Source organism: Protopterus annectens, chromosome 7.part0 (assembly GCF_019279795.1).
Source record: "Protopterus annectens isolate FY-2018-M chromosome 7.part0, PAN1.0, whole genome shotgun sequence".
Taxonomy (NCBI): domain Eukaryota; kingdom Metazoa; phylum Chordata; order Ceratodontiformes; family Protopteridae; genus Protopterus; species Protopterus annectens.
The window spans coordinates 1,274,800,392-1,274,872,480 of record NC_056739.1 but is presented as its reverse complement, the minus strand read 5'-3'; the positions used below and the strand labels follow the sequence as shown (position 1 = coordinate 1,274,872,480).

The 72,089-nt window shown below is 37.0% G+C and overlaps 1 protein-coding gene across 2 annotated transcripts; it reads right to left on the bottom strand.

Moving 5' to 3' along the window:
• Nucleotides 1-30,214: 30,214 nt before the first annotated feature.
• Nucleotides 30,215-52,366, bottom strand: SKOR1 (SKI family transcriptional corepressor 1). 2 transcript variants are annotated; one of them, XM_044077886.1, is made up of 9 exons: nucleotides 52,007-52,366; nucleotides 47,882-49,604; nucleotides 46,861-46,960; nucleotides 45,467-45,574; nucleotides 44,397-44,465; nucleotides 39,369-39,443; nucleotides 39,108-39,182; nucleotides 36,593-36,658; nucleotides 30,215-35,392 (listed from the first exon to the last, which is right to left on the bottom strand). In XM_044077886.1, the coding sequence occupies exons 2-9, from the start codon at nucleotides 49,592-49,594 to the stop codon at nucleotides 35,295-35,297; spliced, it is 2,304 nt and encodes a 767-aa protein (XP_043933821.1). In that variant the 5' UTR covers nucleotides 49,595-49,604; nucleotides 52,007-52,366; the 3' UTR covers nucleotides 30,215-35,294. The 2 variants fall into 2 exon arrangements, with proteins under 2 accessions (XP_043933821.1, XP_043933822.1); XM_044077887.1 differs by having other exon boundaries at nucleotides 30,215-35,389.
• Nucleotides 52,367-72,089: the final 19,723 nt, after the last annotated feature.

Here is a 72,089-nt window from a genome sequence, read left to right as displayed (position 1 = left end):
TTTTTATTCCTTCCCAAATCCAGCCATTTACATTTAGTTTCACATGGTTCCTTTCTTAAACCGATTTCATTACTTGTATTATTTTTTGCTTACATTATATGCCTGCAAAATTCCCCATAATGATTTATATTGAATATTGTCATAGACTTTATTTATATCCCCTATCATAACATTCACTTCTACATTTTTATTATGATATCATCAACTATTTATCTTATTATCCATGATAACTCTTGACTTCCTTTTCCTTTTCTACTGAATACATTTTGCTCATATATTCTATTCATTTTTTTAACCTTTTTTGTTATTATGCCCATAGAAATTTTATAATCCATATTATTCAATGTTATAGGTCTCCATTTTTTTATCTCCTCTTTATTTCCTTTTTTAGATATAAATTTTATAACTCCTGTACATACATCTTTCTCTTTAATTCCAGTTTCTAACCATTTATTCATAACTTCTAGAAAAATTATTTTGCCACTCCTTCATTTCCTTATACATACCATATTCAATTCCATTCAGTCCTGTTGCAGAATTCATGTTGATATCTTTTAGAATTTCATTCAATTCTTTCATAGTTTTTTTTTTGTTCTAAATACTCATTATCTTTATTTTTTCAACTTCAAAAGTTTGTTCTATGTCTTCTTCTCTTTTAACAAACAATTCCTATACATATTAGGTACATCGGTTCATAGGTGTGTACTAGGCTAATGGCCCTGGAGCCTTTACAAGCCTAGCCCGTAGAAGTGCCCTGGCATCGTGCCGCCAAGGCATTCCTTCTTGCTGTATTATTTGCTTACCTTCCTTATTCTTTAATTCTCTTATTATTTTTCCTTGTTTTATTATTTAACTCAAATATGGTGCGACCTCTTCTTTCTTTATTTGTAAACAATATTGCTGTTTATATAACAAGTTAATTTTAATTTTATTAATTTTATATATTTCTCATTCTTTTTCATAAAAGTAATTTTTCTTCTCTAAGTCTCTGAATGTTTCTTGACAATATCTTATATCTCTCTTTTTCTTTTTTTCTTTTTTTCCTTATACATTCTAAAAACACTTTTTTATATTTCTCTTTAAAATTAAACCACCAAACAGTCCAATTCTCATTCAACTTCTCACATTCATATGATTTGTCCATAATTCCATCAGTTCTTTTTTTCTGTTCTAAATCTAATTCCTTTTCATTAATTCTCTTTATTCCTTTGCCTATTCTTATATATTCTTCATTTCTTGTACTTTAACCCATATAGCCACATGATCCATAAATCCAGCATATGTAATTCCTTTTTTTTACTTTTAAATGATCAGATATCAAAAAGTAATCAATTTATGTCCTAATTTAATTCCTTTTGTAGGTCCAGTGGTTATTTTGCCATATACTTAACTTTCCACGTCTCATAATTTCTTTAACTATTTTAACATCACAATTGCTTTTATTTTTTCTTCAGTTACAATTAAAATCACCCACCACTATAACATCCACATTTACACAAATCATAGTCAACAATATTTTTAAACATCATCTCTCTCGCTCTCTTTTTTGTTACATATGCATATAAAGCTATAATTATATACACATATTTTTCCATAGGTTCATAGGTGTGTACTAGGCTATTGGCCCTGGAGCCTTTACAAGCCTAGCCCATAGGATTACCCTGGCATTGTGCCTCCCGACCTTAGTTCCCAGTGCCTCTGTCGAGTAGAGCCACTGGAGTTATCCCTGGGGTGAATTTTCTATTCCCATCCTCTCATCAAGATTTCCCTTGAAGAGGGCCAGTGAGGTGCTCAGCTTGACATGTATAGGAAGTCTATTCCAGACCATGGGCAGTCTCTGGGTTATGAACCTGTCCCTCCAGCATGTTTTGTTGATTGTGGTAATGAGGTTGAGGTCTCTGGAGTGTATGGTGCAGAGGGATTGGGATTTCTTTAGATGTAGCATTTCTAACAGAGCTGGGTCAGACATCATTTTGTAAGGCAAGCAGAGATTGCCTCTTAGTGGGCGATATGAGACAGAGAATAGTTGGAGTTTAAGGGCGAGGATCCTCTTTGTGAGATACTTTTGTGGCCTCTCCAGTTGTTGCAGGTGTCTAGAGAGGTACATGCCAAATGACACATTATACTCGATGATTGATCTAATGAGGGAAGAGCAGAGGGAGATGATGACCTCTGTCTTCCTGGATGCAAAACCCTTAGTAATGAGATGTGCCACATAGAAGGCCTTTCTGACCACAGTGACAATGTGGCGGTCAAAAGAGAGGTTGCTGTCAACCTGTGTTCCCATATCTCTTATAACTCCTTCTGTGTTCAGTGGACTACCATTGATGTGGTAATTCAAGGGAACTGGGTTTTCCCCCAGGGGGATGATGGCACATTTTTTGGCATTGAGCTTAAGGCCATGGTTCTGACACCAGTCGTTGATCTCAGTGAGGCCTTTCTGTAGGATGTCAACATCACTTGGGGAGTTAATAATAGCACCCAACTTGCAATCATCTGCAAACTTTGTCAGCCAGAGTCCCTCCATATTGGTCTGGACTTCAGAGAAGTAGATAACAAACAGGAGAGGACCCAGGACCGAACCCTGTGGGACTCCACTCATGACTGGTCTGCAGTCCGACTTGGAGTCAGTTACTTTCACACTGTGGGTTCTATCTGTGAGCCAGTTTGCAATCCACCTAATGATATAGGGGTTGATGCCTAGCTTAGTGAATTTTTCTATGATTTCTGAGTGGGGAATGGTATCAAAGGCCTTGGCCAGATCAAGGTAGGCTGTATGAACCACCTTGACTTCATCCACAGCTCTGGTGACTGGCTCAAAAAAGTTGACCAAGTTGAGCAGGCATGATATACCCTTCACAAAACCAAACTGTGTAGGATCCAGAGTTTGGAGATTCCCTATATCCTTGTTTATTAGGTCCATGATGATGCCTTCCATAGATTTGCATATCAGACTTGGGTTAATGGGGAGATTGTTCCTAGGGTCTGTAGTCACCCCTCTTTTATGGAGAGGGATGTGCACCATTTGGTAGGGACAAAGCCTGAGGTGAGGCTGTGCTTGGACAGGGCACACAGGTGAGGTGCCAGTTCACTCTGTAGTTCACGTAGAACACAGTCAGGGATATTGTCAGGTCCCATAGAAGCTGTATTCTTGGCCTTGGACAGTGGTGTTTTAACCTGTGAAGCAGTAATACTGGGTGCCTGGCAATCTGCTGGTATTGTGATTGGTCCTTTAGGAGAGGAGAGAGGGGTAAAGTTGGCGCTGAATCTGTCAGCCAGTATATTGGCAATATCTGTTAGCTCGGTATACGAGGTACCATTGTGCAGTAGCTCAGAGCAAATCTGGGTATTGCCGTGAAGATTCTTTACATAACTATAGAAAGCCTTGTGGTTGTCTTTACTATCTGCTGCAATTCTCTTTTTATAGTATCTTTAGAGGATTTGATGAGGGATCTCATCTTTTTGTTGAGGCTGATAAGGGAGTTTTTCTAGTCTTGGGACTTTACTTTATTCCGCATCAGTTTCCTCCTTCTGTTGTAGAGTTTGTTTATGGCATGGGACCACCAGATTGGCTTCCTTTTTTTCGGAGTAGAGCATCTTGGTTCTATTGGGTATGGCGCGATCCATGCATTTGTGTACGTGTTCGTACAGTGCATTGGTGTATGACTCGGCAGTCATGCAACTATTCTCCATTTGCATGGGTGCTGTGAAGTTAGCCACCTCTGTTTTTAGGAGCCCAAAGTTAGCTTCGGAGAAGTTTTTCATGGTGGTTACCTTTGCAGGGGGAGTGGGAGTGATGTGGATTTCCAAGGTGATTAGTTTGTGGTCGGATCTAACCAAGGAGGAGTTGACTATTGGTGTAGAGCAATGGTCGCCCGTTTTAGTAATGACTAGGTCAAGGATGTTGCTACCTCTAGTGGGGGGTTAGGACAAGCTGGTCTAGGGCATTGGAATTAATGAATTCCAGGAAATGTTGGGCAAGTGTATTGGTACATGAGTAGTTTTCCCTGTTAATGGAGGAGTAGATGAAGTCTCCCAATATGAGAGTGTTAGGTTGGACCCTAATATTCCCCAGGGTGCTTAGGAATGTGGAGTGAAAGTCTTGGGACATTGTTGGGGACTTATAGCAGGCTACAACCTGAATCGGCGTCTTACCCAATGTTAGCTGCACCTGAAGTATCTCAGATGCGTTATGTTGGACTACCAGTCTAGAGGTATGCGCATCCTTCCTGAACATGGAAACACCACCACCTTTGGAACTTCGGTCCAAGTTCTGGGACCAAAAGGTGTGGAATGAATTATAGCCTGGTAGTGCAGGAGTGGTTTCTGCTGCCTTGAACCAGCACAAATGTCGATGTTTTCCATTTTAAGGAGTGGTTTGAGTGAGTGCATCTTGAGATTTAGACTTCTAGCATTGAGCAGCATGACCCTCATATTGCATTTGTTTGTAGCTGTTACGGTGGTAATTTGGTCTTTGGAACACCACCTAAAAAAGGCACTACAGGGGTCACAAGAGCCTTGGCCAGTATCTGGAAGCCCAGGGGTGACAGATACAGGCTGTCTCTGGAAAAGCATTGTGGTCTGTCAATCATGTCATCCCAGGCAGACAGATACTGGATCCACTTAGAATGACACCAGAAACTTAACCAATTGTTGAAATCAATCATTTTCTGCTTGTACTGTCTTATCATTCTGGGTGATGGTAGCATGCTTCTCAGGGCTAGGGTCATACCCGCCTGGGCTACATAATCCTCCATGTCTCTTTTCATGTAGTCCAGGGAGGTACATCTCAGGTCATTCACACCCACATGTACAATGACAGGGTCATATTTGTACCTGTTGTTGAGGGACTTGAGTGCATGCATTATGTGGTGGATCCTGGGGTCTGACAGGCAGCTGACTGTTACTTTCTCCTTATTCAACCTAATGAGTGGGACATCAGTGTGCCTCACTATCGAGTCACCTATGACTAGTATGTTGGGCATGCTGTTTTGCCTTAGAGGCTTTGGTTGAGTAGCACACTGTTTAGGAGAGTTATGTGTCTCATGATTAGTGTTGTATTGTGGTGGTTGAGTGCACTTCTGCCTTGGAGATCTCTGCTGTTTGTTAGATTTGTATTGAGAGCCTCTGTGAAGGTGGGTGTGCGGTCTGTGTTTTTATGCAAAGGCAGTGCTTGTGTGTATTCTGGAGGGCTATGTGTTCCATGTGGTGTGGTGCAAGTGTTAACCTTCTCCTCTTGACCAGCTATTCCAGTCTTGACTGGACAGTGCGTGGCTTCCAATTTGGATATATAACTGCATCTGTTTTAAGTATGAGTGTTGGGAGGTAAGAGAAGAGGGTTGTCAGTATACACGAGGCAGTTGCTACATTGCCTCAGAATGCTCAAGTTCATCAGGTTAATAGGAGAAAGTACAAGGAACTGACCTTTAGACATGCCTGAAGGGGTGGGCATTAATAATATGTACCGGAGCTGTTTCCTTGTAAAACATTTAGTGCCGGTAGCACTTGTGTGTGCTACAATAATTGCTACAAGAAGTCTGGTAAAGTGCTAAACTAATAAGTTAGTAAAACTGTAGAACAGGAGAGAACTAGCAGATCTAAGGGAAAAATTGAAGAGCAGACTTTGGCACCGCTCAGAAGCTTACAAACAGTCCTGGATACAGCAAATCTGTATATGGGCTAGACTAGTTACAGGAAAGGTGGAAAACAAGTGCAAATGTTGGCTTTTAAACCAGAAGGTTGAAAGAGATGAAAAAACTGCCCAAATGGTCAACAAACTACAATTTCTAGGCCAGGAACCACTCCTCATGTGGTAGATAGGCTACCTAGTGCTTACCACTCCCACTGATAAGCTAGAAGGCTTCTGTCCTACACAGAAAGGCTTGGGGGGCTCAGAAGCTTACATACAGTCCTGGATACAACAAATCTGTATCTGGACTAGACTAGTTACAGGAAAGGTGGAAAAGTGCAAACATGGGCTTTTAAACCAGAAATTTGAAATAAATGGAAAAAAAACTGCCCAAACAGCCAAAAGCTACAATTTCAGGGCCAGAAACCACTCCTTTTGTGGTAGATAGGCTACCTAGTGCTTACCACTCCCACTGATAAGCTAGAAGGCTTCCCTCCAGCACAGAAAGGCTTGGGGGGTTCAGAAGCTTACAAACAGTCCTGGATATAGCAAATCTGTACCTGGACTAGACTAGTTACAGGAAAGGTAGGAAACAAGATCAAACACAGGCTTTTAAACCAGAAAGTTGAAAGATATGGAAAAGCTGCACAAACGGTCAATTAACTACAATTTCTGGGTGAGAAACCACTCCTTTTGTGATAGATAGGCTACCTAGTGCTTACCACTCCCAATGATAAGCTAGAAGGCTTCCCTCCAACACAGAAAGGCTTGGGGGGCTCAGAAGCTTACATACAGTATTGGATACAGCAGATCTGTACCTGGACTAGACTAGTTACAATAAAGGTGGGAAACAAGTGCAAACACGGGCTTTTAAACCAGAAAGTTGAAAGAGATGGAAAAACTGCCCAAACAGCAAATAAACTAGAATTTCTGGGCCAGAAACCACTCCTCTTATGGTAGATAGGCTACCTAGTGCTTACCACTCTCACTGATAAGCTAGAAGGCTTCCCTTCAAAAGGCTTGGGGTCTCAGAAGCTTACCAAGAGTCCTGGATATAGCAAATCTGTATCTGAACTAGACTAGTTACAGGAAAGGCAGAAATAAACTTAGAATTTTTTTTTCAGGAAGCAGATAAAACAGCACTAAAAACAATTGAAAGTGCAGTGCAAGCTAGCACACTTGTGTGTAGCAGTATTAAAGCAAATGAAGTTTAAATAAATGCAATCTATTCAAAATGTATTCTGAACTGAATTCAATTGTTGTTTTATTCAAATGAACAGTTAAAAAGTACAAAAATATATATACTTAGCTGAGAAGCACACTCAGTCAGAACACAAGGAGATTTTTTTTCAGTAAAGTGCAAAGGGAGAAAGGAGGAGCAGAAGATAATTCAAGGTTAAGAACCTAAGTGGGTTGGCCTTCTCAAATGTTCTCTCTTTATTAGGCTGAAAGAACATTAGACTGGGAGGAGTGTCCCAGATCAAATTTACAGTAGGGGCAGGCAACTGGAAAGCCACCAACAATAATAACACCACAGGAATAGTGTGGGTGAGAGGGAAAAACAGTTTCAGAACAGATCAGAGAACAGAAGAAAAAAAAAAATATATATATATATATATATATATATATATATATATATATAATTATATGACAGCATGTCATCTCAAGTCTATTACCATAAATTGTCCTAGTTCCACTATGGTTACATCTAATATTTTAATGCTTTCTTGACATAATATACATATGCCAGAGCATGTTTCTTTCCCCATGTTCCCACCAACCATACCATTCCAAAATTTTTCAGTTTGTGTTCTTTCTTCTTCTGTTAATAAACTGCTACCTTCTAAAACAATAATATTGCATCTAGTGTAGCACACCAATGTAATATACCTTTTCTCCTCTTAAAAATGTTCATACTCTTCACATTTAAAGCTAATATTTTCAGCTTTTAAGAACAGTTACTATAATAAAATGTTTAGCCTTTACATTTCTTATTTTCTCTAAGCATTATATTTTTGAATTTTCTTTTCCTTTCTTTAAGTCTTTTCCCTGTCAAATTATTTTTTATTTCTCAGTGTACAGCAGTCAGCTTCTTCCTCACTTGTCTCCTCTGTTTCTTTTTCCTTGTTACTTTCTTTAACTTCATGTACAACCTCTTTATCAATGACATCTTTGTACCTTTTTAGTATAACACATTCTTCTGTCTTATTCTGTATAACTTCATTTTCATTTTCTTGCACATTCATTCCACATTCCAGACATGAATGACCAGTACTGCCACATTTTTTGCACTTTAAATTACATTTTTTTGTATTATGCCCTATTTTGTCACATAAATAACATATTTTAATTATGTTCATTGATTAAATTATCATTTTTTCCACAAAAATAACAAGTCTTTGGTTGAACCCTCTATTTCACAAAACCCCTATCACCATGAACATTAATAATACTAGGTACATGCATGACATTATCATTTTCTATTTTCAGTATTACTCCATATTCCCATCTCCAGTCCATAGTCCTCTTTCACATTATATTTTTGTAGTGTCCCCTTCCATTCTTTTTCTTCAACTTCAGTTCTAAACTGGATCATTATTCGTTTTTGTTATTATTATTGTCATTATTTGTTTTTGTCTGAAAAAAGCTTGGACCACATATTCTGACCATGGATAAATATTTCTCTTTTGTTCATATGCACCCAAAAATGTTCCTGTGGCCTGCCCAGTCTCAAATATCAAGTCACAAAAAGTATCTTAATTAAAATAAATGCTGCTACCTATTTTGCTTTGACACCCAGAGGTGCTATGACAGAGTCTCAAACCTCATACCTGTCCAAACTTTCTTCTTTTTTACTGCTCACATGTACTGCATACTTCTTTTTTATTTTATTTCTTCTTTTTTCTTTGCTTTGTTCCTTCTCCAACAGTTTGTGCATAAGCTTTTGTCTTTTGAACTTTTTCTGGCACAGTCTCTTCTTCTCCTTTTTCTTCTTCTATTTTTTCCATGATGTTATTCCATGAAATTGCTGTTCCATTTTCTGGTTCACTTTGGTTTAGCATTCCTTCCAAATAATCATCCTGCAACCGCCCCAATTGGAGGGTTGAAATTATGCATTTTTCAGTGGTAATTGCCTCTTCTTCAAACAATCTCCTCTGGATTTTTTCCTCTGAATCCATCTCTGTTTCAGCTACAATTTCCTTTTCCTCCAATGTTACTGTCTTTTCTGCACCCACATCATCAGAAAAAAACTTCTGGTAGCAATTCTACCATTTCAACTAAATTTTCAGCAACTTTCATCCCAGTTTCAGCAAAAACTGAATTAACCATACTTTTTCCCTGTTTCTCCAGGCCACCTCTGTGCCTGGAAGAGGAAAAGGAAGTCTAATGTGTCACACACAAATGCTTCCCCCTACTACCAAGAGTAGGTGGAGTTCCCAGATGTCCTGGCCAAATTTTCCCTAATAGTATAAGTACTACCTTATGTCTCTCCTGAAAAGAGGCTACTAGCCAATTGGGACTAAGCCAGTCAACACAGGATAAATAAAATAAATTATGGCTACATAGGGATTAGTTCGTGAAAATAATCCTCAATCTAGTGAAAACAATTTGTATTTGAGGAAAGTGTAGCTTTTTTTCTATTGCTGGAGTGAAAAATTGTGAGTGTGTAATACACTGCAGATCCTGACTTCAGTGGCCAACATGGAAAAATTGTTTAGGATTTTGGTAAACTCTAATATGAAGTAAATTGAAGTAATATGTATACATGGAATGAGAGTGTACTCTGTAACACTGACAGAAATAGAAATCCTTTTAGGCAAAGTGTGGCACTCAGTACCTCTAGTACCAAACTTAATACACGGTGTGATAATTGGTCAAGACTGTCTCCAATTCAAAGAGCTGTGATTGATATGGAGCTAGAGCAACAGAATATATTACCAAATGTTCCTATCCCTAAGGAGGATAAAAAGGATAGAATATACAAAAGGAGCTAAAATTTGGCTCTGGTGAACGGGTTGAATAAGTCTGATACCGAGTCTTTCCAAAATATTACAGTATTTACAGTGATAAATGAAATCAGTGTGCAGACTGACAGGGAAAGCAAATCCTATCAAAATACTACAGTTGTTAAAATAATAACAGAGGTCAGTGAGAAAACTAAAATGAAAGGACATTTAGCTAAATGCATACTAAGGGAAGTATGTGTAGAAACAGTGAAAGAAACTAATCTCATATGTAAGGATAAAGGAAAGGGAAACCTGAGCAGAATCTTAGGTTTCTTCTTGCTATACCAAAAACTAGAGACAATCAGAAATAGAAACAGTACTCCAAGGTTAAAGAAAAAGAATGCTGACAAAGAGGGAAACCACCAGTACCTCTGGTGGAAGAAAATTGCATTCATGAGCTGCTTTAAATGAATGAGATAAGCATGTACCTGTATTTATAGAAGTAGAGGAATTGGCTTCTACTTCATAACAGCAATATTGATGAAAATAACACTGATTTGAATGACCTCCAGATAAACTATTAAAATGGTTGTCTGTGAACATGAGACAATTGCTACATTATCTCAGGGTGCCCATATCTACCAAGCTGGTTATGGAGACATTTAGAAATTGCATATCCATGTTGCCCAGACCTGTATTTGGGTGCCCTACTGTAGGTCATGGACGGGGTTATACAGAGGTCTCCTTGGGTGGTCTCTGGGGTTTGGCACTAAACTATGTTAGATTGTGCTAAAATTAATAGTAGTGCTGTTTCATGTGCAAACTAACTACTCTAACTTGTCTCCACACAGTGGCTTAGTTTTAGCCAGACTAAGTTACAGGTTTCAGCTCTAAGGGAAGTTTTATACATAAATTTTACTTTTTTGGCATTTGTGTCTGTACAGGACACTGCTAACCTCTTGATGTAATGCCATAAAGAAATATTGCTTGCGAGTGTAATGCTGCAACAAAACCACTTAAACAAACTATATTGATAAGGCAAATTCAAGTATTAGGGACCTTTAGAATGATTTAAAGGCAAAATCAACAAATGAAGCAAAAATAAAAAATTATCACTCAGTTAAGTGAAGTGCAAAGCAATAAAATAAATATCGTATTTGCCAACAACATTTACTTTTATTGACATGTTTGCATCTTCACAGCCATTACTCTTGATTGTTTTCTTAAAAGATGTATTGTGAAATAAACAGGATGCATCCTGTCTTATAAATTTGTCATGCTGAGGGACAACAGTCCAGTTGCTAACACTGGCCTTCATAAGGTTTATGCAATCTGTTTGTTCCAGCATCTTAATGATGGCTGTAAACTTCAGACTTCACTTCCTTGCTCTGTCTTCCAAATCAATCATTTTTGGAATATCTCCAAATGCCTCACTTTTTTGTCTGTCTGTCCTTAATTTCCATTTCTGACTTTTGCAGCTTGACCACTACCTTAGAGTGATTAGTCATCATTTCCTCTGTATCTACATTCTCTTTCGTCATTTGATTTTATATACTTCTTTAGTGTTCCACTCATTTTAAAGACCTTTTAGTGTATCTCAGAGATCTTCTCTTAAAACTTGCTGGAAGCCATATATTGCATCTGCATCATACACTGGTCTGCTTCTCACTGAGTATCTGCTTAGTCCTTTATCATTAAACTTTCTCCAGTACCTTTTTTCTTTATCTTTATTTTTCCTGGACTTTTTTCTTAGTTGAGATCCAGAAGAGAATAATATTCTACCAAGATCCGAATTTAAACAAGATTTACCTCTTTTCCATGCATTTTTCAACAATCATCAGTTTTCCTACTGGCACAGCTCCAGTCAACATGCTTCTTAGTTGATTTGATGGTCATCTTGGAAGTCTTCTTCTTACTTTATGTTAATGTATGTATTTTTCTGGTTTTCATTGGTTGATTATAGTGTTCTGTGTTTAAACTGAAGTTCAATGTTTCATAAGCAGCTATTAGGCATTCAATCAGGGAGACAACTGAGAAGCTTAGCCCGATCTCCATGTTATCACAGAGCACTGTCTGGTTAAGTGGCTTGCCTGCTCAGAATCATACAGTAATCAAACAGGTACTGAGATAATCAAACCATGGAGTACAGGTAGAAGATCATTAATATGCATAGCCTTAATCCTCTGTAGGGCAGCCACGGTGGTTCAGTGGTTAGCGTTGCTGCCTTACAGCAAAAGGTTCTCTGGTTCGGTTCTCGGCTGGGGTGCCTTCTGTGCGGAGTCTGTATGTCCTCCCTGTGGTCGCGTGGGATTCCTCTGGGTGCTCCGGTTTCCTCCCACATCCCAAAGACATGCTGTAGATGGATTGGACACTCCAAATTGGCCCTAGGTGTGAGTGTGTGTGTGCATGTGCCTTCTGTGGAAGGTTGGGTGCCAGGCTGGCACCTCAGCACTGTAAAACTCCACTGCCAATCATGAGCGGACAGATGATCCACTGTGGTGACCCCTAACCGGGAAAAAGCCAAAAGAAGAAGAAGCCTTAATCCTCTGTGTTATCAACAAACATATGCCTTTATATATATATATATATATATATATATATATATATATATATATATATATATATTGCATTTTTGGCATTGTAGTCTGAGATTTTCTTTGAAAGCTTTCTTTTTCCCCATTATTGACTATGGGAATATAGATCTGGCTTGAATTCTTTTATTTTTTAGGATGATGCAATTCACATATCATATTTTTGTAAAATGTTATCAAAATGCACACATCATTTAGAACTTCCAAGATGGCTGCACACTGATGGACAGCTTAATTTCATCTCTTCCAGTGTAAAAACAGAAACTGAGGAAAAGGAATACTAATTAAACTGTTATTTGGGTAAAATTAAGTTACTGGTTAGTAAGCATGCTGCCTGGATGCCAACAAAGAAGACGTTTGGGAACGTGAAAGATAATCAACTAGAAAAGATGAAGAGAACATACTGTCTGATAAGGATCCTGCAGCTGTTCAGCAAAAAGCAGTTCAAGCTCCAGTTTTGGTTCAAGATATAACTACCAGTACTTTAGAGGGGAAAAAACAAATCAAATGTATTCAGTGGTGATTAAAATAAATGAAACATTGATGGGATATATCTATTCAGTAATCAAAAGGCTGGGGGAAAAAATAAAACAAGCTTTAACTAGCTATTCAGATGAGCTGATAAAACTGCCAAAATTAGAGTTTGAAATAAAAAAGAAAAGGCTGGCAAAGTCTGAGACTTCTCAAGAAGAGCTGTTTCAAAAAAAAAGAAGAGTTAGAAGACAGAGTGCATAGAAAACAAAATGAGATTTTCCACTGTACCAGAGAAATTGGAAGGAACAGACTGTGTTAATTTTATGAAAGCATGAATAAGCAGCTTGACTGGTGTTCCCCAGCAGGATTTGTTAACTAAAAGGGCACATTGAATGTATGCTCCAAACCAGGCCATGATAAAGCACCCAAGACCTGTATTAGTAAAGATGCAATCATAACAACAGAAAGACTTCATCCTGTAAAAATTGTGGCAGATGGGAAAGGTATGAAAAATTGGAGACAGCAGAGTCTTTGTGGAAAATGTTTATTCAATGTACACCAGGCAGAAGAAAACCAAATTTATACCAGCAGAATACTGAAAGGAAGGTATGAAATTCTGCTGCATCTAACTGTCTTCAGAGTCATTTTTCCTGGGGGATCAAAGATAATTTTTGATACAGAACTGGCTAAGGAGGAAATAAAATAGTGTAGCCAACAAAATGCAGGCTGGCAAGTAGAAGGAGACTCTGCTTCTCATTTTTCTGGCAATAAAGACTTTGTCAAAGAAACATTTCCAATGTTCCAAAGAAAATGCTTGAGAGACACAAAAAAGTGCATGAATTAACCAGAACAGTCAGGAGTACCATAGACTCGAACCAGAGTCTAGTGTTGGTAAATGAGGGTGATCTTGGCAAACCAGCAACATTGAAATTAGTGAAAAATGTGAGATATAAAACATCAATCACTTTTGTGAAATATGGTTTTGCAAATAAAAGTGGCTGAGAAAAGACTGGACTTTTGATGACTTTTTTAAACTTATGACTGCAAAGCGTATACCCCACGTTATGTGCTTAATGTTTAGAAGAACACTAAAGGGGAAGAAGTAAATGTAAGTAAAAAAAGTTCTTATTAATAACTATATAAAACATTTAATGACATAAACTACATGTTATATTATAAAGCAATGTTGTGCAAAGTGCAGTCAAGGTTATTTTTAATGTAGGGGGTCTTTTCAGTGACCTTGCATGTATTAAATATATTAAAGTAAACAAGTATCTTATTTAATTGTAAGAAATATACATTTTACAGTACAAAAACAGAAGAAATGCTGAACAGAAACAAGTTTAAATAAATATAATGCTGTGATCTTGGGTTGTTGATGTACGGGAGGGGGTAAAAGTTTACTGATTTGTAGTATATATAGAACTAACATTATAGTTTTTCTTGTTTTACAATGATAGTTGTCTATATTAATGTCCTTTGCTTAAGCTAGAAAAAAATTTGCAAGCAAATAGGCATGAAAGATAAGCCAAAATGATGAAAGCTATGAAAATGCTAACCTTCTTGCATATACAAAGATATTAGCTTGTTTTTTTTTCATTAGCAAATGTTTTCAGTGAGATAAGAAGTCTGCAGCTGAAGGTAGTTAACCAGAGGAATTTTGTACATGCAAGTTGTTAGAAGTTTTTTGATCATCACTGACTACTTTTACATAGAGTCATGCTATCTGCAGGTGCAAGCAATTGATCTTAAGAGTTCTGACTATTCTTTGCTGAGAGAACTGCAAAAATTAAAACTACATTGACAAGCAGTTCAGTGAAAAATAAAGTTTGAAATTGTTGGAAGAGAATAAGTGATACTAGCCTCCCCAGCAACCTTAATACTTTAATGTATTTAATACAACAGTGCATAATTTAGTTTAATTTAAAGGTAGCCAGTGCACATTTTCCTTAGGGATAAAACTGAATGTTTTCCGAAAGCATACAAGTTGTTTTTCACATTGGGAAGGGAATAGAGATAAGAAAAGAACAGGACAGACAGCAATCATGTAAATGGGCAACACAGGCTGTAACATGTGTTTAACATGGGTAACCTTACTTTTAGATTATGTTATGCCTGTGGGTGCAGCTGTCAGTTTGGGGCAATTGTTCCTATCTGCAGGATTAAATGTTATTTGTTGAAAATATCCATTTTTTCTGTTTGTTCTAAATTAATATGGGATGGGGTATTATGAAAATATGTTTTATTTTCTTTGTGTGAGGGCTGTTATTAAAGCAAAACGTCTTGAGAAATGTGACATACATTCAAATGGAGATGTGAGGAAACAACTGAACAAAGGTTTAGCATGTCAAAAATTAATGTATGATGTAAGAAAAGTTAGAAATACACATTCAAAAACACTGCCATGTATTTTAAGTATAAACAATATATTTAACATAATGGCTACTCTGTTGATGGTATTATGGAATGTAAATAGCCTTACAGGTTTATACAAAATGGAAAGAGAACTGAATTATATTAAGAACTGTTAAGAACTACAAATAGCAAATAGCAATGCTACAGAAGGCACATTTTGAAAGGAATGAGAATGTAAGTTTGACAAAGAAATGATTTCAGGATGGAAATTCAGCAGGATATTAGAGACAAAGGAAAATGGGAGTAATAATACTGATTGCAAGAGAGGCTCCAATAATGACAGAAGAGGAAAAAAGACAATAATGGTAGATATCTGGTAGTAAGGAGCTATTGACAAGGAAGGAGAATTACACTGGCATGTATTTATATTCCACCAAAACTGCTATTATGTAGCTTTAATTTTTTTGAGAGAAATAATCAGCTTTCAACATGGAATATTACTTTTAGGTAGGGACTGGTACTTGATTTGCAATAGTGAGAGTGCATCAGGGGGTTGTGATGATGTGAGGTATTGCCAGCTATGCCAGGAGAAGTAAGGCAGTGGATGTGTACACATGCCAGCACAGCTTAGCTGGAATTTTGTAAATAATTATATGTCATTTGTATATCAAACTCATTTTTACAGATCCTTGTGTTGAAAAATATATTTGTAAGGCTGATTGTGTTAAATATGTACCAACAGTGTGTCCTGCTGGACAGAAAAAGAAATACACTTATATGTCAGACTGTATTATAACTATTGAAATTAATATTGTAACAGAGGATACTGGAAGGGAAGAGCTTAAGCTCAGCTCCAGCTAACTTTGAAAAATAGCTTGAAATGAAATTACATGGTAGGCCATAAAGATTGTATCTTACAGTTCTGATTGCAGACAGAGACGAAATGTCTTTGAAAACAAGGACTAGGAATCCTTTTTGTATTGTCCATAGCTGTGAACTAATTGCTACTCAGGATGAGTGGAAGTGTTTTATTGATTTATGACTTCCAGAAGCTGTAACAGATCCTAGCAAAGCTCTATGGGTGTGTATTATTGACACATATGTGCAAGATTCTGGGTCAGTTGCTAGGAAAGGGGGTAGTATTAGACCCAGGAGTCAGATGGCCAGATATGTGTGATGTTATTCTGCAATCCAGGGCAAAAATGATGTTTTAATACTAAATGAGACTAAAGTCTCAAAGCAGTCTGTTTTTTGGAACCTGGCAAAAAAGGAAGACCACTTACCTACTTTGTCTTCCTTGCTCTACTAAGTGACCAGTGAATGGTAATTCTTTAGATCAGTCAGGAAAATATAGTGTGATTAGTTAAGTACCGTTTTTCTGTATCTATATGAATCTATTAATCTGTATTATTTTAATACTACTTGTGATCAAAATTCTGGTGTTTATGTTAAATAGATATTTAATTTTTTCATGTTCTTTTATTATTTATTATTAAATATATTTAAACTTTTCATTGTGGCTGGTCCTTTAGAGAATATTTTAACCTTTGAGAGTATGTATATCTATTTGGTGACTCTGTGGCCACTCCTCAATCCCTTACTGTACTGGTCAAGCAATATCATGTATATTAATATTAATTTCACTCAGCATAATTGGTACCCTTATTAAGAACCTTAGAGTAGCTGGCTTTGGAGTGTCCGGTGATAGTGTAACTACCTTATAGTCTGGGCAGAAGGGGGCATAGCTAGTAAATCTGTCACAGCATTTCCCAGGTGTGTGTGTGTGTGTGTGTGTGTGTGTGTGTGTGTGTGTGTGTGTGTGTGTGTGTGTGTGTGTGTGTGTGTGTGTGTGTATGTGTGTGTGTGTGTGTGTGTGTGGCTTCACGGAGAGGCTGCTGGAGGACTTGGCTTGGACACTTGGTGAGGACTGCATTCTACAGCTGTGCCACTGGGGAGTCTCATTAGGGCCCTGGAGAGAGAGAGAGAGAGAAATCCAGAACCTGGACTGAGTGTGTTCCCTGTGTGCTGTTAAGGAAAATTGTGCTTGATGCAGAGAGCTGCATTTGGAAATAATGGGTGCATATATTTTTGCTCCAAGTGAACATCCCTCTCTAGTGGCAATGGTGACGATTCAGGCTTCTATATTACTGGCCCAGAGGAGAGGTCAGCACAGATTAGAAGAAAAAAATATAACAAAAGAGGGTAAATTTCTATACAAATTTATGAAAATATTTAGTATGGAAGATATGAATTCAGTAGTAGGAACTCAGACAATATTTGCATATTACTCACCATGAAATAATAGCTGGGCTAGATTCATAGAAATTATATTTTACAGGAACATGTGCATTTAATTGAAAGTTTTGACATAAATCCAATACCTATTTCATATCATGCATTGATAAAGCTAATATAAAATCTGGATAATGAAATAAAAATGAGACATTGGCATCTTCCAACCTACCTGTTAAAAATGAAGGAATTTAAGGAAAGGGTAGTGGAATTACATGAGAGTTATTAGGGAAGAAATACATTTCTTCAGAAGGAAATGCTAGTGAGTGTGATAAAATAAGAATGGAGTAGAAATAAAAGAGAATGAGGTATTGCTAAGAGGTAATAGGGATTATTTAGAGGGGCTGGTAAAGGTCAAAGTATTGCAGAAGAAGGGGAATCTCACAAAATAAGAAGAAGAGCAACTGCAGAGTGCTAAAGAGAAAATAAGGGAGCATGAGTTTATAAAGATTGCTGTTAAGCAGCTATTTTTATAACAACTCCAGAGCACAAAAAATGTTAACATGGTGACTTAAGCAACAGAAAGTAGAACAGATGGTCACCTAACTTAGGGAGCCTATGACAGGAAAATTATCCAGAGATCATATAGAGCTATTGAAGATATTTTGGAAGCATTATAAAAATATCTATAAAGCAGAGAAATGCAGAAGCCAAGAAAGAGCACAAAAGGAAATATTTATGGAAGTCTTAATTATGTCACAAATAGAAGAAGATAAAGCTCAACAAATAATACAAATAATAAATAGAAAGATTTGATGAAATGAGAAAAAATGCAATGTATAATCAATCTACATGGAAGTCACCAGGAAGAGATGGTATTTCGATGGAAGTTTGGAAGTTAGGAGGGAAGAATGTAATACAGATCTGGAAGATTTTGTTTAATAGTATTTTAAAAGGGAATGAAGCACAAGAGCAAAGTCAATTAACCGGGCAGTGCCTTGGGGCAATTGGGAATTTGGGTTAGGCTCCTAAATGGTCTCATGGACTGCATGCCTGATAACTATGAACCTGTTTTTTTTTGTTTGTTTTTTTTTTACCAGCCATTCCCTATTGTAAAGCTGGCCTACTTCAAGAAATATGGCAATTTCATCATCCCACCTATTTTAATACTGTATAGGCCATTTATTCTTCAAGGGCAGCAGGCACTGCATTTGTAAATAAAACAAATAAAAGGTAAAGTTGTTTGGCAACAGCAATATCAACATTAGTAAAAGTTCTCTTTAATATGGAATTCTGAGAATTATGTTTTTTCTGCAGATATTGTGCATATTGACAACATATATTATCAAATGGTTAATATTTCTTATGCTCTCATCATAAATACTCTTCTATTTAAACTGTTGCACACATGGCTGGATCTTATTTTGCAATGTTAATGATCTTTATATGCTTACATGTAGTTCATCTAAAGCTGCCAATAAATACATGTAATGCATTTTTTCAAAACAATAAAGCGTGTACACAATCAACAAACTGGATGTAACATCTGGTTTGGCTGGTGGCTATCTGAGGGTGAAAGTACCTTATGTTACTGTTTTTAAACTGTCTTTAATCTGGCTTGGCAGGAGTAATGTGCGTGTGTGTGTGTGTGTGTGTGTGTGTGTGTGTGTGTGTGTGTGTGTGTGTGTGTGTGTGTGTCTGTGTGAATTAAAATGGAACACTTTACTGTGGCTACTGTGTCTCTGTGAAACAAATTTGAAATAGGTTACTTTGGTCTGTAGCTGTATCATTGTTATTAATTTTAGACAGACATCTGAGAAGGATACAGTCAACAATGTAGCTACAATTGCTGGGTTTGGGGATGTCTGTGAATAAAAATGACTAGCCCTGCTGAACTGATAATGTTAAAAAGCCATTTGTCTTTGCAGGACTAGTGTGTATTTCTGTAAAGCAACTTGGAATACTTTACTGGGGCCATTTTTTAAATAGTCAGACATGTAATGTGTGTATAGTCAATAAAATGGCAGTAACTGATGAATACAGATTTTGCTGGATTATAATGAAAGCAGTTTGAGTGGCTTTTATGTTTGATATACTCCAGAATGGGTACTTTTGTCTGCATTTGTTGACACATTTTGTTTCACTGCTTACTGGGAAAAAAATTCAAAACTACAAATTTAAAACACACTGTAACACATGCTGTATTAAGCAAGAAATATAATTTAAAACAATCACGAAGACGAATCCAAAAGTACACATGCAGGGTACCAGTGGAGTAAAAAAAAAAACAGAGCTCAAGATAAACTTAATCCACCACTGCTCATTTCTGTAACTCCTATTAATGCCCACTAATATACTCAATGATGTGTAACAGCAAAAACAGTTGTCAACTAAACATGTCATATTCAGTATGTCAACTAACATTCTGTTGATCAAATTAACTCCATAAAATGTTTAGTCAAACACATGTAAAAAAGTCAAAAGCTAGCGTTTTTATAGGGGAACAAGCCTCCCTCCACACTTCCACACCCACTGCTACTTAAATATTCTAACTCCAAGACTGCACAACAGCAGTGGGAAGAAGGAACTTCTTTAACCCTGCTGTTCACTTGCCTTTCACAAAACCACTGATAAAAGATGGCAACAGAATGGAAAAAAAGCTATTCCCACTTGAGTAAAAGCAGATGTTCAACCAAATAGCTTATACAGACATTTTAAATACATATATTGTAACATGTCGAGTATGGAAATGTGGAGAACATCTCTAAAGTAAAATGCAAGTTGTTCTTATGGCTATTGGAGAGGTAACTGAATGTATTATATAAAACAATGACCTGTTTATGATAGTATAAGAAGATGTAGCTAAACAGGAGATATCCATAAAGATGATTCCTCAGTTAGAGGTTCATCACTAGTCAGAGCAGGGATTCTGACCAACCATTCAAGACAAGTAGAGTTTAATGGCGCAATCAAGAATTATTGCATGGATTTAACCTGGGGGAAACTCAGGTAAAGAGTTGTTGCCTAGCAGAGATGAAGGGAAGGTCTGCTGGGGCCTGCAGCATTAAATTATTGTTCAAACAGACTATTAAGCAGAAGGGTTGTATGCAACTAACTTATATTGTGGAAATAAATCTAAGGTACTGTTTGGACTGTAATTTTGTTGCACTTTCATCTAGATTTAAAAATAAACCTGTCTTATCTTAAGGTATGCCACCACTGCTTTTTCAGAGTTGTAAATTAAATATGTGCGTGTGCGTGTGTGTGTGTGTGTGTGTGTGTGTGTGTGTGTGTGTGTGTGTGTGTGTGTGTGTGTATACACAATGGGCCTACCCAAGAATATTGAAACCCGAGATCATCGAGACGAAATAAATGAAAACCTGTTGGCCAGAAAGGTGAACATTGACCTTTTTCCAATGGTAGTGCAATCATGGAATTGGTATATTTAGTTGGGGGGTGGGGGTGTAGCTCCCCACCTGGGTGAGTTTAGAATGGTATGGTTTGGGTTTTGTTTGTTGTTGGCTGAGTGATTACTTACCCTGGGAAAGTCGTCGTTGATCTGGTCTGTCAATGAAGTGGGTTTCATTTATTTTGTCTCAATGATGTGGTCTTCAATGATGTCAGGTTTCAACATTCTGAAGTAGACCCATATATATATATATATATATATATATATATATATATATATATATATATATATATATACACTCTCTCACACACACACACACACACACATATATATATATATATATATATATATATATATATATATATATATATTAATTACAGAAACATGTTGACTCCCAGCTGAGTGAAACTGAGGATTGGGAAAGTAGAGGGCTTTCCACCCTTTTGGAACACATATTAAAACCTGTTTCAGACTAAATCCAAGGCAACATGTTTCTATTGATTATTTATGGGTTCCTAATTGCGGTTTGATGTATTTATAGAAATTTACACACACACACACACACACATATATATATATATATATATATATATATATATATATATATATATGGGTCTCCTGGAAAACACTGAAAATCCACTTGTTCAAAAACGAGCAGGGAAAGTGCACTTCCACGAAGAATGGTTCAATAAACCATTAAGGAACACATGTGCTGAAGCACACTACGGTGGGGAATGGAGTTTACATGTTTCCCCACTGTAGTGCGATCTCAGAGTTGGTATATTTAAGTAATGGTGTGTGGAGGGCACAGCCCCCCACATGGGGGGTGTAAGGGGGCTTCCCCCTGCAAAAACGATGTTTTGTTTTTTTATTGGTTCATTGAATCGATGTTTGCGGAAGTGCACTTTCGCGGAGGTGTGGGTCTACTGTCTAATTTCGAAGATGTGTGTTTTCGAAGTTATACAGTAGACCTACATATATATATATATATATATATATATATACATATATATATATATATATATATATATACACATATATATATATATATATATATATATATATATATATATATATATATATCCACACACACACACACATACATACACACACACACACACACACACACACACACACACACACACACACACACACACACACACACACACACACACACACACATTGTAAAGGAGATGGAAGTTTACAGTCCGTAAAAATGTATACACATTCTGGATCAGTGAAGCTGCATGGGAAGTACCTCTGCACACCATGATCTTGAGCATTTCTATCTCACTGTTGATGGATGGCATTGTTACCCTTATGACAGCATGATATCTGTTTCATGTCCATTAGACATACATCGATGAATTGCATAACTATGTTTTGACTCCTTTCAACTGAGCATTTTCCTTAATTGTATCCACTCTAAAGCAAAAGTCCAAAAGAGGTCAAGCATGTGTGGAGGTACAGGATCAGCTGTGTTGGAGTCAGGGACTATGGTATGAGTGAAAATGAGCTTCCTGCTTCTTAGTACTGATGAAAAGCTGGTCATGGTAGCAGAAAGTGGTACAGAGAGAAACAAGCATGAGCTGACAGCTAGACAGAATGTCAACTCTCAAGCTACTGTCCAGATGCAATACTTCTGACTAATCTCTTAAGACAAGTGGGTAACTTGGGTAGATAATTAAATTGGCAATGGTGTGGAATGGAAGGATATTAGTTACAGGATGAATGAACAGTTCCTTGGCCAATGTGGGTACAAGAACTGCTCTACTGAATGACCATGTAGTATAACAGTAGGTAGCTTTGTAATTGTACAATAGCTTTTAAAATAAAGTAATACATCCTTCTACCATACACTAGATTCAGAAAAGTAAAAACAATAAGATATGAATGATATGTTACCTATACATATATGGTTGATTGATTCATTGGTTCATTGTTGGAAAGCAAGCCTGGGATCAAGACCAAAGGCCACAGGCGGAGAGTAGTTTCCACATTTGTTAGTCTTGATGACACCATAAGACCACAGAGAATGTAACTATTACAAAGGTCTCATGTATAGGCAATTACAGCAGTATGTATGATCCTAATACTGATGCCATCCCTTTCTGACCCAAGAGCACAGTTTTAGAATATGGTATTTGGAACAGTATGCCAATCATTTTGCAAAAAAAAAAAAGACCTCCCTTGGCCATCAAAGACAAACACAGCAAACTATAAAAAAAATAATGCTCATCTCATCCCCACAAAGGGAGATAACATTCTGGACTTGGTTCTCACCAACATGGGTGACCACTGCACCACTCCCATAGTATGTTCTTCCCTGGTGAGATCAGATAATTGGACTGTCTCATTCAAAGTTTCTATTCCACCCCCACCCCCCAGCCATAATCAAGCTAAAAAACTTCTCAAAAGCTGACCACAACCTTCTAAGGGAGGGTATCTGTAGCTTCACACCATCACCACCCTCAGAGGATGCAGACTACACTGAACAATGCAGTATACAAGCACCTGTACAACTGCATGGACTCAGCCATACCCAAAAGAACTAAAACCTGCTCCTCAAGGAAACACAAACCTGTCTGGTGGACATACTCTAGCAACAGGCTCTACAACAAAAGGAAGAAACTGTTGTCCAAGGGTAAAAAGGAACAAATTCCAAATTGAAGAAACTCCCTCCTTAGCCTCAACAAGCAAATTAGGTCACTAGTGCAAACCTCCAAGGCCAATTATGAATTGAAACTAGCCTCCAAAACAAAGGGAAACCATAAAGTCTTTTTCAGTTACATCAGGAACCTCTGTGGCAAAGCCCAGGTTTGTTCTGAATTAGTACTTAACAACATCACTTACACTAATCCTGTTGACTTATCCAATCTGATAGCAGATAAGTTCAGTGCAAATTCACCCCTCTGTCCCCCCAAAGGCCCTTTCAACAAACCCGATACTTGTCCCGCACCAAACATCTCAATAAATCAAGTGTTGCAGACCCTATCTAAGGCAAAGTACAGAGTTTCAATGGGACCTGATAGTATCCCAGGATGTATTCTGTACCATGTCCAGCAAGAACTGGCTTCACCATTGAGCACCCTATTCAACCACAGCCTAAGTACAGGCTTCATTCCAGCAGAGTGGAGAACTGCCATTGTCGTCCCCTTGCACAAAGGTGGTGCCACTACTGACCCTGGAAACTATCACTCTATTAGCTTGACAAGTCTGATCTGTAAAGCCATGGAGAATATTATTATGGATCTCATAAACAAGGATATAGGCAATCTCCAAGCACTTGACTCCACCCAGTTCGGATTCGTCAATGGCAGATCTTGTCTGTTGAACCTGACTGACTTCTTTGAGACTGTCACCAAGGCCCTGGATGAGGGAAAGTCAGTGTCTACAGCTTACCTTGACTTGGCCAAGGCTTTTGACACAATCCCCTAGTTAGGCCTCATCGAAAAGCTAATACAACTTGGCATAAATCCCTATCTCATCAGGTGGGTGGCCAATTGTCTCACCGACAGGACCCTCAAAGTCAAAATAGGCACCTCCACCTCTGATAGCAGACCTGTTACTAGTGGAGTTCCCCAGGAATCTGTCCTGGGATCCCTACTGTTTGGCATCTATTTCTCAGAGGTCCAGGCAAAGACAAAGAGCCTGTAACTGACCAAGTTTGAGGACGACTGCAAGTTGGGTGCTGTCACTGACTCCCCAAATGATGTTAACATAGTGCAAGAGGGTCTCTCAGCAACTCATGACTGGTGCCAAAGTCATGGCCTCAAGCTAAATGCAAAAAAATGTATCACCATACCATTTGGCAAAAACATGACCCCTACCAATTACCACATCAACGGCAACCCCCTAAGCACACAGCCTGTGGTGAGAGACTTGGGCACACAGGTTGATAACAACCTCACATTTGACCATCATGTAGCGACAGTGGTCAGAAAAGCCTTTTACTTAGTTCATCTCATAAGTAAAAGGATTGCATCCAGAAAACAGGAGGTTATTACCTCTCTATACTCCTCCCTTATTAGACCAATAATTGAGTATAATGCCCCGTTTGGGATGTACCTCTCCAAACATCTGCATCAACTGGAAAGTCCACTGAAATACCTCACAAAGAGAATCCATGGCTTCCAACACCTGTCCTAGGCAGACAGGCTCAAATCACTATCACTCTACTCGGTATTGTACAGATTGCTCAGGGGTGATATGTGTCTCACCTACAAGGCAATCTCGGACCCTGCCCTACTAGAGATGCTCCATATCTGTAAGTCTAACTCCACACACACTACCCACTCAGATAGCCTGAATCTAATGTGTGACATCAACAAAACATGCTGGAAAGACAGGTTTGTCTAACAGAGGCTGCCCCATCTCTGGAATAGACTTCCCATACATGTCAAACCGAGCACCTCGCTGACCTTCTTCAAGCGCAACCTTGATGAGTGGATGAGAAACCACAAATTTGTCCCAGGGATTCCACCTGTGTTCCTCATATGACAGGGGTGACAGGTGCTGACTGAGGTTTCTGTTTGGGGATAAACTCTTGGCTAGGCTTGTAAGGGCCCCATGACCATTAGACTAGTAACCTCCTATGTTCCTATATATACACAAGATCCACTGGATATTTGAATGTACATGTTTCTACATATACTTAGTCTAGTGAATAATAGAATGGATAGACTACATGGATACAAACATATTTTAAGGCGTATGTGTGTATCTAATTCCCTACCAAAGTACTACCCCCTAAATGATCCTCATTAGAGCCTTTTATGAGTCCTGCTCCCATATCTGATTGCTTAGGTCACTAGACAATATTGTAGTAACTTAGCATTCCATGGCTATTTTGTTCCGTTTCAGATCTCCTTGCCCCATTCTTCCACAAACTGATTATAGGATCCCTTACCAGCAAAGTTTAATAAATATAGAGGCATTCTAGTAGGTTTTTTGCTGTTCCTATTAAAGTTTGCAGCTTACATGCTCCCTCTAAATGCTATCGTGAATGGACAAGGTCAGACATTTTTATGGTTCGATTCACTAATAATGCTTCTTGTTCCTTTAACTCAAATTTCAGAGTCAAAAGACTGCAAAATCTTTCAAGAAATTTAAACCTGGATTCCAGAGGAATATCTAAGACTAAAATCACTATGAAATTGAAGGCTTAATGGTGAAGCTAAGCATTGAAGGGACTAGCAAAACGTAGGCTAAATAGCTAGATCTAGTACTAATATAATAATTAATTGTCTGCTGTAATGTAATCTCAAGTAATGACTGGTTTCCCTGCAGTAGTTAATAATCCCTGCTGTCCCTTAAGACATATCATCAGTATTCATCATTAAATACCCTCTGCTGGTTTTATCACAGCAGGCCATAGTTTTGTCTTGGCTAAACTGGATTACTGTAATGCATTACATGCATGACTTCTGGGCTACAAATTGTAGAGATTCTAATTAAGCAAACATAAAGCAATGGGGGCAAATAATAGAACTAAGAAAGTCTAATCATGTCACTCCAGCAGTAATGTACCTATAATAGGAGTCTGTTCATTGGCAGATTGTCTTTAAATAAGGTTTACTAATCGATAAATACTTAAATATGTATGGGAAGGCTATGTGTTGCTCAAGTGAATGCTTGGTTCTTCTTTGGCTTGACAGATGAAGCTGAAATTACTGAAGATGTGTAATTTCTCTAAATGAATGGAAAAATAAATTGAACCCATAACAATGAATGCAATGTCAGAGTTCACTTCTCAGTGTAAGGTAGACATTGTATTTTCGGATTTTTAAAGTAGAAAAATATAGTAAAGATGGAGAATGTCTGTTTAAGACAGGAAAACATATTCCTCTATATACTACTATTACATAAAGAGACTAAGCTTGGATGGTCTGAACAAAAAAAAAAAGTAAATAAATAAAAAGCTCCTACTTTACCAGCCTATAGACAACTAAGAAACCTAACAAAATAACTTATCACCAATATAAGAAAACCTATTGCTCAACTAATCAAAAGACACACTAATAATCCAAAACTGTTCTTGGCCTTACTCAATAACAGCCAACACCAAATACACAGAAACAAAATGATGCCACGACTAACCAGTTCAATACTCACTTTATACATGCAGCACTGTAATTTACCAACCAGGTGATTAATCAAGCTCTTGAGGTCCTTACTCAATCAAATAACCTCCGTCAAAATTTCTTCTTCCAACCATTTCTGACAGATGACATCAGAAATACTTCAATAAAGTAAAGCCTACACAACTGTCCGTGACAATCATGTCTTGAATATCTTAAGATAACAGTTGAGGTTATTGCATATCCAGTCTCAGTTTTGATAAATTGATCCATTTCTGAAAATAAAGTCCCATTGCTATGGAATAATCCTTCATTATTCCACTGCCCAAGGGTGGAATTAATACAGATTTTTCCAGCTAGAAAAATGTATTCATATGCAACCTCTTACCTATCTAATATACAACCAGCTTCTATCTTCTGCCCAACTCAGCTTTCATCTTCACAGTACAACTGCAGTTTTGTTGGATTTTGTTAAAACTGTCAACACCCATAAAAATGCTGAAAACCTAGTCTCCATCATCTTCCTAGACTTATCAAAAGCTTTTGATACTGTCTCCCTCCAGAAACTTTTACATAAGCTCATCCTTAGGGCTCTCCAGCTATTCACTGCAATGGTTCCATAACCACCTCTCAAACAAAGTAGTGAAATGGAAAATAATCTCATTACTCATTACCTTCTTGGCAATAACTAATGGTGTTGCACAAGAATATATACTAGGTCCCATACTTTTCACCATATGAATCAATGACCTTTACATTGCTACAAAAAATGCTTCCCTAGTTCAATATGCTGATAACTCGACCATAATCTGCTCTGCCAAAACTCTCTAACTCCAAGACATTACACAACAATCCTTATCATTTGAACCATGGCTAAATACTTTACACCTACTTGTACACCCTAAAAGCAAAATTACCACTATTTACCACATCTCTACCAAAACAGCACTATTCATTATTGTCTCTGCCCACGACACTATGATAGAACAAGTAAACCACATAAAATTATTATATCACACATGGTTAAAAAAATCAACAAAAACTAGGTAAATTATATAGCGTGAAAACCAACTTCACTGACATGTCCAGAAGACATATAATTTCTACTTTCCTACTGCCATCTCTCCTCTGTCCTGCCTCAATCTTCATTAACCTTCAAATCTCACAACTGTCCAGACTTGAGCAATATTATAATAAAATAGCCATTTTGCTGTAAACTATAACAACAGAATACACCACTGCCTAGCACTCAGAGAACTGAAGTGGTTAGAACTACCACATCATCTATCGCTTTCTCAGCTAATCACATACACAGACTTACCTATAAGCCATAAAATTGCCCAGCCCTTAACAACTTATTACAACACTATTTCCCCAATAGGATTTTACTGCCTAGAAAAAAATTACTCCAACCAAATCATCCACTGCTGCAGCTGATTCTCTAGATCTAAATAGTGTAGGTAAATTATATCTAAATAGTGTAGGTAAATTATATCTAAATAGTGTAGGTAAATTATATCTAAATAGTGTAGGTAAATTATATCTAAATAGTGTAGGTAAATTATATCTAAATAGTGTAGGTAAATTATGGAACCATATCCCAGTACCACAGAAGTCTTTTCTGAATGCAAATTCATATAAAACACAACTGTAACGTTACCTGTCAAATTAATGACTATGTTCCCTTTATATCTCCAAGATAAATGCAACTGTAATCTTCAGCTTGCTATCTCATCAAATATTTCCCTTCACTGAGAATGATATGACCCGCAACCAGTCTTCACCAGTACCAGAATAGTTTTACTATAATCTCCCAGCTGTTTTCCAACACTGCTCACCATCCCCATACTTCTAATATAAACCTTATAATAGCCATATATAATTGCCTTTGAACCTGCTAATACCCCTCTTCTTAACTACAATATTAAAATTTTCTGCCCTACCAAATTCCTTCCCTCACTTCCATGTCTTTGAATTTCTAATACCTAATCATAACCTCTGTTATCTATTTGACAACGCCACAAAATACGCGTTCAAATATTCAGCATTCAACATTTTCTAAATGCATAACTATATTTTATACTGTACTAGTTGTCTTTATTTTATATGAATGTAATCTAATTAGCAAATGTTTGTATAACTGTTAGTGAATAGTTACTTAAAGTCTGTTCATGTAATCCACTTAAAGTCTGTTGTAAAATATTTGTAATATATTGGATTTTTTTCCTCCTGGCCTATGTTAAAAAAAAGTTTTTGTTTTGTTTTTTTAACTAAATCCAGTCAGACCAACCAGGTAAACAAAATCAAAATCAAATAGTATAAAACTATAGTGAATCTATTTTCTTTGAAAAAAAAATAGATCCTTTGGAATATTTGTGAGAAAAACATTATAAACTGTTCTGAGATAGAGTAACATCTCATTGCGTTTTAGCTCTATACCCACTTTATGCCAGTTAAGGCACCAGCTACCCTATGACCCTACACAAGAAAAAGCAGTTGATATTACAGCAATAATGAATGAATGAATGAATGAATGAATGAATGAATGAATGAATGTGTTACATTTGAATATGTTGAAATGAGATCAATTATATATGTTGTTTAAATAACAAAGAATTAAGAATATATGAGGGCAGCATTCTAATGAGATACATTTATGAAAAGAACTTTTGCAAAGTTGTCAGATGAATGTAGTCACCTCAGTGAGACATCACACCGAATGTGCAAAGATTAAGAATTAAGCATAGGGCTTCAGAGTCATAGTTGCATATGCTCTGGAGTGAAGGGTTACAGTTCGTCTAGTTCTGAGTTGGAAAAACTGAACTGAAAAGGAAACATCACCTAATACGTCTGCTCTGTAAATATTAATTATAACCACTTGTGTGTCTGGTTAGAAAAGATAGCAACTGCACAGTTTTGTATAAAGAGTCTGAAACACTGGGACAAATTAAATGTTTCTAAACACCACTTTATAAGAAGAGAACTTATAGTAAAATTTAAGAAAATACTGATATTTTATAGTACAACAAACTTTGACCCATTATACTCAAAATTCATGTGGTGTTAGGAAATATTGTTGGAAAGACCCGCGGGATGTTGTTAAGGCATCAGTTTTGAGGATAACTGGAAATTAATGCCAGATTAAAACATTTTCAAGTATAAGTCCAGTAAGGATCTCAAAACTGTGCTTACGTGATTATACTGAGATGTGATAGGATACCTCACTTATAAGCTACAAATGAACAGTAAGACTGCATGTATCGCCGCTAGGTAAAGCAGTTTAGCAGCTTGGAGGTACACCAGAAAATATATATTTTCAACATTTGCAACAGAATTTATATTTAAAAATTAACTGATTAAGTGTCTGCTGAAATGCTATCTCACAGCTTTTGGGGTTCTGCTGAAATAATGATCATCTTGTTTGCTATACAGCTAACCTTAAAAGTAAATGTATTTACAAAATGAACCAAAACATATAACAGGTCATGTTCCTGATATGCACAGCACGCAACTATTTATTACACAAATCTCCAAACATCATTACTGACTGGTTTTCATGGCAAGAACTGAGAAGTATTTTGCATGATGTTCTTCTGTTAAATATAACTATTCAAAAACAATTCCCAGTGATTTTTTACTAACCATGATGATATTACTAAAAACATTTTTTCTTGTGATATAAAAGGAAATATAATCCATTAGTATTCCATTCTGACTCTAATGCTAGCTGCAAAACAATAAGTCAACAACTCTCTGCTAACCTGGGAATATGTGCACCATAAGATGCAGGTTAATGTAAAAAAATATAAATTTGTTTTAACTCCAGTACTTATCTGCCTGTTGAGACCATAGTTCCTCCGTTCACTGTAAGGATGTCGCTACAGATTTAGGGTGTGCATTGGCCTGAGTGCAAACCATCTGTCCCCATGACATCAGTATTTTGTGTAATGATCTATTCCACTTTGTTATTATAAACCTTCTGAATTTTAAAATGCATTTCTAGTACACATACATTTCCTATATGCATGTGCCAACTATCCATTTATTTCAACACAGTATGTTATAAATATTGAACAGCAGGCCAATGATCACCTTGATAATATTAGTATAAATGCTCATCAAGAGACATCCCCTCCACACAACTCTGCTTTTTACATTTTCTTAAATGTGGTCTTTCCTCACTTTAATAGAATTCTTCCAAGTTCCATCAGTTTTTGGCTTATGTACAACATATTCCCAAATATTTTCCAGACAGCATCTGTACGCTTCATTAAGAGTTGTTATTCTCAGTATTGTGACTGTTTTTGTACATCTCATTTTTTGTACAGAGAACGGTTACATACACTTAAATAAATCTGAAGCTGAAGAGTTTGTATAAGTTCCTGAACATTCTTCATATATCTTCATTTCTCTGCAACAATTTCCCCTTCTTAAACCTTATGTTGAATCATACATTTTTTTTTCAATCCTCATATCCTTCTACTGAAGAAATTGCCTTTTGATAGTTATAAGACAAAACCACACAGCTCATACCTGCTACGAAAGGTTTCTACTTTCTTATACTTGGATCCACCCACTTTGTTTTATTTCAGTGATTTAGCATTTGGTATCTCCAGAAGCATGCAATTTATTAAGGGTTTCAGAACAGTTTTGTGCATCTCCAAACTTGCCAGAAAAGTAAGGTTAAAACCCTGCCATCTGTTCAAAAGCAAATGGGTGAAATTGTTTTGGAGCAGGACATTACATTCTGTTGTATTCACCTACCAGACTGCAGAAGATTATACCCTGTACTAACAAAGAATGCCAACTATGAAAGGAATACCTTAAAACAAATAAATATTGGCATCTGCCAGTAGACCGATTTACTCTAACCCTGCACTTATTAAGTACTTATTTTGGGATGGGTGGACAAATGTTCAATTTTTCATACTATATATTTAAAATGGGTACATGATGACTTATTGAATACTGGTATACTGAAAGTCATAATACTGAATACAAAGTTCTGAAATGTCAAAATGTTGAAACTTTATGGTGTTGAACTCACAATACCTATTAACAGCATACACGTACTACAATTGTACACTGCACCAGTACATGGCCAGTCAACAAACAATATTGCTCTCCTGTTACTGAAATTCAGAAACAAATGTCAACTTGGGTTAGGGAGGCAAGTGCAGCTGTCTACACATGTAGGGAAGCAAATGTTTTGATTTCAACGTTTTAACATTTCATCATTTTGACATCTCAACATTGTTCATTTAATACTAAGCCTTTCAGTGTATTACTTTTCAGTAATTTGACATGCACTCATTTAAAATGCCTCTACTAGCAACAAAATAAAAATACAGAAAAATGTTGTTGCTGCAGCTGTTGCTTTTATGAGCTGTGATAGCTGTGTCCAAATGTAAGAGGAACAAAGGGACTTAAGACTCCTGTATAGAAACAAATAATTTTCTGCAGAGGTACTAATGGCAAAGTACATGCAGGCACAAGGTGTTACTGCTTGGAATAAGATAGCAGATAGAAGGGACTAAATGGAACATACCTACATCTCATCCATCCATGATTTTCAGGAATGCCCCTGACTTTGGTTCAAATTGTACTCTAGCCATCATAAAATCCATGATTTTGTCACAAAACAGTGACAATTAAAGTTAAGTATTACAGCTGTGTAGTTATTCTTCAGAAAATGTGTAATTTTGCAAATCCTCATGTTTTATCAACTTTCTAAGTGAACAGTATCAATATTCAGAAAGGGTCCCTAGTTTGGGCCCTCTATCCCTGAGCTTTATAACTGGTCCCTGATTTTTGTAAATAAGATTTGGAGAGCCATGGGCTCACCTGAAGAAAATGTAAACTCATGTGAAAGCGACACCTTTCAGATTCTAACTGAATGGGGGTGGGATGGGTGAGCAGAGTAGCTAGGCTAAGCCACTGGATGGAAAATGTCTGATGTTTTTTCCCCAAGTCAGATACGGTTTATGGATTTACGGGGCAATGTTCAGACTGCATGTGGTAAACAAAATATAAGAAAATATATAACAGTTATGTAAACTGCAATACATTTGGTAGCAAATGTTTGCCTTCACTCTGCTTTTATGACAAGTGATAGGGAAGATGTACAATACCTGAGTTAGGAGGATTTAAGAAATATGGAGAGGAATCCCATTTTAGTATTCATCTGTTATAATGTGCTACTACACAACGTTCACATATCTAAGAGACACGAAGAACATGTTTTCAGTGTGATGATGTAAGCATGAGCTATGTTGAGCATTCAAGTGTGTTAAATGTTCAAAGTTTGAAATAAAGTGAAAATAAAAACTACTGCAGAAATTCGGTAGTGACAACATCTGAAAGAGTCCTTTCTGAATATGTAACTGCCCTTGCAAGGTGGCCGCATTTCTATGTTTGAGGTTATCATTCAGCCTAAAAGACTGGAAGATATAGAATGCTTACTCAAGTTAATGTTACGCTGTGCAGCCATACCGTCTTTGTTCAGATGTGAGACGTCTAATTGCTGGTGTAAATGCCTTTCAGTTTCTTGGTACCACCCTACTATGTTCCAAGTCAGATACGTTTAAAGTATTACAGCTTTACGTAAATGCCCTTTAAGAAATTATAAGACCACACCCCTAACACCATCATCCCACGTGTATGTGTTCACCACTGCACGAGGTACTCTCGCGTACACACTGCAAATATTTGAGTGGTGGTACCAGACTCACCTATTTAACCCCAAACTGCCTCCCGTTATTTAAGTGTCAAAACATTGTGTTCTTTAAATGCACAGCGAAAAGTTTGTCCTTTCAATGATAAATGCATTTGTTACTTGCTTTGTTTGGTTAAGCAAATTACAGAACAAGAGTTATGTCTACAGTCTGTAAAAAGAAGAAATAATGTATAAGGTAATATATATCACTTTTTAACTGATTTTGAGTGGAATTTGAGATCAAATGTATTCGTTTGTTTAGCTTACATTGTAATTTTGCAGTTGGTTGTTTCATATTTATGACATACTCCAGTTTTCAACAAACAAGAATCAGCAAAATATTAACATTTTTCTGCAAAACAGTGGTCTACAGCAGCCAGACACTGTTCCTATGTGTGCTGGGGAGTGGGGTAAAGGGAGGTTAAGTGAGTGGTCCTAGCCCTCAATGCACAAATAACTGCTGTGACCTTTTGATATTAGTATGTGCGCACTGCGTCTGTGTGTTAGTGCAGTGCTCAGTTTACAAACATGAAGCTTGTCTCTTTGTTGAGTCTCCAAGTGGAATTTTAACTGCACCGTGTCTATCAAAGCTCCTTAAAAAGTAATCATTTATCAGAGGATACAGTTGTGTAGCCCTTTCATGAGAAAGTTGTTCTAAGATTTTTCAAATGTCAGCTTGATTGAATAAATCTGTCAAAATCATATATGTGCATGTGTGTGTGTGTGGGGGGGGGGGGGTTGAAATAAACCCTGTTAAATAGTCAGAATGAGCATCAACTTGATTGAAACTGTGTTTAACATATGACAACCCTTTTAAAAGCTGAAACTGTATAAGCCTTGCAAAGACCACTTTCACCCAACACAGTATTGCATTAATGACTGTGCACAATTACACAGGTGCATGCAAAATAAGGACGTAACAAATTAATGTTAAAAAAACATTAATTTAAAACTTCGAGGACTAGGCCGGGGGTGGAGCTGGCCTTGCAGACTGTATGAAATTAAAATATATGTATCTTCAAGAGAGGTGTGTTAACTGTTACAGAAAAAAAGGAAACGTTGTCTTAGTTTGGCTTACATCCAGCAAGAACCATGTATGCAACTAATGCTGGTTTATCCTACGAGGGTCTGGGTGGAACTTACTAGTCACTTTAAGCATCGTTTGACAGTGTCGTTCATTTCAGGCTTCCCAAGTACCAGATAGTGTAAGTATCCCGGCCACTAAGCAGAACGCCATCATCCCAGTTAACCTGCAACTTCAATTTATCTACAATTTAATAATAAATTCACTTGTACGTAGATTCTTCTCAAACTTGTTGTATTTTACAGAGTTGCTTTTTAAAGTGCTCCACATCAATATTTATACAAAGAATGATAAATAATGCAAATAAATAAATATAAATTAATGTACTGGAACAATAGACTTACAAGACGATATATCAATTGCACATTGTCACGTACGAGTCATCCTCATGAGCGGTACACAAGGAAGTTTAGCGGTTTGAATCAAACCCTCAGAAATAAAGTACATAGAACATTTCTCGCAGTAGTGCGTTTATATATATTATTAACAATTAACAATAATGTACATGGGACCAATATGTTTTTGATCCAGTTGAGTAACATGTGTGTTGCATTTAACTGTGACGTAGTTTACTATATTATTTACGAATGTTTTTCAAACGTTGACGTCAAGTGTCAAGACGGCTTGTGATGCTTTCAGTTTCTGTATTTACAATATTCTGTTGCATCCATGGCTTGCTTCTTAAGATGTGAATCCATGAGGTCTCTGTGGAGTTCTTCTTAACATAGTCCATCTGCAAGAACAACTTGCTTAATGCTAGCTCCACTAGAATCGTCTGTCACTGGGGTAGCAGAGGGGGTTTAAAAGAACAGTTTCCAGTGCAGTGCCGAGGTGTTAGCATCTTACAGGAAAAATGGTGAAGGGCGTCGTGAGCTTCTAGGAGAAAAAAGAATACTGGTCAGCAATAGATTTCTCCTACCATTTTATATCAAGACACCAACCAGGATTCTTGCATGTTCTGCTTGAACAATAAAAAGGCCTGCTTTGGGTAACTTCACACGGACTGTTCCAACCCTCAACCCACCATTAAAAATGTCAATAAAGTGAAATAAACAATGACAACTACTTCACTTGAAATGATTTTCTTGATGCAGCATATACATTAAGTAACTTAAATTAAAAAAAGCCAAAAAACGGAGTACAAAACAGTTAAATAGGGAGTATCATACCATATTTATTTTCATTGTTAGGAGGTACTACAGTTTAAAAGTAAGCCAGTCATTTTCCTTAGAATAACTGGTGGCCATCTATCATGCTGAAGATGTTTATGCTAAGCAAAAGACTAGTCATCCTTGTAAAAAATGTTAAGGGAGATGTGTATTGCACACCACAGTCGTAGGGACGTTAAAAAACAGCCTTCCTGCTGAGAACGTACCAATGAAGGCTAGCTAAAAAGGATACAGAAGATGATTTCCAGACATTTTGAATACCACGTGTACTTGCAGTTCAATAGTTTGTTTGGGATAGTAGAATACTATTATATAAAGTAAAACACAAGCTGCACAAGAGGATGTCGCAGAAAAGTGCAAGTGTACAGAATACATCAAACAATCGCAGAAAGTTGGAGCAGTTGATGGCGGTTAGCTCCAACTACATACAGGGCCGGGTAATAAAGCCAAACTTGACACACAGTACAGCTAACATAATTTAGAAATTGGATGACATGATAAATATAGCTAATAGATCGTTTATAAGATAAATCGGTAGTGCCCTCTCGAACTATCTATCTATCTATGATCTATATTCCTGGGTTTGTACATTAAACGCACAGTCGCGTGTATCCAAGCACGCGCACACACATACAAAGCCTAGTCACTTGATGCAGGGACACCCTTTTATCTTTTTTATTTTTATTATTAATATTTTCATCATAACGTTTTGATATGTTCATCATAACGGGGTGATTGCATTTCATTACTAAATTCCCAAGTTTGACTTTTCTTGATTGTGGTGTTTTACACCCCCTAACATACACATCACTACCACCACCACTGTATTACATTATGGCTTCCGATTTCTGCATTTTATCATAACTGTCAGGTCTCTGTCAGTGTAGCAATTACATTTGGACATTACCTTTAAGTTTCTGCTGAATAGCGTAACGTGCCTTTCTTTCTTGATCCAGTTCATTACATAAGGTATCTGCAAAATCATAAAAGCGAAATTCACCAGAAATTCAAAGTCAAAAGTCATAAAAGAACAACGTAACGAATTTAGCAATGGCTGAGTTGGTCTAATCCAGATTAAGAGCAAGCCTTATATTATAAGAAAATACGAAGAAGCTAGAAAAAACATGAAGAACACGGATTCCAGCACTGCACCAGCAGCCTGGACTACCGACCAAAAGTGACATTGTATTAAATTATAGGATTTCAGAATCAAACTATCTCTCGAATGGGAGTTTGTGTTTTTTTACCATAATATGCTTTCGCCAAAAATGTGTTAAAATGTGCTATGAAACTGTAATAAGATAAATCCACTACTTCACTCGCACCGCATTAATCCCCCAACAGAAACATATCCCCTGCCCAACCCCCACTCATAGCTCTCAACCATCCATGACTAAAATGTCTAATACTGCCTCTCATAATGTGGAATAATGGGCAAAATGTGATACAGTTAGTAAAATCAAACTAAATCCTTCAATTAGGAAGCTTACAGCATGGTTAAAATGTGCAACTGTATACATATATAAGGTCCCATTGATGAATTAATGTGATTCAGTTATTTATCATAGATGTTAGTCAAAACATTCTTAACAATGAATGTGTGGCAGACCGTGCCAATGTGTTTAAATACTATATTTTAAGACTAATAATACCTCTCAACCTGTAATCAAAAGAATTCTGGACAAAACCAGAAATAATGGGGGTGGGGACAAAGGTTCAAAATCAGAGATCATTTTTAAATATTGTTCTTATAAAAATAGAAAAGTTGCTAGAATAACAGGTTTTGCATTAACATGCATTTTCTAGATAGTATTAAGTTTGTAATTCAAATGTACCTCATTATCCTTAAATTTACTCTTCAGTTATTTGCCAGAAAACCACAAATTCTATGAGGAACAGACCAAAATATGTGGCAAAAATCTGTAGAGTTCAGAGACAAGCACCATTATTTATAAATATCCATACACAAATAAATCAAGAGATTCAAGTCAAGCAAGTATCTCCCAGTCTCTTTCTCTCTCTCTCTCTTTTCCAAGAGAAAGTTGAGTGGACGTCCCCGATCCACATTATCAAATTGGCCAACCTTGAAAAGATTTCAACACTAGACATTCCACCCATAGCTCTCAACCAATCAGGGACAAATCCAGAAATAATCAGGGACACTTGTAAAATATTAGTACTATTAACTAGAGATATTGACAGAATAAGAGAATGTGAAATAATATCCATTTTCTTAGTAAATGAAGTCTATAACTCTAATTGTCATTATTTATAAAGTGTAATTCACTGCTTTTTCTCCAAAAGTAGCCAGTTTTAGGAGGGATTAAGAGAGAGAGACAGAGATAAAATCTGAGTCAAAATCAAGGACGTCTGTGAAAATCAGGGATAGTTGAGAGGAAAGAGCAGTGTCTTAGTATCTGTAATACTTGCTCAAGTAAGCCTGGCGTTATCCTAAGCAGTTAAGTTGTTTTGTAGTAAAGTTTGAGTAATACAATTTAGCACAAAAACAACAATGTCACCACAATGTCATGAATAATCGTATAACCAGAACTCATAGCAGAGCGAGACAACGCCTTCGGGACAAAGTCATTTAAAATCACCAGAAGGCAAACAAAACGTAAAGGCTGTCCCAAAATAACAGAAGTGAGCAGTATGTCCGAAATAAGGTGTATCCACTTGTTTTCTTCGTTTACCTTTTACAACATGTACCCGGACAGGTGCATGATACATCGCAGATCTGTTCTTTTGATAAATTCTACAACAATTAATTTAGTGACGTTATATTCAGTTTGTGTAAATGCTATCCTGCACAGTGCATATTGCCAAACATTGCTGAAAGTGAACGCGTGATGTGTGAACTTAGTGTCACACGCCACAGCAGATGTTCTGTTTATGTTTATGTGGCACAAAGCACAAAAAGCAGCGGGGAAAACCCTTCAGTTTATTCCTGATTTCCGGGTATGCTCACAGTTCTAGCTCAGAATTTTGTTCTAGCCTTCCTAAAATATGTGCTTTTTTTTAGAAAGGCGGTTGTTTACAGTCAACAAATAGTGGAACCTTTGAAGTCACAGACTTATTTTACTCCAGAAAATGCATGTTAACCAAAAAATCTCTTACTATATCAACTTTAAAAACCAGCTGCCTCTGATTATCATTTGCTCTGTCATTGGTCCTGGACATAATTTAGCTAGTTGTATTAAAGCGGTACCATGGAGGTAGCTGGGAAGAAACTGAAAAGAGTTGCAAATCGCCACAGGGTTACATCTAAAAAAAACGCGTGGCCATGTCAAAGGCACAAAACGTGAAGAGTATTTGTTATAAAGTGGCTTGTTTACAAAATATATAAAACGAATGAAAGATTTGATCTGATCACAATCTAATTCCCTTTATAGCATCAGGGACTACAAAATTAAGATGCTTACCTCTAACAATTTGTAGCTGCTGCACCATTTCTTCTCTGTAAGCAAGCTCCCTCTTCATTTGATCTTGGAAATTATCTACACAAATTAAAAAGAAACATTGAAACTACATGTTTTGTAAAAAAATGCACTTTTTATAGGTCACTGATGTGCTTCAGATAAACTGTTTCCCGTTAGCTTAAAGAATGGGTCATGCAATTATATAGACTAAGTGCACCGAAGTGTCAGGACTATAAAGAGAATGGTGTTGGAGAATGAATATACCTTTGAGACTCTGAAATTCTCGTTCTAGTTTTTTTCGCAGATCCATCTGTTCAACGAGCAGCTTTTGTAATTCACCTGTTAAAATACAGAAACACTTTAGCATACTAAATTTCTACTTATTATTTAAAGACTAACAGCTTGTTAGTAGAAGTACCGATTGAAACTATCAGACGAAATTCAATTCCAGCAAGCTTCCTAGTAGAACTCAACAGCTGGGAAAGGTGTTTCACAACATATTTTATTTTGCTGTTTTTCACTCTTTTGTTGCTAAGTAATCAGAAAGAACGTACACTGAAGGCATTTTATTTCTGAACTATCTGATCGAAGATTCCAGAGTCTGTACTGGTATTCGTGTGCTCATTCTTTATAGCAGTACTTAAAATATTTTAATAAATAAATAAAACCACAAACAGTGTAATCCAGACATAGCTCTCTCACTTGAACTCTGCATTTGCCATAATTTGTAAATACTTAGACAAAAAACTAAGCACTAGCGCGGGTTTGAAACTACATTTCACTGAAAGTAATATGCTAAGTACTTGCTCAGTGTCATTACTATTTACTATAAGGATAGAAACGTCTTTATGGGAAACAGAAAGGCTGCATCCCACACTCACTACGCCAGTAAGTTGGCCATATAGGTTTAACTGTATAAAACTGCTGTTGCAATCAGTAAAGTCAACAACGTATGTAAGATTAGATAACCAATTAAAAGTGAACACCTTACTGGCTGATTGGGGTGATCTTTGCCTTCCATCAAAATCACAGTTTTTCTATTTGTAAATAAAAAGCACAAGACAAATTCAGATATGCATCCTTTTAATAAACTTGTTTTCTTGTATTATATTGTTCACAGAAAAGCAAAAATATCTTGCGTGAAATTTCTTATTCAGTATTTAGGAGCAATTGTGCATAGTTGTTATCTTCAAGTGTCACTGGTCTGCTGCTTTAAACATCTTTGAAATACTTCCGTTTTACCACTTGATACATTTGGGTAATGACAGTAAATTGCAGTGGTCAGAGAAAAGCAACATTCTAAGGCAAATGAAGCAAGTATTATTGTTCTTGATCACTGAGAAGAGCAGTTTTACTAAAGAAAACGTCAACACTGGTGTGATACTTGCAAACTGCTTCAAACAACCAATGATTTTATTAATCTTTCTCACTCAATTTTTCGGCCTTTCTTACTTTATGTTTTGTTTCTATGTCTATTTTGCTCTCTCACTTTATTCATGTTTTAGTTATTATTTTATTTTGCAAGATTCATTTGTTAATATTTATGAGTAGTCAAATTACAGAGGAATAGGTGGGTATTCTTAATTTTGAAAGGTTTTGTTGCTCCTTAATTCATACGGTCATATCAGTGCTTATCAGCTCACGTCTAGCTCAGAGTGCACTTGAATGTAAAACATGTGAGGAGTGAGGTTTCACTACCAGACTTCAGGGGTGTCAATTGGAAGTGGTGCGGACGTTGGAGCTTGGCCTTGAAGTGGGAAGGAAGGGGATGAGTGTTCCTGCAAACAATTTGATTGTACCTTCGCTATGAGGGTTTTTTAAACGTTCATTCTCTACTTGCTGTGTAGTCAGCTTCTTCGAACATTTAAGTTTCTTATACTGAGGTATATTCAAATTTCCATTATTAAATATAAGTGAAACTCTTAGTTCTTGTGAGAAACTGTTGTGGTAACTTAAATTCCATCTTCCTGGTTATTGCTACAAGCCTTAAAATATTAATAACATTTTTCATAGGAAAAAGATGGAGCTTATCTTGATCTTTTACATCCTGTCTCTCCTCCTCTTGCCCTCCCCATCCTTTCTGACATCATAATATGTGTGACTGCATATTTGATTTCGGGCTCAGTGGACATTGTCAGACTGATTTAATAAGTCTGCGCGGGAAAATATGTCTTACAATGATGGTGTGTATTGATACATGCCATTTCTACCGATTACACTAATGCTCTAAACCATAAATTCATAACTAAAACATACAAAAGATAAACTGCACCCTGTAAACTTCATACAACAAACGTGACAAAATAGAGAGGGAGATAGTAAGATAAAAAAAAGAAAAAGACACGCAGTACATACTGCTTACTCAAAATGCTCTCCAGCGATTACTAATACTTTAGATTATGGCGGCATTTCTTGCGGTTCAAAGCAAGTTAAGAAGTTCAGCTGATTTTCATTAATTTTCCTTTTAGACAAGGTAGGCCGAAATGCCGACTTAGTCATTTTATAAAAGTGCTAAGGTTCGTATTTATAATGACTAGAAGAAATACGGCCAACAGACCATTTAAAGTCCATCCTTCCATTTTATTTAAAAACTCTTGTCAGTGGCTCTATTTAGCTGTTAAAACAAAGTTGCGGTATGGGAAGACGGGGGAGGGGGTAACGGAAGGACGTATACACAGCTGATATTCCACTTGGTAACTATTCAAGGCCCACCGATAACCAAAGAACAGAGAATGACCTTTCCAGACTTTGAGCATTTATTTTATTTAGTAAATGTGCTTACCCCAATTGTATTAATTTCTGCCTCTATGCTATTTATTTTATTTTAGTTGCTATTATATGGTCAAAACAATCGCTGTGTTTTTATACTGGAAAAGATGCATTAGCCTGCAGAGTCAATAGCCTGAAATTTCTTCTCTGTTCTTAGACCTTATGTTGATTCCCTGCACCCTGCCCGCATAGGATTTAGAAAACGTCCAGATCTCTCAACATCTTGCTCTCTTTGATTTATTAAGTACGCGTAATTTTTAGCCGTTATATCTCCCCACCAACCATAAAAAATATTTATTTTGGACGGTTATTATTATTATCTATATACATGTTGGGTGCAGAGGAATGCTATAAACATAAGCTGAAACAGTTCCAGATGCCCTTAACTTTTATACAAAATTGAAGATTTTGAGCATGCCTGGCTACAACTCTTGAACTGAACGGTAATGTTGTAATCCATGTAGGAATATTACAACTGCCAATAGATTTTTTTACCGCAAAACGAGCTGTATTTCTTTCCCTAAACTGTTAAAAACAGGAACATAAGCTAATACTAAGATCCTCTGAAGTTTTGGTGGGGGTTATTGACCAGTATTTGGTCGAACCAGGGATTACTTTTAGCAGAGAGAGACAGCCTGATTTACAGATAGACAGTGAGTGATATATATATATATATATATATATATATATATATATATATATATATATATATATATATATATATATATATGGAATGTGTGTGTGTGTGTGTGTGTGTGTGTGTGTGTGTGTGTGTGTGTGTGTGTGAATTCCACAAAACAAGGATCTCTACAGCTGGAGTTTAACTACTGCTAGAGTAACGGAAGACCAAATTAAAACAATGTATTATGTTAATAAAACGGACAAAGTGATTTAAATAATATGTCAGGCATGGTGGAGTATTTCATAAACGTTAAGCTCAAAGATTACTTTGTATCCATTTAATGTAGCTTAATACCGCTTGGTAGAGCAATGCATATCTCTCCACTGTCCCTGATTTTGATTCATATTTTAATTCTGTCCCTCTCAATCCCTCCTACAACTGGTGACGTTTGGAGAAAAATTGTTGAATTACTCTTAATAAATAATGACAATAATTAAGAGATCTAGACTTTGTTTTCTTCAAAAAAAAATGTATATTAATTCATACTCTTTTAATCTAGCAATGTCTCTTGTTAATAGTACTAATATTTTAAAAGTCCACTTGATTGTCTCTGATTATTTCTAATTTTTTCTGTGATTCTTTTGATATTATGGGGCGAAGAAATATTGTCAGATCAATGTAAATTAAACATAGGTTGAGCTTTCCTCGAGATTCTCCCTTCCCAGTTATGTTCTTATTTGGTTATGCAGAGGTTGCTACTGTATTTATTGGCAATATTTCCCTGAAAATAGATGCCAGCAAAATGGCCACTTCACGGCATGTAATGCTTATTCAGTGTGTATATGCAAGTAATGAAAACAATACATTGTTAGAGTTCATATTACTAAACACATAACACACACACACACACACACACACACACACACACGCCATGTTTGCGTTTATTCTGGTATTTCCTTTGACTTATTTATACACAGTTTTCCCCTTTTTCCCCTTCTTCATAAACATACCTGTCAACATTACTGCTCAAGACTTCCAGAGAAAGCCAAAAGTAATGGGGGGGGGGGGGGGGTCAAAATCGGGGACTTTTTTTTAATATTGCTCTAATTCACTTAAAAACTTTTAACAAAAGGTTTTGTATCAGCATGCAGTTTCAGGACGATAAGAAGTATGACTCTCGTCTGGCATTACTATTTGTTGACTTGTAATCCTCAGTGATTTGCTAGAAATAGAAAAAAAAAACAGTTGGAGGTTGTTGGCGAAGTGTATCTACCACATCACCCATGGCAGACTTGCCAAAATCCTACGAGAAACAAGGGAGCCAATTTTAGCCAATGTTTGATGAATCTTAGTCATACCTCCAAATCTTTTAAAGAAAGAAATCTGGGCAAAGCCTAAAATTATGGGGGGGGGGGCAAATGCCCCCAAATAGGGGAAGGTTTTAAATATTGCTCTTTTAAAGTTAGAATTTTGCTAAAAAAAAGGGTTTGTGTTAGCATGCATTTTCTGAAGGCTATAAAGTCTGAAATTTAAATGTGTCATTATTTGGTGACTTTATCCCTTAGTGTTTGCCAGAAAACCACACATTTTATGAGGAAGAGACCAACAACATGAGGCAAAAATCTGGACATTCTGCGAAAATCTGTACAGTTGAGAGTTATAATCTTCAAAACTGCCCATTTGCAAAACAAGTATTAACAATTTCGTTCTTGCACATTCGTTCTTTCATATGCAATCAAAGTATTAATTCATCTACATTTTTCTGGTAATCTGATTTTATAGCCTTTATTTCAAGTGTTTGCCCTTTACAATTACATTAACTAGACAGATTATTTGCAATCGTCAACGTGCATGCCATTATTTTACTATCGGTAGCCTTCGAACTCACCGCCTAGTCTCACCTTTGGCCATGTGCTCGATATCTTTTTGTTCTTGAACTCCGGGCAAGTCACTTGGAACCCCATTCTCTTCTGCATAGGAAAACAAAACACTTGTGATGTACAGACTATTTGCAAAACAATACAGCAACATGAACAGCTATGTTAAGAATACATATACCTGGGAATTAGGGTGCAGAATATAACACAGATACTCCCTCTGTTGTCCAAGTATTTCAAACACAAAGACACTGACTTGAAGGCATAGCTGATGTAATACCTATTATTGGACCCATATGAGTTTTACAATTACTTAAACTTTTGGATTTACAAACTAATCTCCCAGCACAACTCTCTTACTGTAATTTATTTTCCCATTAATGTCAAAGTAGTGTCTTGGGCTATTGTCTTAGCTACTGAATAAACACATACTTTAATGTAACAGGAATGGGAGAAACATTAAGCTTATGGGATGCCAAACCAGCTTTAAAGTGTCTTACATACACACACGCGTACTCACGCACGCACGCGCACCGTGCCTGTCTCTAAGGTGTAGTTGTCACACTAAATAACTTGAGCTGCACACTAGCCTTTTCAGATGTCTTTTTAGCCAATGGGAAGGGAATTATGTACTTCCCTTTCTATACACAAATGAATATTAAAGCAGGATCTGTAACATCAGCAGCTAGTAACACTGCTGATGGACTAACGTTTGTCAAATAACTGCAAAGACCTGTGCTGGTCTAATAAAAGGTGTTGCAACACCCATGTGAGTCAGCGTCTTTGTGTTTTCTGTTAGTGGATCAGCACAACATTTTTTCCAAGTAATTGGTATTCCTCATTCTAATGATAAGACAAAAACAACGCAAGGTAAATAAATTGTCAGGCTGTTTGCAGTGACGTTTGAATGAGAGAAGAATGACAATGGGAGGTGTGTGCGTGTTGTGTAACGTGTGTGTGTAACGTCCGCATTTCCTGCAGTCAGTTCAAACAGGTTTGCTTACTTACAATTATGTCTTAGTTACAGAATTTTCAGAGATGTATTTGGTTGCCAACAGTAAATAGCTTCGTAAGTGAATTCTACATCCACTTACCCCCATCGTCGTTTACAGGACTTCCCTGGGAAACATTGTCCTGCTCCTGATAGGATTTCTTTTCCTGCTCATCGTCTGTTGGAGAGAGATGGTCTTCTTTATCTTGATCTTAAAACATTAAAGCGATTGTCCACCATAAGCAAGGAAAGTACGATCTTAACATAGCTTTAATTACATAGTTAAAGACAAAGTCCACCCCCACGTTCTGTAAACTTCTTATTACAAGTCTTAATCGCATTGCTTTTAGCAAAGTAGCTTGCTGTTTAGCAGCTTTAAATAAGCAGAAAATTCGGTGGATAGTCAGAGTCTGCCCTTCAGTATCTAACATTCTAAATTAATCTAATAACGGCATAGAGACAATGAAACAGGTGCGGCCAACACCTGCGCCCATTTTCTTTTAAGTTGCCCATTTCCAGTGGTAACATTGCTTTTTACCTTATGTAGTCTCTTTGTTTGATAAAGGCATTCTGTTATTTAATAAGTACTCCAGTAATATATGAGGCAAAGTATTATATGTTCACACACGGCAAACAATTAATTTTAAGGTCGCCATACTCTGGTGACTGGTCCTTGACAGACATAGATATTGAAGTACAATAATAGATCTATATATTTCATTGTACTTCAGCATTTATTATTTGACATTATCCTAACAACTACCTATAGTGTACCAAACTGTAGTTTGCATTACTCAAGAATAGATAGCTATAGATATAGATATATACAGTTGCTTTCAGTTTGGTACAACATTTCTTGTAATTGACATTAACTTTCTAAACAGACATCCTGATAGCAATTACTTATCACAGAACTTTGGAGTTAGGTTTCAGTGTTGCTCTGCTAAGTTTATTGTGTCACTCTCACCTTCTGAACCTCACTCCAGGATGCGTGCCAGTAGAAAAATAATAAACCTAAATGCAGGCAGCCACCACTGCTTCCCAGCCAGAATCTCTAAACATTTGTAAAAATATAGAAAATATTCGTGTACAATAAAACAAATGACATTTCCCACAAAGGAATACAGTTGCATCTGCTGATTCTATGTAAAGGTAATAATTAAAAAGACTGAAACAATGTTGGAAGCATAAAAGCATCTGGGCATTTAATATGTGCCTTCCTATGCTTGACTTTTTGGGCCACGTACCGAGCTACACATCTTGTCTCAAGTTCTACTGATTCAAACCTGTCCGGCTAAGACAACAAATGATTTGATCTCAGCAATACCGCAACGCTTGCACTAGATATAAATGTGAACAAATACTAAACGAAGAAAAATATAACGTGTTAATTACTGCATTAATGAATGTTCCACTGTATTGTAGAAATAGGAAAATACATGGTGCTGACTGACACGAATCAATGTTTTGCCACTAATACACAAAGGTTCCAATTACCTTTCGCCTCCGTATTACAAAGGTAAGTCGGCGCGGACACCTGCAGTGTGGGATTGCTTTTCATTGTCGACAAATGTCCCTCTCCATCAGGTGAATACATCTGCAAAATTGTTAGAATACCACTTATAATTATTAGATATTGATACAGCGGTATTACTTCGTAGGGCTGGTTACTGATTACAGGGGGTTAGTTCAAAATGTACCAGTTTATCCTGCAAATAAAATACATTAGGGTTGCAAAATGCAATCAGTTCACAATAGTGTTGATTTAAAGAATTAAGATAAAAAATTGTTAAAGTATGTGAGGCATGTGGTACAATCTTAAGAATTCAGACCTTTATTAAACACATTTCTTGTCACTGCATAGAAAAAAAAACAGTGCACAAGAGCTTTTCAAAGCACACTAATCCTTGCACTGTCCATCGGACCATGTGGAATTATTTACAGAAGCATGACAGAGATTATAATCTATTTAATTAAATGTGTTCTACTGTGTATAGACTCTAATTTACAAACGCTTCATATTCAATACCTCCAATTTTCTGCCCGTTTTCAATGGATTTTCCATTATTTGGAATGGTCTCCATGTATCAGATCATGACCTCTTTGGTGTCTCAAGGAGAGTCAGCTATTGAATTCAACTTTTTTTTATTTTGTATGCTTGTATTTTTACTAGGACAAGCTCAATCGTTTAAGAGAGTGAATCTATTTTTCTGCTGTCATCATTTTTAACAGGTGGCAGAGTGAAAGTGATTGGAGATGCAAAATATTAAAACACAAAAGAGACAAATACACAGGAATTAAAATGAGATAAGGTTGCTATTTGATGACAGTTGTGTTTATGTAGTTCTTCCCTTGCTGTAGAAAATCATTCGCATGTAATACATTGAAGACACTGTCTTACTGTGTTATAAGCACTTTTGACTTATTGGTATACTAATGTGGGTGCATCTTTTGTTTTACAAAACATGAATCCAGACAACATCATATTATTGGTGTGTGGGATAAGCAATTCACTTACCTTGTAGTTTGGATCAGATTCTGTTGTTTTCTCGTGGTGCCCTCCTTCCACGGATTCTTTATCTCCAAATGATATTTCCGAACCTGATTCTATATTGTTTGTTTCATGTAAGGACGCGGCCACTGGTGGTTCGTGAGGAGGTATCGCCAACCTTTGCTCTTCCTCTACAGACAGAGAAACGGACTCGTCCTCATCTGGAAACCGGTTAGACTCCACATCTACCTCCGGTTCATCATCTCCAGTGTCCACCTCTGGAGAAACTGACCGATAGCTAGAGCTTTCACTCATAAAGTCAGGGGAAAGGTACCCAGGCCTGGTGCCGTTGTATACTTCTCTGTTGCCATATAATTTAGCAATGCTCTCAGCGTCTTTGACGACTGGTCTAAATGCTGAGATATAGCTGATTTTCCTGGGAGTAAGTGGCATTCCTTCAATCGATCTGGCTTCGTCTCCTGATCTGTCTTCATCATTCCTAGAATGTGTACTTGAACATCTTTCACTGTCAGCTAAACTATCTTTTGGGGTGTTCGTGCTCCCATCGCTTTGCTCTGATACATCTAGGTCACTTTGTCTTGCACTCAGATGTTCAGTTGCAGATTTGGGTTGGGTCTGTGGGTATGGTGGCACAGGAAGGTTTCCGGCTGTGGGCCAGAACACTGGAAATGAGGGATACATTGTGTCTTTTGCTCCTGGCCAGAACATGCCAGAGAGGCTATTTTTGTTTTGCTCACCGGTGCTGTCATCTTTCTTTTGACAGAGTCCAAAGGTTGGAAAGCCGTAGGGATGAGGAAACAGTGGCGGGGGTATTTTTTGGAGCATCCCAAACCCTTTGCTAGGTACAGGTATTACTGGGTAGCTACGCATCCCATTACTAATACCAATGTTGGTTCTGTCATCCTCACATCTTATTGCTTTGTGTGGGATCTCTGTGCCCCCCTGTGAGATGCTATTAGCTCCTTGGGATTTCATAGATGTGGATCGCTCCGAATGTGATGGAAATGTCCTCTTTCGCGTGCCACCATTAAACATAGCTTTTACGTCTTCCCAAGCATGACAAAGATCGTCGGACGCATTTTTGTCACTTAGTTTTAAGTGCCTCCTCCAAGAGTTAAAATTTGCTGCGTCCGGTTGGGTGTATTTTGAATCGGGAGTCCGGTGAGAATGAAAAATGAATTTATTTGGGGAAAAATACATATTACAGTAACTGCATTTGATACACTTTGCTCTGGAGCTGTTATACCTGGCTGGGATGAAGCTTCCCCGGGAACCCCAGGAACACTCGTGCACAACGTCAAATGCGAAGTTTTCAGGAAGTTTCGGTGGTTTATGTTCACCAAGAAAAGATTTGCAAAGTCTTTCTGCCTCCCTCTTAGTAATCATGCCACATCGCCTGGAAGAGATGGGCATTGCTCCTGCCCTTCGAAGAATCTCTAGCTGCACAGGAGTACACTGGACACAGGTAATCCCCAATGCTACACGTCTGTTGTGGATCTCGTTGTAACTGTAGTTTTTCAGTAGGGTATTGGAAATCTGTGCCAGACACAGTCTTTCTTGGCCATCAATGACCAATGAAACGATTGGCACTCCATAAAGACTGACTTCCCCGACCTGGTTGGGTTTGAGAGTGCCCGAATAAGGCTGAAGCTCTTGTTTCGAATTCGGGGAGGAGCTTGTGTCCCTTCCAGCTCCCAGCTGGTTAGCCATAGTATCCATTCTGGGCTGTCTGCAAACGATAAAACAAAGCAGCTTAGTAAGTTCACACACATTAGTAGAATTATTACCCTTAAACTAGGAATATTGTTTTACGATTATAACGGAAAAATATGGGTTAAGTTTGAGCTTCTAAGCATTTAGTATTACTCGATATTAGTTTAGATATGTAATCCCCTGCTAATAAAATGACCGAAAATTGATCCGCCATGCCTCCATCAGTTTTTGCATATTGCACATTTGTGTATGAAAAACAGTAAGATCTTTGTTATCTGTCAGAGCCGCAACATTCGTTGCATTTTAATACAAATTAAATACATGATAAAATGACAGAACTGCATTGCAAAATTATACAAAATGCAAACCCGAATTCATGCCTTACTTTTAAGTACACTCATGCAAGTACTAGTTCTGTAAATTTCACAAAAAACATCAGCGATGCAAAATCATGCCTGCGCTTGTCTTTTATATTATTATAATGTTGCTGTTGCTATGAAGCAAAGGTACTTGTACTGGAATTCCACAAACTGAAACAAAAACTGAGTGTTTCACGTTAATATTCCTATAAAATGCTGACAATGTTTCAACATCTAGTTAAGACATTTTTAAATCCAGATTTTAATTTGTATGATTAAGATGTGTCTTTGTCAACATTTCCTTATGGAGAGGCCCTCTGTGTCATGACAAGTATTACATGCTGTTGTGCTATTGCATTAGCTAAATTAATGTTCATATTTCAATTAAACAACAAATATATCATCTATGCGGAGTTACATCTTTGGGTGAAAACTCACTGATTTGCATTTACAAACTTTATCACTAAAACTCTGTCCTAGCAAGTACTAACGAGGTCATGCTTTTCAAATATTATATAGTGCATGCGGCGATGTAGAGGCGTTATCCTTATTATTGGCGTTTTTCGTATTCATTGATACTGAATGAAATGCACTAATGATATTGGGGTAAAAAAGTCAATACCGTAGCAATCCCACACATATCCTATTTTCCTAAATAGAAAACAGCAGAACGCCTACAATGGCGGTGTTGGGTAAGTTTGTTTTCCCCATGCGTTACAATGAAAATTGCATTGTACTTTGTTTTTAGAAAAGACCGCTTAAAATGTAATTAGCAATAAATAAATAAAAACTTGGCATCTTTTTGTCTCTACTTTTAGCCCAATTGGTTATTATATTTCGCTTGTTTTGGAAGATTCTGTCCTAGATTAGTATCAGTCTGTCACTTCACTTACATATCTGAAGAAAAAAGTCTGATTAGCAATAAATATTTTATATGAAAAAAAATAAACAGCTGCAGATGTAGGGTTTTGAAATCGCCTTAAGCAGTGAAAATAGCAAAATAAAGTCTTGACCTATACTGATATAGTATACAAAACACATAAGCCTTGCAATATCTTAGTGTCTGGACATGTCACCCCAACGACCACAATTACAGACAGACTTGCTGTAGCGAGTGTCCGTCCTTTTCTTAAAGTATTTGCAGGGATTAGAAGAAGAGGACTTAAATGGGCAGCAAGTCTACTAAATACGATAACACCCAAAGCAGAAGAAGACTAAGCTAGGCAAATGAGCTTAAAAACGTTTGTGGTACAGTAAAGCAGCTTTAATTTTAATTACACAAAATAGATGTCGAGTCATTTTCTAAAATGTGAATAACAAACTTCCATTACTTATAATTAAAGTTGGGTATTACGCTCTAGCAGGTGCAAAGCGAGAAGAAACCGTTAATGATGCCTCTTCTGAACAATTACTTGTGGTAACCGTATCCCATTTTAATTTTCTTACATTTGAAACATTGCCTCTGAAACATTATCTATCTAATAAGTGACGATTGCATGAAATAAATGCATACACACTATGCTACTTAAAATATGTATGAAATAGGACAACAAAATGTAAAGCATCAGGAGAATTTTTAAAATAAAATGCGTTGTTTGAACTGGTGTTCTGGCATACCTCTCAAGTGTCCAGATTTTTGCAGAATGTCCAGATTTTTGCCTCATATTTTTGGTCTGTTTCTCCAAAAATTGTGGTTTTCTGGCAGATCATTGGCAAATTATTGAGGACTGAATTCAGAAAATAATGACAGAAATTTGAGTTTTGACTTCATATCGTGTACAGAATTCATGCTAATGCCATACCTGTGATTCTATCAACTTCTGAAGTTTGTAAGAGGAATATTTAACAATTGTCCCTATTTTTGGGATTTTGTCCCCCCCATTATTTATGGCTTTGTCCAGATTTCTTGCTTTAAGAGGTTGAGAGGTATATAAGTTGTTAACAATTGTAATATAGTAATGTAATCTCCAGATTTGTAAAGATAGCGACTAGCTTCCAAACAGTCATTACAACGCCAGGATGCAAACAATAATGGACCGTTAGATATCTCGCTATTTACCTTGGTGGTCCGTGGCTCTCTGAACACAGCTGCGAGTTCACAAGATTTAGTTTCCAGTCTGAGCAGCAGGTCTTCAGACCCAGCCTGGCTGTGCAGCCAGTACTCCTCCCCTGTCTAGGGCTCCAGTTATAGCGTTCTTCTGTAAATCCTGCAGACCTGGATGCTAGCTACAAATAGTGCTGGAGTGCTGTGGCAGGTTCCTGCAAGATGCAGGATGGCTGTTGCTCCCCTCCTCCGCCGCCTGCACTGTCCTCCTGCGTGTAAATGCAACAAGGAGACTGACCACATGGCAAGTCCAAGGGAGGCTTCAGCTGAGCCTTAGTTGAAGACGTTGTACATTGATCCAGTGACAGCTAAAATAATAGTAAGGCACACCCACTTAGCACCAGCATATTTACATTAACTGTTTGCCTTCGGGACTTTCGTGCGACGTCAATCATAGTTGTCTTGCAGTCAATCAAAACGTGGCCTGGGTTCTTTAAGAAAAACGATTGGGGTGGGGGTTAAAAAGCTGTAGAGGAGGACTTAAGGAGGTAAGATTCTCTGTTGTACGTTATTAAAGGTGACGACTTTAAATGGTTCTGTCGGAATGAATAATTCTTCGCATAACAGTCTGACAGATATTTTACAACACGGACTTTTGCGTACACGCAGAAACTGTCAAGCAGGTGAATTTTGCATTTCCTAAATTAGACAATGGACACCTCCAAACAATTCTGACTTATTAAAACTATAACTTGAAGTACCACATTAGCTAGAAGTTGTGTGTAAAATTACTTCGCAGTTTCCAGTTTTACTAGGTTTTATGAGGAACAGACAAAGCACACAGCTGCTTGCTATTTTCATGCACATAAACAGGAACATCCCAGGGAGAGACTTGTTAAAGTTATACAGAAACACAACATACAAGTAGTATTACGGCGTCTTACCGTCCACTTCTCTGTCATCATTACATGGAACTTAACAAACCTATTTATATTTTAGCATAAGTTGACACCACATCTTAGTGCCGCTATCTATGTGCTCACTAAACTAAAACCCAATTACATCAAAACGCACCGGGAAAATGTCAGAAGCGGTTTCCTTATACTGTTTCTGAAACTGATAGCACCCCCCCCCCCCCAAAAAAAAAAAAAAAAAAAAGATGCAGGCCACTCCTGTCAGATCAGAATGAGCTACTGACAGAGTACTGGGCAGCACCAAGGACAGCAACTTAAAATACTACACCCGCCCAGTCAGTGAATGTACTACAGATGTAAATCGGTTATGGGGCAAACAAGTGGGCATGGGGCAGGAGACGTGTGGGTGTGTGCTGGGGGAGTCTGATCCATTCCCGTTTTAAAGGAAAGCCGCCGTGAAATTCGACAGAAAGTCATCCTGGGTATTACTAATGATCTTTTCAGGAGGCATAATTAGAAATCGCAGTAAAAATGAATGCGCTGATTGTTTTTTAAACTTTGCATGTAAAAGTAGCCCGAGGGTTGACTCTTAGACACTCGAGCGTAAGAGCGTCTATGTGGGGCCTGAGGCAATGGTTATTGTAATACAAGTATTTCCCAGTTGAAAGGCACAATGTGTTGTCCCATATGGTGTGTGTGTGTGTGTGTGTGTGTGTGTGTGTGTGTGTGTGTGTGTGTGTGTGTGTGTGTGTGTGTGTGTGTGTGTGTGTGTGTGTGTGTGTATGTGTGTGTGTGCAAACACTGATATATTTGTACAATACTCTTTTGGTGAGTGGCAAAACACAAAACTGAGTCTAATTAAGTATTTATAAGCTGATCAATAACTATCATTTAGCTAGGCTTGGAGACTCAACCAGTGGCTGAAAAGTATAGGGTTGTATCATATTCGTATTTGAATAATGTCCGAGATACTCTTCAAGCACGAAGACGTGCCGCTAATAATATCTCCAGAAAATGAAGTGAACCCACACAACAAGCTATTTGAAATAATTTTGTTTAAAACAAATAGTAAAAAGGTCTCGCTAAGGAAAGAAATTCTTTTTATTCTTGTATAAATGTTTCTGCAGGGTTCCAATGATCAATGAACGGATATGATAGCTGTGGCAGGCATAATAGCAGTACGGAAGTAATTGTTTTTAATTAAACTGGAGACAGTAACTCGTTATTAATTTACTGTAAATATTTTAAATGGAAGCAACGCATCTTACTGCATTTGTTTAGAAAGTAATTTACTATTACAGTGACTTAAAAAGTAAAACGTTAAGTATCAAGGCTCAGAGGAATATTAACCAGATGTAGCAAAAGGAGCTGGGGTCAGAGCCTGCAATTGGTCATTGTGTCATCAGTACTCTACCCCGGTAAACAAATTGTAAATAAAATAAATCTAAAAGCTGACAAGTACATATTGATAAAAGTATACAACTGAAATGAGAGGGATGATATTGTATGAATTATGTTTCCTTACAAGTGTAACAAGAACACACACGCAAGTTTAAAATATTTATATATTCTAAATTAAACAACATATAAAGCTGGACATATAGACACAATGTAGCAACACACACACACACACACACACACACACACACACACACACACACTCAAAGGTATTGTCTCACAATGCATAGAAACGTAGACTCTATCTTGCCGCACAAAACATTCAGCAGCAACGTGACTGCTTGAGTGAAGGAAAAAAGCTTATTTGTTGACTGTATTATGCTGTTTAACAGTAGTAGTACTTATAGGGCCACACAAGCTGGAACTGTGTGTTAGTATAAACCTTTACTTTTCTCCAGGCACTTATTATAAAACATTGTGGCATTAACTGCTCGTAATGGACACGTTAATTAAACTGTAATTAATCATACTGTCTAGGTCCAAATTTGAACAATTACACTAATCAAACAGAAGTTAATAACGGCCAGAATATTGCCCGGAGCTATCACTTTTGTTAAGCAGTCTACTGTTCAAGTAGAACAGCTTTTGCCCTCAACCAACACATGTGTTACACATTAAAACAAGCATTGTTATTAAAATTATATTGCCTATTTGGGATTTAAAGTATCATTAAATATACGTGTCCTTGAAAGGGGGAATCTTTGTGCCATAAATCTTTTGATATGGACACGGTGCACTTCAGCTTTGGAAGAGTGAACATTGCCCTTACTACTGGCCCAGACATCAATTACAAGTGTCCCTATTAAGACACGTTTCACAGTTTGTAGACTTCTGTTGATCTCACACAGGATGGCCATTTTTCAGTCTTTGTGATATAACTACTTTTAAATACAAAGACTGGTGAAGGCGGTCTTCTACAAACGCTGGGATCGATGAAGTGAATATAGTTAATTTGTATATGGATTTTCAAATACTACAATAATATTTCATAACAGTTTTTATGGTGCTTAGAGCATTTTCTTTTAATACTTAAATTTTAAACCGCTTGTCTATCATATATATTATTCATCTTCTTAATGTTACAAGGAATATCTAGAATTAAATGAGACGGACTGTTGAATGTGCTGTATAAAAAGAGTTAAAACAGTCCTGTATTATATGGGATAGTATTAAATATCCTCTTAGGTATTGAGGCGGGATGCAAAATTTATCAAGCCTAAAGAAGAATGGACGTGAACCTGATCTAAGTATTTTGTTACAGCTTTCAGAGCCAGGCGACGTCCTTCCTCCCTCCAATAATTACAATCTTATACTGTAATTATTCCTTTCTTTTTAATTATTTAAAGCACAGACTGAAAGCTGCATTGTGACCAATTATTCGAAAGACTGAATGGTCATATGAGCCCCTGGACCTACAGAGGGGATTAAAGAAGGTCTCCGATCAACCTTGTAACTCTGCTGTAACAGTCAGACTGCTTTTAATTAGAGTTTTCAACTGTAATTTTACCAGTACTGTTTTCTCTCTTACATAATGATTACACCTCGACATCAGTTAATGGCTTATCATTTACTTCTGGGCACACACATCTAAAGTTGTATACATGCTAGACTATGTTTTAATATTTTCAGATTTCTACGGGTCACAACTGAAATATTAGTTGTTGGCTTGCCACTTAGCCAAATATACACGTGTTGCTGTCTGAGTCTGTGCAAACTGTCGTATACTTAAAGATCATTGTTGCTAAAATGTATTGTTTGTCATGTTTATACTTGGTGTCTTTGTAATATATCTACTAAACATCCTTGTATGCACGTTAGTAATGGTTGCCGTTTTAATATAATGTACATAAAACTGATTACCAAAAAAACTTTGCTGACGATGAATTCCCTTGTTTTGTAACTGACATCGCAATCACTATATAATTACATAATTAACAACGTTGTTGACGTTCTTAAAGTATTTGAAGCATTTTTAAATACACATCAGGAAGCTAACGACGTTATTCAAGTGGAAATACTGCTGCTTTTCCAACACACACACACACACACACACACACACACACACACACACACACACACGTAATACCATATGTGCACACACAGAAACATACTAAATCCTTGTGATTGAAAATCCAAACATATATATGTATTCCTGGAAAATACTCAGAAAGTAATGACATTAAAAGTAAGGCACACGTACATTCTCCGTGGTACACCATGCACCTCACACGTGGTTAAATAACCAGTTAACAATGTAATCAACAATATGAACTTTCAAGGAATAGTGCACAGTAAAACAATTTACATCCTCGCAATATTTTTTTCTTGCCCATATGAACAATTCTACCCTTGTATGACTACCCCCACAACCAACTAACTTACACTGCCAGGTTTTCCCAAACTTCCCCATGCCATTAATTCCAAATAAATTGGAAAATAATATTTCCCACGTTTAATATATCTGTTACTTTTCTCTTCAGCCATCTATCTCGACTCACATTGCTCAGAAGTGCCACCACTTCTCACTTGCTCAAAGAAACCATTGTATGCTTTCTCAAGCCCATGTACTGGCTTAAATGGATTTTGTCCTTTCGGTATTACTGCCAGCCAGCCACATCCCAGCTGTCACTCATTAAATCCATTGATTCCATACCATGAAGCAGAGCTTTCCCATAATACTTCACCACCTTTCTCCACTAGTTTTTAAACCTCTGCAATGATCTATTATGTTATCCTATTCTACGATCTGAATCATTCCCACATTCACCATCCAAAATGGCATATCATACAACTTCAGATATTGCCTTCAATCCACGTCCATTTTCTACTTCCAAACTATTATGCTTTCCACTCAGTCTGATTAAAATAATTCCACACTACTCTCCCCATTTTCCATCAGTCCTTCCATAAAACAAACACTTTTTCCTCTGAAATCCACAACTTTATCTTAAATATCCTTTCCTATTCAGTCAAAACTTTCCTCCAAATCTCCTTAGTCCACTTGCAGTCCCCAAAATGTGTACATTCTTTCCCTACCCATCTCCACATTTGACACATATCCATCTCCTTTGTCCTCCGTCAACAGGCTATCTGTATTATATCATCTATGAATAATAGTAATCTTCTGATGCTAAAACAGTAATATGATTAACTTATTTAAATTCCCCATATGCAACTTCTGACTATCTTCCATTCACATGTACCCTAAAATCTCTCTATATCTTTTTCCCTAGACATTCAGTCAAAAACTATCCAGTTACCCTATGCCATTACATCTGCCCTTCCACCTCATCAGGCTAAACCAACCCCTATCCTTTCTCAATCTCTTCCAGTTGTCCATGAATTTTCACACCTTGCCCTCCAATTGTATGTACTGCAGCAAGCCATTCTGCAACAGTCTAAGGTCCTGCTTCACTTCTTCAAAACTCCTTTCCCTCTGCTTCTGCTAGTTTCTGGATCATCCTCTTTTCTGATGTTCCCCACATTTCTCTTTTACAAAATGTCATAGACCAAAAAGAAAGAAAGAAAAAAAAACTCCTACTCTTCTTTCCTCCACCCTTTTCCCAACCACGTTATCCTTTCTCTGCACCCATCAAACATTCCATGTAAAAAATACCACTATGCTGACTATAAACAATAGCACTGCACTTGACCACAGATAGAGTTTGAATTCCACCACTAACAACCAATGTAAGTGGCCACCAGGGTTATTGTTTGAGGAAATCACATCATTAGTACCAAATGGATTAAAAAATAAGAGCGCACAATTATGAGTCACTAAATGATTCACTAAGTGCAGTCTGAGTCTGGCCACAAGAGCATTTAGGAAATATACACTGCTCACCTAGATATGGACACACAAGAATAGACTTCAAATGGAACACCCCACTGAAAAGAGTTTTTGCCTAGCTCCCAAAACCCCTTTCTCATCAAACTATCTCTGAGTTTCAATGTCTTCCAGTGCTAATGTGTCCAGTGAAACTGCAAACTCTTAACACCAGCACCCACCCACCCAAACACACATTAGTTTTCAGGAAGGGAAAACAATATTCCCAGCCATACAACCTTCTGTCCCAGCTCACAATAGTAAACTGCCACCACCTCCAGATTATTAGGCTAGAGTGCTCCCAGATACTGTTAATTCTTGATAATAAGTCAAATATTTATAAACTTAAATGACAGTGTGTAGTAAAGCAGTTTGGCTAATGGAGACTGATGCTAGCAACTTGTTAATAATTACACATAAATATCCTATGTCCATTTAATAAATAAGTAAAGATGACTAACTACAAGCTTTATAAAATTGAATAAATAAAAAAATATATTACACTTAAAAAGAATGGGTTAAGTAATACAATTAACAGTAAAATGTACAGAGAGAGATAATGAATTGCACATAGAAACAGAAAATAAGCCTTCTGAACAAATAACTCTAAGATGAAAATATCTAATTACAGCTAATCTTTTTCTGTGGATTTTTTTACTTATTTGAGTCAAAGGCTAAACTCTGACTTTGCAGGCTTTGAAAAGCTCACAAGTCTCAAGCTTCAGGCAGTATTCCTCCCTAACAGTTTTGATTCTCATAATTCTTCTTATGGTGGACAGATAGACAGCAGACAGATTTGACATGAAGCAGAGTTTTGCATGTGTGCACCAGTGAGCATGTGTTACTTGCTTTTGATCAGCTATTTCTTTGAAAAATCTTCTAATTGCATTTATTGTGGCTGTGGCTTTCTGCTTGGAAACAGCCACAAATCCTGTAATCACATTTTCACATCCTACACATAATTGTGATTGCCAGCAGAAGGTAAGGAATTAAAATATGTACAACTTCAGTTACAAATCGATGTTTTCCTGTTTTTTTCTTACATTCATACAAAAAGGTCAGATATTTACAGTTTTCCGTACCACTGAAAAACACACATATTGTATTTTAAAACACATTTTACTTTATCTGATACATATTTTATCAGACAAGTGCAACTCACATTTCCATTGCCTTTTGAGTCAGAAAACAGTAGTATATTTAAATCTCACACTAGACACTGTTATGAACCTTGAAGAAGGAAATGTGACGTGTATTGTGTTAACAGTCATCTCAAGAAAGTGTGGTTGCTGTTTTGGTAAACTCTTGTGCGTTCATCTCAGTGCAGTGCACTAGTGTTCTCAACATACATTGAAGCTCAGAGGTGGTTCTCCAGTCATGTGTGTCATATATTAATTAGTTTAGTGACACCGGTTTTAGTGCTTGCACTATATATGTCTGTGGCACAAACTGCTATTATTCAAAGATGCTTGTACTACAGAATTAAGTGTTACTTTGGTTGCTGAGACTTAGTGGAAGATCATTGTTGATACTAACTCTATGGCTGCTGCATAAGTTGCCACTTTGGACACTCTAGCTGAGTTAATGCTGTCCACATTTGCAACCATGGATGGTGGTGTAAATACATGGCACGAACACTGACACCCATAATCCAACAGATGGCAAGATATCTGGTAACCCCACTGTTGCTTACACAACACATGTTCTGTCTATTATGGTATTGGGGAGATATATTCTGTCCATGGGTAATATAGGTTCTGCCCATAGAAGGTAAGCAGAATTGCAGTAGGGCTCTGCTTCCACACATTCAGTGATGTGGAACATCCTGATGTTACTGTTGGTGACAGAGCATAATTTATATATTTCCAAAACACAGTGACTATTAAAGTCAGGAGTTTATCTATAGTAGTACAGTCTGTAGCCTGTAAGACTCAGCAGTGCCACCCACGTGGAACTAAAATGCTCCAGAGGCTTGTATAACCAGTGACAAGAATATTGCATTTTTCAAAGGATAAAGGAATTACTCACAAGCACACATGTAGCACACCACTTCCACCACCTTCCTGTCAAATAATTTTCTTGGATGGCAAAAGCCAGGGTACCGTTTGGCTAGGCTTATATAGGCCATAGGGTCAATAGACTAGTACCTACCTATGAACATGACATCTAGGCAATATCTTCTGTGCAGACAGCCATTTGGGCTTTCCTTTGTATAGTGTGGGATACTGGGTAACAAGAATGTACGTTCAAGTAAAGCTGACAGAATGTCTAGATCTGTCCTCACACATACTTGGGTGATTGCATTTGGCATATATTGTTTGGCCAGCTGTACTCTGGCACTTTCATTCTTGCTCTGCCAGATTATGCTTACAACTTCTCAAAGCACAGCAAACCGTATTAATCTTGTACAATCATGTAAAGTACAACTCACTATGAATGCACACACTCTTGACATTATCATTCTGCCAACACAAGTCTGTTTTTGGAACTCCAGCTGTTTGAGAACATTGCAGCACTGGCATTGAATCTTATCCCAAGAATACATTGTTTTGTAATTTGGCATCCAATTGTCTACACCCAAAAAGCCCCATGTTCAGCTCAGACTCCTCATGCTGCCCTGGGTCCACTTGTGCATAGGGGGATCAGTGACTCTGTAAATACATCCTAACTTGGGAAAAAAACTATGGAGTATAAAATCAACTGAAAATAGTTAAAAGCTATGAATAGCTATAGATATAACAGATCAGTAGTAAAATTTAGGTCACTCCCATAAGGACTTATTCAGTGGGTCCTCTTCAAAGCAGAGTACCAAACCTCCTAAACTGCAAAAACGCTCCCAGAGAAAGTTACACAAGACAGTTTCCACCGTTGCTCTGAGTGTAGTAACTTTGTTTCCCACTTGAACTCAACCCAACCTCTATAGCTGCCCTACTTCCCGATATCAAGTGGTGCTGAATCAGAGACGTGTCAACATGATAACCTATAGTAGAGGGTATTTATTCAACAGAAACTTGTCAGACTAGCACTTCGGTTATACTAATGTCCCTCCACGCTAAGATACCGTCCGCCTTTAAATAAACACAGTCCCAGTAATACTAGCAGTTCACAATGTGGGCAGTTGCAGCAGCATGTTACCTCCAAATGTTTTCGTATACTGCAAACATTTATTAAGTATAAATGTCATTTTCGTATATCTTTTAATTACTTTCCTCAAGACTTCTGGACAAAGACAAAAATAATGAGGACGCAAAGGCCCAGTTTTTAAATACTTCTCTAACTCACTGAAAAAGTCACCAGCACAATAGATTTTACATCATTCATTTTCTGAACAATAAGAAGCGTGCAACTCTAACGTGTGGCATGTCGATTGAACTGTGATCAGCGGTTATTTGCCGGGGGGGGGGGGGGGGGGCGATGGACAAGGAAAAAACATAAGGCAAAACCAGGGATGTTCTGTAAAATTAAAGACAACTGAGAGGTATGCATTTTAGTATGTGCACTTTAAACGTGCATGTGCCAAAGTACATGAGTATGGCAGAAGGACACCGCTGAATCCAGGTTACTACCTGCAGTGAATAATTTAGACATATACTTGATCTTATGAGCACCAAAAATTGCACATAATTCCACACAGGTTATGCTATTTGATTAAATCCATATCATAATTGCAGTTTATTGGCATATTCAGAATTATGAATATATGAATTCATCTGAATGGGTGTCTGTTGAACACACACAACAACACGCGGGTGGGTGCAGATCTTTTCATGCCATAGTCTACAAGTGAAAGATATAATTGCTGAAAAAAAGGAAATTCAAAAAGTGCAGAACAACAAAGCAGGTAATGAGCCATATGTTCATAGCCACAGTACAAAAGCTAGTTGTCACTGTACTAAAACTAAAATCTGAACTTCTTTCTATTAATTGTTTCTGAGAATTATGTAAACAGATTTTTGGCAAGTGCACTATACATATAAATGTCATTGTCTTGAGAGTCTTCATCTGCACCATATGTTCATCTGTGTATGTGTTCCCCATGTGTAATCCTGAATGGAATTTTTTGTAATGTGGAACTACAAATATAAGATCTCCTTTCAAGCCTCTCAGATCTGGGACCTGAAAAATAATCTGAAAGACACAAGTGTAAATGGGCATTCTTGACCAGAGGGTCCCATCTGTCGCTTATCGTCGCCTTAGCTAAGAGACTGCAATGTAGCTTTTGTGTTGTTACTCCCTCCTATTTATCGACATACCCTCCTGAAAGTCAAACTAAGCGTTCATTAAGATTTTAATAAACATCTTGTAATCTACAATTGTTGTCATATAGGGAGCAACAGTTTAAAGCTAAAACGCATAAAACAAGCAATTTACAGTGCCGGTGAAAGGAGCAAGGGATTTCAAGGTCAGACAAGTATAGGGTTTATTATAAACCAAAGATTGTGCTTTCAGAGTTGACCCCCCCCCCCCCACACACACACACACACACACACACACACTTTCTTTAGAGACAACCCGAGTGAAGATACAAAACCAGTAGGTTTAGTTTGTTGCAAAAATATACGTTTTCCTTTAGGCGCGAAAAATGTCAAGATGTTAATTCTAATAATTGTGGGCATTAAAAGGATGTAATGTAAAAAGATAAATACCCAGAATCATAACTCTCAGTCTTCAGTTTTCAGAATGTGGAACAGCGCCTTTCAGTGCGGAACGATTTACAACAGCTTTAATGTGGAACAATTTATAACAGCTTTAATTGTGAAGCCCATAACATGGATAAGTGTGTTGCTTTACATCTACAAAAGGCTTTGTTTATGGCACAATATGATTTAGTGCTAGACATCTTACAGTTTGCTTAAAACATTGACACTGAATGCGCTAAACACAATACTGGGTTTTTTATCAAGTGAAAATGAAAGTTGTGCCTATCAGATATATTTTATTAACTTTAACAGAATGCGTTGCTTTTAGGTAGCATTAGCCTCTTACACCGACACTGCCAGATTAAGATTTTATTTGATCCTTAACTCTAAAAATTACTCATATGAACTATACATGATGAAAATGAAAATGACTAAGTGAATCACCAACAAAAACAATTGTCTCATTTCAGAGTTAGTAGGATTTTGATCTATTTTATGAGAACAGTAATACAAACCAGAGTGATGTATAGATGCATTATTTGGGAACTGGAAGCAACTGAGGTTACACAGTGACCCGGCACCCACGACACACACACGCACGAACCAGCCTGACACCATATAGTAACAGATCAGGCAGTAAAGCAGTCTCCTCTTTAACAGTCCTACTTACATCTAACCATTGATGCTGCCAGGTTTAGAAGTGAGCCATAATGTATTGATTCATTTCAAGGGGGTAGCATCTGACCAGCACATACCTCTTAATCTCTTAGCGCAGGAAATCTGGACAAAGACAACATAATGGTTTGTGTGTGTGTGTGTATGTGTGTGTGTGGGGGGCAAATAAACAGGGACACATTTTAAATATCACTCTTATAAACATAGAACATTGCTAGAAAGTTTAGTGCTATCATGCATTTTCTGAAGGATATGAAGTCTGAAACTCAGGGTCTTGTCATTATTTAGTGGATTTTAGTGACTTCATTTCTCTCTGATTTTCCTGAAAACCACAAATTTTACGAGAAAGCCACCAAAAACTGGAGACAAAAGTCTGGACGGTTGAGATGTATGGACCAGCATAGCAGCCCAGAATTTCCTACTTTAAACAGATAATTGAAACAGAAAAGGGTGCAAACGAGCCAGCAAAGAAGATGATGGTGTCTAGAGTGGTACCCACTTGTGATGTGTTATTATTATTATTACTATTTTTTATTGTTATTAACGTATTCATAAGTTAATTGGGTAACTTAACTAATCTATTTCGGGGCCTTTTCAGCCATGACGCATTGTCTTCTCTCTAGAACAGGAGGGAAAACGCACTATATATGGACAGTTTAGTGTAAACTAATTAGCCAGCTTGTTTTTGACTGGGAGAGGAAACCGGAATACCTGGGGAAAATCCACAAAGACAAGGAAAAAACATGCATAAGTGCTATGTTACTACCAAGACTGTGGCCAGGCATACTCTGTACTCTTCAGAGAACAGTTTTCTCTGAGCATCAGTTAGAAAAATAGGAGGCTTTTTCTTGTCATGTTATGTCTATAAGCATCTAAATTAATGCCTATAATATGTATATAGCTTGCTTACAGAGAGGACTGTAAATCTAAAAATATCTGTGATATTTTTTGGCTGAGCAGCTGAAAACGTTACACACTAAGTGGTGGGGCAGCAAGTTGAGTGATGTAACCATTTTTAAATGCTAGGCGGGTTGGGGGCAGCAATAAGCATTTGTGAGTACAACATTGAATGTATTGACTTCACCACTGGTTACTAGCTGTCAAATTAACTACTTTGTATATAATAATTTTAGTATATGAACTCTGCTTCTAATTTCGGATATATGATTCAAATCACAGTAGATAACGGACAGTCATCTTGTGGCACCACAGGAGTTAAATGTACAAATCAGACTTTTCTGGCTGGGAGGCATGGGATGGGAATGCAACTATGGCAAGTGGTGTACATTTCTAAAATGCCTGGTTACATTAATTTCTCTATTGTGCCTAAAGCGAAAACTTCAAGTATGTTACATTAACTGTTGTCCGACCTACTACCTAAGTGTAGAGTATATTAGTTACAAACGAGTCTGGGGTTGGAGCAAGAGCATATTGCTATATTCTTGAGGTATTTGCACTTTCAAGCTCAATCAAAAAAGTAAAAATAAATTAAAATCTTTTCCGAATCAGAATTATATCTTCCCTGAGTTTATTTTCAACTAAAATTGTCCATAAAGGAATACCCGCAGTGGTGTGCAGAAAAGACAGCTAACGTTTTATTATATAAATTATAGTTTTTCTGGTACATGAATATTTGAAAGATATATACAGAGTAGCCATACACAACAGACATTACTTTGAACCACAGGTAACGTTGAGCATTTCCAATTTTTAATAGCAGATTGGATAGTATGTTTAATTAACATGATTAACACAGACAACAGAAATGAGGTTGTCTGTCATGAAACAAGGAAACACTTTTTGCTTTGAATTAAAACTCAGGCAATTAAAGCAAGGCAGAAGTCTAAACAGGATTCTAATTGTGTTTTCCAATTAAGGCTCTGATTAGGAAGGATACAGAACTATAGCATATTCTTGCTTTCTGCCTGGTGAATTAAATCGCATGCTTGGACCTCTATAAACCATTTACTTGCATGTCTGCATTCTGCTCTGCGCCACATTTGTTTCAATTGAAATGTTATATAGTTAAAGTAAAGGGATTATATATAAATATATATATATATATATATATAAATATATATATATATATATATATATATATATATATATATATATATATATATATATATACACACACACACACACACACACACCTCGATGAGGATTTAAAGAATCAGCATTATGTTTCATTTGCTATACAAGCAGTATAAAATTAACCAGAATAGCACCTTCGATTTTATCATTTTGAGTCTAAATGCCCCGAGAAATGCAGATCAGATTTCTACAGCGAATTAGTTATATACCTTTTTTGCTTTTACCACAATAAATCTTTGTTTATTACACCAGAAACAGGATATAAGGGACTTCTGCTATTCCCAGCAGATGTAATAATGCAATGACATCCACTAATCACGTCTGTGAAAAACCCAGTTGTCAATATATACTACAAGATTACAGTACAGCTCTTTTAAGGGGGTTGGGGGTGCTGCTGATCCCAGAACTCAGAAAACCTCTAAAATAAACTATTTTCTGTTAGAAGCTGACATCAAAGACGCCATTCAGTCTATACAAAACTAGATTCATTAGACATGTTCAGACTGTGAGAGCACAGTACATTCTTTAACAAAAGCATGAAAAAATATATTCGGAATTCAAAATACTACTGTGTAGTCAAACTCTCGAGTCGGAATGGTGTAAGTGACTTGTATCTCCGATGGACATAATGACCCTTAGTTTGTACTTTCAGCCTCATCAAAGGATTATCAGCTTCAATTTGTGGAGCAGGAGAGAAAGAAAGAAAGAAAGAAAGAAAGAAAGAAAGAAAGAAAGAAAGAAAGAAAGAAAGAAAGAAAGAAGGAAAGAAAGACGGGGTTCAAAGTAATGGTAGACAGACACTATGAAGAGTGTGCGGTAATAATGTCTTGACTTGTCCATTTTCTTTATTTTTTTTTTAAACATCAAGCTTTTATTAAGGATAAACAAGAGGTAGTTTACACAGGCACTTTCAAATTACAACACCATTCTAACAGGACATCATAGATTACTAAACAAACAAAACGAAGATGTTCTAGGACAGTTTTGATTTGGGAAAGTTTGCTAGAAAACATTACATCTGTTATCTAAATAGAGTACATCATTGTTATATTGTAACTAAAACACTACAGTGTGACACGCAATAACACAAACAACAAAGATTCTGCAATACAGGATCTTGAAATGCGTAAAAAAACTGAAAACTACTCCTTTATGCTGGCTTATTGCGTGCACTTTCCTACAAATCTTCGATTCTAATAAATGCCCCAGTTTGAGGTCATGCCCACTTTGAGTATATAAAATATTTCAGCCATCTGTTTGTGTCTGTGTGGGTGTGTGCGTGTGTGTGTGTGTGTGTGTGTGTGTGTGTGTGTGTGTGTGAGAGAGAGAGAGAGAGAGAGAGAGAGAGAAAACTGTAATTTGTCACTCCGTTTTTCTCTGTTAAATAACATGGAATAAAAGTACCTTCCGGAGTAAGCAAACTAGCATTGTTTTTAAGGAGACTCCAGTGCCGTTGTTATACGATCAAACAGTGTGGTGTAATTTATGAAACACGTTTCAGCTTGTTTTCAAGCACTGTGCATTGCCAGGTTGTTGGGGTGAGTAGTGTGAGGGTTTCATTGATAGTACAGTGTCCCAACATTTTGAACCTGATCAAGCAGATAGTAAGAAGCGACTGACAATTCCCATTCCTCAGGACGCAGTCCGATGTATGTTGTGTTGCTTAAGGGTGATAAGCTATATCCAGCTGTTACATCTGGGCTGGGGTATATCCTTCTTGCTTTTAATAATAAAAAAAAAAAAACATATCATTTACAACATTCTCTACGCAGTTTTCAAAATGAACACATAAAGCTAAACTTAGTTGATTACAAGAGTCAGAGGCTGGGAAGGGTAAATACACAGAATATACCCAATGCATACCTCTGGGAAGTGCACGCCTTAGGGTTGCAAGAAGACTATCAGAATAATCATACTATTGCTGTCTCACAATTGCGACCTGAAATGCCTCCTCTACATTTTCAAACAAAAAGTTAATCTGCTGTAACAGATGTGAAAGGAAGGATCCACTCAGTGTACGGCATAAATAATGACAACCGCAAGCAGGTGTCCATATGTCTATGTACTTTGTTGGTGTGTATTTACACGGGATGCAGTCTGTTTGTTTATACTCACTTGCAATCAATTTATTTTTATGTAAATAACTTTAAGTTTGTTTATTCACTGCTTCGCCACGAAGGTCCCTAATATGTATACCATTTTAAATTACAAAATAAAGTTAGTGCATTACTTAGTTTGAACAGCAACCTGACTCTCTTTCATAAACCTCTCTAGCCAGGGCCACAACTTTGCATTGTTTATTTATTTGTTTATTTTTACACAGGCTTATACATACTCTGCTCACTAGAGATCCTTTCATATTGACTGATTCTATTCTTAATAACTGACTGTAAGTAAATGCTCATTTTGTTTTAGAAATTCATTGCTACAGTCATGCATTTTATATAAAGTAGATGCATCATGTCTTTACTTAATGTACACTAGTGACGAGGCCTCATTTTTTTCAATCAGTGGAGCCACATTAAAGATGTCTGTGTTCATGAACGATGCATTCCTTCTATCTGGAATACCCGAGTCCCATCAAACTTAGAAATATATGAATTCTCCTTCTTCAGAAGGAAGCTTCGATCACATAACCTTCACTTAGTCCTGCAACCGTTTCAGGGAGACGAGACAGAAATGTTTACAATGCATGCTGCCTGTCACTGATTTGCCTTTGCACTGCCCCTGTTTCAGCTACCATTGAATTGTTACTGCCTCAGTGCACTGACCTTTGTTTAGATTTAGTTATTGTAGTCATGACTTTTCAAAAAAGCGATTGGGTACGAACCCGTATTGTATATTATATTCCACCTGGATATCTGTATGCGTTATTTCTATCCAATATGGTCACTTAATGGGAGTACTTTCCCTTATATTCAGTTATCGCTATCTATTCATTTTTTGGCCAATTGAACCGGTTTGTAGCTGATTTAGGGGCTTTGAGACTGAAGACTTAATCGGGTTATCAAACAAATACCTACAACAGACGCACGCATATACAAACAAATAAATAGATACATGAATGCAAAATAAATAGAATCCGCCTACACATTTTCAGCGTTTCCTGCCACTACTAGCTCAATGACTCATCTGGAACAAGCCTGGGAAAAAGCTTAGACAGTTACAAAAGTAGCCCTCAACTTGCCTTAGGAATAACAATTTAAATACGTTTAAGGGTTAGCAACGGGGATTCTTGCTGCATCTGCCGGTCATTTAAATTTGTCACACAGGACTGCCATGCCTTACATCAGTACTTTCCACATAAGACAAAGCAGGAGGACAGACAGTTTTGGTAATCAGCATTTCAACAATGGAGCAAGGGCGCGTGCACACACACACACACACACACACAACACACACACACACTGTGGTAAGGGAATGGTGCATGGTGATACCAGTGCACCTTTAATTATAAGAGAAATCATTGAACACAGAATAGGAAGTTAAGGGTGTGGTGTTTGTTAATTGCCTGTTGGGGCGGATCTGATGACCCCTTCTTTGTAAGTTTGATTTGGCAGATTAGCAGCCAAGACAACACGGTAGTTTAATAACTGGAAGGGTTAAAGGGTGTAATACATCAACTGGGAAGAGCCGCTGTCACAGGAGAAAATTTGAACGCATAGCTGATTTAAAGTTTAAATAGCCTGTCGTTATTTATTGCAGAATCCAATTGTATCCAAGTGGCAATCAGATTCGGATACAAGGTATTCGGTCAGACAAATTTATGTGCCTCTCTTACAGTAACAGCAGTCCCCATCTGGGACTGGTGACTTCTACCCAAACACAGGCATTGCAGTCCAACAGATCTGTCCACTCTCACTCTCAAATGGTGTTTTTTCCTATTAATTTGCCGAAGAGAGGAGAAAGACAAATAGTTTTTTTTTTCGTGCGGATGCCAACATGCTTGTCATTTTCTCCCAGTAACAACGTCTTCGGGGATTATTAAAAGTAGGCAGTCGCTCCCCACGTGTGTGTGTGTGGGGGTACCCAGCATACAGCACTAATTTCTATAAATGTTTATTTCTGGATGTCCGCTGTTTCATGGGCGATAGTTTCGTTTGTTGAGTTATGTAAATCGGAGTTTGTAAATCACTACAAAACTATCAATTTTCAACAAACTGTGCTCACACACGTACTGATGAACACATTGTGTATAACTTACCTGGACATTTTTTTAAATTTCACCTACCCTTATGCCCATGTTAATACTGTTGTACTTGCAAAAGACAGCAACCGGGCTTATCTACTTTGTAATTAAAACACTTACTAAAGAGATTTTTGTCTAAGTAATCATAAAGATCCCACCCCATCTTTCTTAACTTAAGGTAAAACGATTTCAGGGTATGCACTATGCCGTTGGATTTATTGCCACCCACTACCCAACAGTCAGACTAAGAGAATAAAAACTGAAAGGAAAAAATCCTCCAGCAGTTTACTTTTGGAGCAGACTGGCGAATAATTTTTAGGTTAAAACTTACAGAGCCGTGTCATATAAAAAAAGCAAACCGTCTCTCCTGGAGGGCTCAGAGCTAGATTGCCACATAAATCACAGCGGTCTAATTCAGTGGAAGTTTAATAAACGCTCCTATTGAAAATGAATGTTCTCCATTTAACAGTTGTATCAGCACCATATAAAATCATGACCCCAATAAATTTAATTTTAGAGGCAGATCAATCCACTCTTTTTCTATTGATCCGCGCTGCTCTATACATTTAGATCCTCTTCTCTAGCCATTTTCTGGATGAAAATAGCATTTCGATTAGACCCTTTATTAGGAAAAGATTGCTCCAAGAGGAACAGAGTGGCCTGAAAATTAAACGGTGACATTTTAATTACTGGACATTGATAAAAGAATCCTGGTAACGGCTGTTTACAGGCCTGGCACACTTTGTCTGACCTGATGTGCTAATCAAGTTGGATGGGTTGGCAAAGGTCACAGGCTCAGGCAAATAGACTTAGAGACACTTATAGTAATTTCGACCCAGGGTCTATAATTTTCTAGTGTACTGTTAAGGGCTGTCTGGAGTGTCATCAGCTTGCATACTGCGTTGTATCTACATCTGCAGCACAGAAATATATAAGTTAGATTGGGTAACCCCACATCTGTAGTTCTTCAGGATGACTACCAATTATAAATGTAGAGCTATGGAATGAATGCTGTATGTTAGTTTAACTACACAAATAAGTACAAAGCTCATGTCATATTCTATTTGAATAACGTTACAAAAATCGAGGGACATATATATATATATATATATATATATATATATATATATATATATATATATATATATATATATATATATATATATATATATACATATATATATATATATATATATATATATATATATATATATATATATATATATATATATATATATATATATATATATATATATATATATATATATATATATATATATATATATAACAATGACAACATGTTTAATAGTATTATTCACTGAAAGCATCATCTGGAAAAAATAAAAGGAGAGTCATGCAGTATAGATTATATACTTAGCATTCGCTTTCCAAACCACTGTTTTCAATTTGCCAATGCTCAAATAATATTGCAAAATACAACCTGAAATCAGTATGGAGTATGTAGACAACTTCATATCACACCAAACTGTCAGAAAGCTTTGTTACTCTAAATCTTCCTAATTTTCATCAGCTGGTCCTGTTATTTGGCAGTAAGTAGGCCTGGAAAAAGAAATGTAAGCGGTCGATAGACAAGAATTTATTGATTAAGTTAAACCACTCTCTTCCAGACCTTAACAACCCAAGTGAGTGAAAATGAGGTAACAATTAACTCGTGCCTGGCTATCTCTTTCAGAAATCAGCCTTAAGAGAAGGAAACTGGATGAAAAGAACATATGAAATGCAGGTAAATAAACCCAACATTCGCAAAGAAACATGATCAGGTAATAAAAGTAAAACAAAAGCAATGGAAGTGAATTTAACAGAGTAAACCGGATTTTTTTTACAGCTTCCAGATTTTTACTGCTTATTGTGACAGTTCAGGGACCCAAACGCACCCGCTAACACATAATAATAATAATACTAATAATAATAAACGTTTCAGTTTCTCATTAGCATAGCCTTCATTGAACGTTTCAACAAGAAGTGATTTTATTTCAGCACGTCCCACCCACTAAATGCTCACTTTTTATCTTAAAAAAAAAAACAAATTAATATTATTAGATATCTCTGGGGCTGGCATATACTCATAAAACATGAACTTTCACCTCGCGATTCTCAATTCCAGAATTCCAAAGGTACACACACACACGCACGCACGCACGCACACACATAAATTAACGTACCATTCTGGAAAGGACTCACGCACACACACACACACACACACACACACACACACACACACACACACACACACAGTTATTGCATATTAAATAAGGGAAAGCGTATATCAAACACATATCTC

Excerpts from the sequence above, each read along its gene's own strand:
- SKOR1 (XM_044077886.1), bottom strand. The coding sequence starts at position 49,594 with ATGGATACTATGGCTAACCAGCTGGGAGCTGGAAGGGACACAAGCTCC. Across the intron at positions 46,961-47,881 it reads AATCTGATCCAAACTACAAG|ATGTATTCACCTGATGGAGA; the intron begins GTAAGTGAATTG and ends ACAATTTTGCAG. Across the intron at positions 39,183-39,368 it reads AGAATTTCAGAGTCTCAAAG|ATAATTTCCAAGATCAAATG; the intron begins GTATATTCATTC and ends TAATTTGTGTAG.